At 32.3% G+C, this 68,898-nt stretch overlaps 3 protein-coding genes and 1 pseudogene across 8 annotated transcripts; 3 read left to right on the top strand and 1 right to left on the bottom strand.

Moving 5' to 3' along the window:
- Positions 1–10,088: 10,088 nt before the first annotated feature.
- On the top strand, positions 10,089–19,240 carry LOC109815169 (uncharacterized). 5 transcript variants are annotated; one of them, XM_083070676.1, is made up of 12 exons: positions 10,089–10,202; positions 10,358–10,413; positions 12,957–13,004; positions 15,385–15,487; positions 15,584–15,658; positions 15,752–15,984; positions 16,081–16,299; positions 16,387–16,478; positions 16,567–16,671; positions 18,094–18,377; positions 18,464–18,544; positions 18,649–19,227. In XM_083070676.1, exons 6-8 carry the CDS (start codon positions 15,781–15,783, stop codon positions 16,465–16,467), a joined length of 504 nt encoding a protein of 167 aa, XP_082926802.1. In that variant the 5' UTR covers positions 10,089–10,202; positions 10,358–10,413; positions 12,957–13,004; positions 15,385–15,487; positions 15,584–15,658; positions 15,752–15,780; the 3' UTR covers positions 16,468–16,478; positions 16,567–16,671; positions 18,094–18,377; positions 18,464–18,544; positions 18,649–19,227. The 5 variants fall into 5 exon arrangements, 4 of the variants coding, with proteins under 4 accessions (XP_082926802.1, XP_082926803.1, XP_082926804.1 ...); XM_083070677.1 differs by lacking the exon at positions 10,089–10,202 and having other exon boundaries at positions 10,236–10,413; XM_083070678.1 differs by lacking the exons at positions 10,089–10,202; positions 10,358–10,413; positions 12,957–13,004 and adding exons at positions 13,018–13,574; positions 13,864–15,214.
- Positions 19,241–26,992: 7,752 nt separating this feature from the next.
- LOC109815159 (ethylene-responsive transcription factor 2 pseudogene) lies at positions 26,993–27,457 on the top strand (annotated as a pseudogene).
- A 23,695-nt stretch (positions 27,458–51,152) lies between these two features.
- On the top strand, positions 51,153–60,676 carry LOC109815152 (plasma membrane ATPase 1). The gene is made up of 22 exons (XM_020379781.3): positions 51,153–51,260; positions 51,488–51,609; positions 52,348–52,467; positions 52,569–52,667; positions 53,465–53,602; positions 53,733–53,867; positions 54,542–54,721; positions 54,847–55,053; positions 55,259–55,378; positions 55,834–55,953; positions 56,184–56,306; positions 56,386–56,490; positions 56,710–56,854; positions 57,834–57,995; positions 58,083–58,321; positions 58,630–58,662; positions 58,766–58,847; positions 58,957–59,117; positions 59,201–59,401; positions 59,511–59,693; positions 60,118–60,299; positions 60,402–60,676. Exons 2-22 carry the CDS (start codon positions 51,556–51,558, stop codon positions 60,496–60,498), a joined length of 2,886 nt encoding a protein of 961 aa, XP_020235370.2. The 5' UTR covers positions 51,153–51,260; positions 51,488–51,555; the 3' UTR covers positions 60,499–60,676.
- A 618-nt stretch (positions 60,677–61,294) lies between these two features.
- LOC109815156 (uncharacterized) lies at positions 61,295–67,289 on the bottom strand. 2 transcript variants are annotated; one of them, XM_083070673.1, is made up of 11 exons: positions 67,133–67,289; positions 66,153–66,270; positions 65,173–65,562; positions 64,683–64,793; positions 64,436–64,526; positions 63,943–64,011; positions 63,678–63,755; positions 63,433–63,522; positions 62,226–62,276; positions 61,708–61,944; positions 61,295–61,627 (listed from the first exon to the last, which is right to left on the bottom strand). In XM_083070673.1, exons 2-11 carry the CDS (start codon positions 66,239–66,241, stop codon positions 61,508–61,510), a joined length of 1,326 nt encoding a protein of 441 aa, XP_082926799.1. In that variant the 5' UTR covers positions 66,242–66,270; positions 67,133–67,289; the 3' UTR covers positions 61,295–61,507. The 2 variants fall into 2 exon arrangements, with proteins under 2 accessions (XP_082926799.1, XP_082926800.1); XM_083070674.1 differs by having other exon boundaries at positions 61,295–61,623.
- Positions 67,290–68,898: the final 1,609 nt, after the last annotated feature.

The following is a 68,898-nucleotide window of genomic DNA, read 5'->3' as shown; positions in this document are numbered from 1 at the left end:
AAACCTTCAGAATGAATCAAGGTGAAACTGTCATGGATATGCAAAAGAGGTTCATTCACATAATAAATCACCTAAAAGGATTAGGGAAAGACTTCGTGGAAGAAGAAGTAAATGTCAAAATCCTGAAGTCACTAAACAGAAGATGGCAACCAACTGTCACAGCAATTACAGAGTCAAAGAACTTAGCTCAGATGACAAGTGCTGAGTTATTTGGAAAGCTAAGAGAATATGAGATGGATCTGTCAAGGATTGCTGATGAAGAACAAAAAGATAAAAAGGCAAAAGGTCTGGCCTTAAAGGTAAAAGAATCCTCAAGTGATGAAGAGGATAGCAGCAATGAAAGTTCTGAACAAGAAGAATTAAATCTAATGGTGAAGAATTTCAGAAAATTCATGAGAAGGAAGAACAACAATAAGAGATTCTCCAGTCAGAAGAAATCCTTCAAGAAGAATGAAAACTCATCTCCAAAGTTCAAATGTTTTGAATGTGGAAAAGCTGGACACATGAGAGCTGACTGTCCAAGCCTGAAAAAGAATGAGGAGACGAAACAAAAGTTCAGATCAAAGAAAAAGAAAGCATACATAGCATGGGAAGAGAATGCCTCAACAACTTCAAGTGATAGTGATGAGGATCAGGAAGCAAATCTCTGTCTCATGACCAAACATAATTCAGATTATGAGGTATATGATTCTGACTCATCTATTGACTCGTATGATGAATTGCAAAATGCATTTGCTGAACTGTATGCTGAAGCAAAGAAATTAGAAAAATCAAATAATGTTTACAAAAAGAAAATGACACACATGAGAGATAAAATTTCTGATTTAGAGAATGATAACAGGAAACTACTTTCAGATATCTCTAAACTAAAGTCACCATGTGAGAACTGTGAAACATTGTATGCTGCATTAAAAGCAAAGGATAAAGAAAAACAGAATATTAATGTTATGAAATCCATTAATTCCCACTCATGTAACTATTGTATGAAATCTGGTCATAACTACTACAGATGCATGATAAGGAAATTTGGCATTCCTAGTGGAAAATATAAATGGATTAAGAAATTAGATTATGTACTCACTGATTCTCCAGGACCCAAGATCCATTGGGTACCAAAATCAAATTGAATAACTTGTGTTGCAGGTGTGCTTGAGAGCAAAGCAATCAATGTGGTACTTAGACAGCGGCTGCTCAAGACACATGACAGGAGATAAAAGCAAATTTATCTCATTACAGGAAAAAGAAGGAGGATCTGTAACATATGGAGATAACAACAAAGGCAGAATACTAGGCTCAGGCAGTGTTGGTAACAATTCCAATACTCTCATTGAAAATGTCCTGTATGTAGAAGGTCTCAAATATAACCTGCTTAGTATTAGCCAGCTTTGTGACAAAAATTACAATATCTCTTTTAATAATCAATGTTGTATGGTTTGTAATAAGGAATCAAATGAAGTCCTGCTTATAGGAAAAAGAGTCAATAACATATACATCTTAGACTTAGAGCATTCATCATCCAATTCTTGTCTCACATCACATGATAATGTAACATGGTTATGGCATAGACGCATTGCACATATAAATGCAGATCAGTTAAATAGACTTGCATCTAAAGATCTTGTTAGTGGTCTTCCAAAGATCAAGTTCTCTAAACAAGGACTTTGTGATGCATGTCAAAAGGGAAAGCAGACTAGAGCTTCTTTTAAATCAAAGAAAGTTATGTCAACCTCTAGACCGCTGAAACTTTTGCACATGGATCTCTTTGGACCATCAAGAACCAAAAGTCTAGGTGGAAACACTTATGCTTTAGTTCTCATTGATGACTACTCCAGATTCACATGGGTTGCATTTATATCCCATAAAGACAATGCTTTTAAAGCCTTTAGAATCATTTCAAAAAGAATTCAGAATGAAAAGGACTTGAAAATTAAATCTTTGCGAAGTGATCATGGTGGTGAATTTCAAAATGAATCTTTTCAAACTTTTTGTGAAGAAAATGGTATTAATCACAATTTTTCTGTCCCTAGAACTCCTCAACAAAATGGAGTTGTAGAGAGGAAAAATAGATCTCTAATAGAGCTAGCAAGAGCCATGTTAAATGAAAATGGTTTACCAAAATACTTTTGGGCTGATGCAGTAAACACTGCATGCTATGTTCTAAATAGAATCTTGATTAGACCTATTTTAAAGAAAACACCATATGAGCTTTACAAAGGAAGAAAGCCTGACATTTCACATTTTAAAGTGTTTGGCTGTAAGTGTTTTGTTCTGAATAATGGAAAAGACACTCTTGGAAAATTTGATGCTAAGGCTGATGAAGGAGTTTTTATTGGATATTCTGCAATTAGCAAAGCATATAGAGTCTTTAACAAAAGTACCTTATCTGTTGAAGAATCTATACATGTTACCTTTGATGAAACTAACATCCTTGAAAAAGGAAAATCTCTTAATGATGAAGATGAGACAGGTGACAGTATTACACAAGAAGAAGAAAAACTGGAACTACAGCAGAAAACACCATCTGAAGACACATCACTACCCAAAGAATGGAGGAAACCCAAAGATCTATCTCTGGATAACATTCTTGGAGATATAAATAAGGGAGTTTCTACTAGACACTCTTTCAATCTTCTAAGTGATGATATGGCATTTGTTTCTCAAATTGAACCATTATGTGTGGAACATGCATTAAAAGATGAATTCTGGATAATGGCCATGCATGATGAACTGAATCAATTCAAAAGAAATGATGTTTGGATTTTAGTTCCTTTCAATAAGAATATGAATGTCATTGGTACAAAATGGGTTTTCAGAAACAAACTAAATGAAGAAGGTGTTATAGTTAAAAATAAAGCTAGATTAGTAGCCAAAGGATACAATCAACAGGAAGGTATAGACTTTGGTGAAACATATGCTCCAGTTGCTAGATTAGAAGCTGTTAGGCTTTTACTTGCATTTGCTTGTGTGTTTGATTTCAAACTATATCAAATGGATGTGAAAAGTGCATTTTTAAATGGTTTAATTGATGAAGAAGTTTATGTAGATCAACCACCTGGTTTTGTTGACTGCAAATTACCTAAGCATGTTTACAAGCTCAAGAAAGCTTTGTATGGACTGAAACAAGCTCCAAGGAAATGGTATGAAAGGCTAAGTAAGTTTCTACTAACTCATGACTTTCAAAGAGGTAATGTTGATAAAACTCTTTTCATAAAGAGAAAATCAAAAGATATTCTGCTGATTCAGATTTATGTTGAAGATATAATATTTGGATCAACTAACCAATCTCTTTGTGGAGAATTTGTTTCCAATATGCAGAAGGAGTTTGATATGTCTATGATGGGAGAATTAAGCTTCTTCCTAGGACTACAAGTCAAACAAATGGAAAATGGAATTTTTCTACATCAAACTAAATATAGCAAAGAACTGTTAAAGAAATTTGATATGGAGAATTGTAAGATATCAAATACTCCTATGTCTACTAATTGTTATCTAGATAGTGATATTGCAGGAAAAGATGTTGAAGAATCAATGTATAGAGGGATCATTGGATCTCTTCTGTATCTAACAGCTAGCAGACCTGACATCATGTACAGTGTATGTGTATGTGCTAGATTCCAATCAAAACCAAAGGAATCACATCTGAAGGCTGTAAAGAAAATACTGAAGTATTTGAAAGGCACAATCAATGTTGGATTGTGGTATCCTAAAGGTACTTCTCCATCTTTAACTGGTTACTCTGACTCCGATTTTGCTGGTTGTAAATTGGATAGGAAAAGTACAAGTGGAACGTGCCACACGTTTGGAGAATGTCTCATATCGTGGCAGAGCAAGAAACAAGCTTGTGTAGCACTCTCAACTGCTGAAGCTGAGTATATAGCTGCTGGAAGCTGCTGTGCTCAGTCAATTTGGTTTAAACATCAACTTCAAGACTTTGGTTTGAAGATTGATCACATACCACTGAAGTGTGACAACACAAGTGCAATTAACATTTCAAGGAATCCTATTCTACACTCAAGAACTAAGCACATTGAAGTTAGACATCACTTTATCAGAGATCATGTAGAGAAAGGAGACTGTGACATCAAATTCATAATGTCAGAAGATCAACTTGCTGACATCTTTACAAAGCCTCTACCAAAGGAAAGATTTTTCAAGCTAAGAACCAATCTTGGTATCATTAGTGAGTCCAATCTATCCTAAATCTCATAATTAAAGTATGATTGTGTGAATATGCATGAAATTGCTAAGCACTTATAGGTTTAAACTTGATGTATGTGCACTCATAATAGGAAATCACACAAAACACAGTATGCCCTGTATCTGCACACATTTCTCTGTGATAATCGATTACCTATCGGGTTAATCGATTACCATTGGAAGAAATGAAGAAATTGCTGAAAAATCAACAGCAGTAATCGATTATCAATTTTCAGTAATCGACTACCTCTGCTACTTTGATGCAATTTCTGATGCATACCCACTGTGATAATCGATTACCATGCGGGTTAATCGATTACCACTCACTCACTTGCATAATTACCCTGTTTCAGTTGCGAGATAATCGATTACCAACTGGGTTAATCGATTACCTGACGCGAACCCCTGTTTTTTTGTACTCAAAAACCCTCTTTAAATCTGTTTCGAATTCAAATTAATTCAAAACTCTCTCCATTTTTACTTCAAACTAAAACGAACGAAACCCCTGGTTCCCTTTTCTATCTCAAAATCTATTTCAAAACCTAACCCTAAGCCCCATTCATGGAAAGTCTTGGCAAAGGAAAGCGTGTAAAGCACATAGCCAACAGAGATTACCCTCGTCCTACTACTCAAGGTCAAGGTACATCTAAAAAGAAGAAACAAGAGTCCTCTCGTCCAGAACCTGAAGAAGAATATTCTCATTCGTGGTTCACAAGGAAGTCTCAAGAGGAAACTTTCAATGAGTCTTTTGCTTGCAAAGACATTGTGGCTCCAAAGGTACTCTACTCGTCTTGGCTTATAGAGCAAGGTTTTACATTTCCTACTCTGTTATCTAGTCAAGGAGTTAGCAAATTTGTTGGGTTAAGTGGACTGTACTACCCTGATCTTGTTAGGGTCTTTTACTCAAATTTGGGAAAAGATGAAAATGGTGCTTTGGTTTCAGAAGTTAAAGGAATAAAAGTTACTCTATCTGCTGATGTATTTTTGAAGATTGGTGGATTAACCAGAAATGGTATTAAACCTACCTTCAATGAATTAAAGATGAAAAATTTCTTAATAGATAAAGATACGTTTTTTATGAGTATGCTGAGGGATGTTTCAGCCTGGGAGGCTAATAAAGAATACAAAAGAAAAGAAAAGAGGAAAATTACATATAATGCTGGAGGTCTACGAGTGGAAGATAGACTCCTACATTATGTAATTGTCTGGATTCTGGCAGCAAGGGGGAGCAATCACGCACAAATCAGTGAAGAAGATATGGCACTGCTCGCAGCTTTTAAGAACAACATTCAAGTTGATTGGGTATATGTGGTAGAAGACATAATGCTAAAGACAACGAGGTTAATGGACTGCAAGTGTCCATATGCTGTGTTCATAAGCAAGGTATTGGTGTTCTATAAAGTTCCCTTAACTGGTGAAGCAAGAGAGGTCACCAGAGATGTTCATGATATCAAGGATAGAGCTCTGAAAATGATGAAGCTAGTGAAAACAGATGCTGGTTGGATAGCAAAGGAAGATGTTCCTACTGCTGAGACTACAGAACCGTCTCAACCTGAAGTTCAAACTGAAGAAGAGGAAGGTGCTGAAGAGCCCAAGCCTCTTTCTACTTTTGAGCTATCTGTTCTGGCAAAGCTAGATGACATCAGAGAAACTCAGAGAAGAGATTATCAAGAGCTGAAGGCTTGTTTTGAATCTATATCTGAACGACTGGATGCGATGAACATACCCTACCCTGAAGAACTTTAGTTATGCATTACATTTTAGGCACTGCATTTTAATTTGTTCTGCATAAATACTTTGATTTATATTTCAGACTTAAAGTTTGTAATAGTTGTAGTATTTGTATGCTTCTGAACATTTTTAATGCTTATATGATGAAAGTCTTATTAAGTGCTTGTTGTTTTTGTTGCATAAGTATCATGTTATTTCTCTGTTTACTCTGTTTTTTTGGTTTGGTTAAGCCAAACAGGGGGAGAAATTCATGAGAAACTGATTAAATGTTTATATGGTTGTTTATGTATTGTATAAGAAAGAAATGGAAATAGAACTGCATAATGCTTTGTATGGAAGTTTTTGTTCTAGACATATGCAGGTTCAAATTCAAGTTCAAATTTCAAACAAACAAGTGAAACAAAACAACATGATGATTGTGAAAGTCAACATGAAGAGTTTGGCTCATCAAAACCAAAAAGGGGGAGATTGTTGAAGATTGAAGAATCTACATCTGGAAGATGTTCCCTAGAAGTTTTAGTTTTGATGTTTTGCTCATGTTGCTTTTTATTTTAAGCCTATGTCAAAAGGATAATGTATTGATTGTTTAAAAGATTAGGCTTGTATGTGTTTGTTTGTTATGTGTTAAAAATTAGTAATTAACATGAAGGTGAAAATATCATAATACTCATTTTTCTTATTTCATTCATTGTTGAGAACATGAAGTATTAATTTACTGAGTGTTTGAGACTTTAAATGAAAACTTGAAAACATCAGAAATTTTCTGAGTTAAGGAATAGATTACCTGAACTGGTAATAGATTACCTGACTCATGTTGAAAAACTGATTGATACTGGAATAATCGATTACCATGTGTGGTAATAGATTACCAAACTGGTTCTGATGATTTCAAGAGGAAAAAGGATCGTGTTAATCGATTACCTCTTTAAAGTAATCGATTACCTCTGTTCCAAATGTGAGTTTTGTGTTATTTTGGCATCGTGTTAATCGATTACCATGTTAGGTAATAGATTAAAACAGGAGCTGAAACAATTAGTTCAGTTATTCTAACTCGTGGTAATAGATTACCATCACAGGTAATAGATTATCTCTGTTATGAATATAACTGAAATAACTGTTTCCTTGCACATGAAAATTGTCTTTAAATAAGATTAAAACTGAAGTTTTTTTAACAAGAAAAAAGAAGAGAAAAAAGAGAATTTTCACACACGGAAAGAAGTTTTTTTTGAATACACATTACTGCAAAAGAGAAAAAGATTTTCTGAAAAAGAAAGAAAGATCATATCTGCTGAAAATCAACTTTTGGAAAAAGAAGTGTGCAAGATCAATTCAAGAAGATGAAGTTCATATAGAAAATTCATTCTAAACTGGTTTACGTTGTTGAAGATCATATCTACACGAACAGGTGTACTCGTTTCTGATCTTTTATTGTTTGAATGGTTTTAACTCTTGAGATTAGAGAATCTCTGGAAGAGTTGTGTAAAGAGAAATCTTGAGATAGGTTTTTCTCAAGTAGGATATTGTGGGATCAATATTCTTGGGTTATATGTTTCTTGTGGAGTCAAGAAATGGTTTGTTAATCTTGTGGGTGTCAAGATTTGCTTGTTAAATTCATTGATTGGATATTGCTTGTGCAGGGTGCATGTAAAGAATATCAATAGTGGATTTGACTGGATTTAGAGGTGTATCTAAATCTGAAACTGGATGTAGGCCTTTGGATGGCTGAACCAGTATATATCTTGGTGCATGATTTTCTTAACTCTTACACTCTTTACATTCTGTATAAGTTTCATGATTAATGTTGTATGAAGAAAAACATTATCTGCAGAAACTGAACTTTAAAGATTCTTGGTAATTGATAAATTCAATCTTTACATATCTTGTTATTCAAATCTTGTTGGATAAGCTGTGCATATATAACTCTGAATTACCTTTTATGTTTAAAGGTTTGTTTTAAATCAAGATTTGTTTGGTAAAGATTTAGAAAGCAAAGAAGAAAAGGAAAAATAACATAGAATCTATTCAACCCCCCCTTCTAGATTCTAACCGTAGGGACCAACATATCAGTCAACATTCCTTGGCATCTTTGGTGACCGACGTTCAATCGACATCCTCATCAGTTGAGAGGATTCAATGAAGGTTTTTCTTTTGGACAGCAAAGATAATTATATTAATTAGGTACAAGGGGTACCATAAACCCCATACACAATATATTTAACAAACCTATATAACTACCTCTTCCTTCTTAATGGAGGTTAATAGGTAATTTATATTTGAACCAGTATAAATTACCAATTAACCCAAACTTACAACTTAATTTGTATGAAAGTTATTTCACCCCTAGCTTGCAACAATCTCGTAGTACCACGGTTTGACCTCCCATTTAATCAACCATCCCTCACGTCCATGATCGAGACATCATTATGTTGCCAAATTGGTTTTCATACTTGTTGTGGTATGACCTCCCATATCAGCATTATCAGCTTCAGCTCATTAGAGTTGGTTAATTCCACATTGGTCCTGTTTTCCTCATGTACCTCATGTATACCCCGATCAGATAATTGAATCTTCTTGGTGATAAGTAGTGCACTTCCCCTTCTGACTCCTTTTCCTTGAATTAATGGCATGATGACAAAAGATAGGGGCCCGGATTAGTCACCCATTGTAAGAAGGAATAGTTGAAGCTTTCGTTCATACTGGACAACCAAGACCATGAAGCGAACACTATGTCTTCCATCAGCCTATCTCTATGCACCTGACCTTCCTTAAAGACACATTGATTCCTCATATTCCAAATGCTCCAAGTTGTGGCACACCACACAACCTTCTACTGCTCAATCTGTACCGTAGATTTCAGTAGTCCAAGAATAGGTAGAAAGTGTTGTTCTATACGTTGAGGCCAAGGAGTAGGAAAATTCAACCATACAAGCCATTGATTCCATATAGTGACTACCATAGAACATGTACAGAACAAATATGATGTAGTTTCAAAATCGGTGTTGCACAATACACATAATCTATGTTGGGGTTCCACCAAAATATTCCTCCTAAGAAGGTTCTCCTTGGTTGCTAGAGATTGGTAAACAATCTCCAAACAAACATAAATACTTTTGGAGGTATATCTAGTTTCCACATACATGCAAATAGTTCTTGTCTTCCATTAGTTGACGTTTGTGACATTAAGGTTTTATAAGCAGAACTTACTGAGAGTTCTCCTGATGGCTCCGGCTTCCAATTCCAAGAGTCATCCTTCAACTTCTTCATAGAGAAGGTATTTAAAATCTGAAGCAGTGTTAAAATCTGATCTTCCTCCCAAACAAACCTCTCCCTCCTCCACCTAAACTTCCAAACCCATGTGTCATCCTCCCACTGCCCCATTTTGTGAACTGTATCATGTTTCTGTTTGGAAATTAAGAATAACCTGGGATACAGTACAACAAGACATTCTTGACCAGTCCACTCATCCAACCAAAACATAGTTTGTTTTCCTTCCCCCATTTTCCAATCCTTTGAATTATCAAACCATTTGTCTTCACTGTCAGCACCACAAGCCTTAAGCATACACTAACAAAAATATAACCTATGCCTACAGACACTTTTACTTATAGACCTGAATTAGTGTAGGTAAAACTAAAAAAAAAAATTTACCTACCAATGTTTAATGTAGGTATAACTCAAAAATTTATACCTACTTTTGTTTGGTGCAGGCAAAACCCAATACAACTCAAAATTCTTCTACCAACAAATTGTCAATGTAGGTAAAAGCCTTTAAAGACTTATGCCTACTACTACTTCAGGTAGGTAAAAAGTTTACAAGATTTATACCTACAGTTGTTTAATATAGATAAAAGTCTATTTAAAACAAATAAATAATTATATATAAGACTAATTAATTTCATAGAAAATCAATATCAATACAAAATATATAATTAAAATAAGAATTAAATAATCAATAGAAGGGAAAATGATTTTAGAATAAAATGTATAAAAAGGAAGAGAAAATAATGATAGAATAGAAGTGTGATTTAAGAATAAATATAAATATAAAATGATTTTAGAAAAAATTGTGTACGAATAATAGTTATCCTCGTGCCATGTCATAGAAGTGAATAAAATGACTTATTCACTTTACACCATTCTTTCTCTAAGTACCCATTCCATAGAAGGGAAAATGTCATAGTAGCACGCATTCCTCGCTCAGTTTCGTTTCTCCGTTCTGAGTCTTAGTTTGACGCACAACCTTCAAATACTTCTTCAATATTGTTTATTCACAGGTTTATCTTGCTTTTGTTTCTTCTAATCTAGGTTTTGGTTCATATAATCCCAAGTCCTCTACTTCGTTGCGCTTTACTTTTGGATTTTATCTCGTACTCTTTTTCTTCTTGAGTTTAATGTAGGATTTATTTATTGGTACTGATTTTGCTCACAGATGGCAAAAATGCACTCACAGATCTCGTATTTGAACGTTCATCCGTTTGTCAATAGGTATTTTATATCTTCTCACTCTTGGATTCTTCCTTTGTATATTACATTTTAAGGATCATATTTATACTCTTAGATTCTTCTTTTATAGATTTTCAATTTTGTCCATGTCCTGAAAACTGAATCTTAATTGTATTTTGTTTAATATATTTGTCTGGATCTTAATACTAATAATATTTTGTTAATCTGTGTTTTATCTCTGCTTTATTTTAAGCTTCCTAATTAGTAATTACAAATTGCATTGTTTATGCACATGAAATTGGATTCTCTGTTTATGTTAAATAACCTTTTGTATTTCTATCTTTTTCTGTTTTATCTTATTTACCAAAAAATTAAAATGAATAACTTTTTTGTATTTCTGGATGTTGAGTTGTTGATTGTAGAGGAATTCTAACTTTAGAAATGGATAATCTGATTAATTTGTATAGTTATTCATAGCATTGGTTGCCTCTATCAGTTTGTGCTTGGTCCATGTGGCTGACTTGTGGGGTTGATTTTTGTTTTCTCTATTTTTCAGTATCAATATTACTGCAAGTTTTTAAAACTAGTTTTTAAAACATTGATCTACAAAATCTAGTATTCTAGAAATAGCTAAATCCAAAGCACCGTGGTTAATAAAATAACTTGTGAAGCACTTCTATATTTTTATATTTAATTTTCAACAATTTAATGTGTAACTGGAACATGATAAATTTAAATAAAGACTGACTGAATTTTTATCATTTTAAATACCACACAATAGGTTGGATTACTGAAAAAGAACAGTTTAAAACATTATTCCTTATTATAATCCGGAAAATTTGTTATACATTCCTTCTAAGTAACTATTTTAAAACAATTTAAAAAAAATTAATTTGGTTAGCTTCGGTAATTGCCTCCTTAGAATGGTTGCTTGGAAAGGAAAAGAAAAAGGAATGACATAATGTTGTTATGGTTTATAATTTCAACAGAAATTGCATAATTTTGTAAGTTCTGGAACTTACAAGGTTTCTTCCTGTATATGTAGTAGTGAAATGGTTCTGGTAATATGATATGAGAATGCCAACTATTGAAATATCAAATAATAGTTAATGGCAATAAAATTGAAGTTCAAATAGGAAGTATATGTACTATGGTTAGCCCAAAACAAAGTTGTGACAGACGACATGAGTTGGTGGTTTATGTATCAATATATTTATAAACTTAAATCACTTCCCATTAACTATAATTTTAATTTATTTAAATTAAATAGATATATTGTGATCAATATACATTTACCCCAAGGAGGACATCAACTAATGTTTTCCTGTCAAGTGTCGATGGTTAAGAGAGTAAATGATACTAGTCAGAGTATAATAAAGGCAAGTTAAATATGGAGTTGATACCAGATAGCGATAATAATGAAATGTTGTATATAATCTTTCTCATCATTTTTGAAGCCTTTTTGGAGCAGGGATTCATTGTCTGTCATTGATATTGGGACAGGAAGGTCGTAGATATCATTGACTAGGAATATATATAATAACAATCATCATAATTCATACCAATTTCCAAATGAGAGTGACCTGATATCTAGAAAAAAGAATAGTAACAATAGTAGGACACTTGAAAACTTTAACATGCATGAGCTATCAATGGAAACATGTCAAATACATTGAGTTTACAGCATCAGAAGTCAAGCTATACAAACAAGAATATTTAAACAGAATATGTTTCACAAGTACAAGACTGAATTAGAATACATAACTATTGAGATTTACATCAATATAGACCAGATTATAAAGGCTGTCAAGAACAAAATTTTGGACCCTCAACAACCCAAAAAAACTCAAGTGAAATGAACATGCCATACATTAAGCACAATATGGAACATTATCATCCACACACAGAAAAATCCTATTCAAGTGCATTGTAGTTGTGAAGAAATTCACTGCCACGATATTAAAGATAATAGATGCCTTTAAATCCAATTTAGTGATGAGTTACTATCATAGGGGAGAGCACCAGAATAAGTGGTCCAAGGGTAAATCCAATTTAGTTCAGAAGGGGAGAAGTAAAGGTGAATTAAGATTGTGCAGTTTACATTTATAAACTTCTTTCTATACTATATAGACATAAGAAGCAACTAGGAAATGAAAGTAATTTTTCTATAATTATTTTATGATGTTATTGCATTAATTTTTTCTCCTTTCTTTCAATTGCTGTGATAAAAACATGCTTAAGATTTTCATAAAAAGTTGGGAAAATCGTGGCAGGGTTAGAAAAAGCGTGCTTCAGATTTTCACATAGCTAGCATGCCCTGCCCAAATCTCTTTTGAACTTTTTAGCTATACTTTTCTTGAACAAATAGTATAAATTTTTGTCAATTTTTATTTTCAATTTTAGCCTATGGGTGATGGTGACTAATAAGAATCATAATATAGTACTTGTTGATATTAACCATTGCACTCTTGCTTTAGCTCTAACTCTATCATTTTTTCTATGTAAATGTACATTTGTTATTTCTGCCAATAAGATCTTCTGGACTCACTTTTAAAGATTAATCTACATTGCAACTTGATCACCAGGTATATATGAGTTTTTCAACTTAATCTACATTGCAGCTTGATCACCAGGTATATACGAATCTATCACTTTTATTCTATTATTGTTTTTTAGCTTGTTAAAAATTCAAAAGAAAATAGTATATATGAGTTTTTTATGTCATTCTATCACTAGTTTATTGAGGCCATTTCACTCAAAAAAAAATTCCAGTTTATTATATCAAATGGATAAGAGTTGGATACATGACAACTCTCTAAATTAAGAGAAGTACATTAGAGGGGTTCTAAATTTTCTTGATTTTGCCTTTGCTAAATCTTCCAAGGATGGAAAAATTTTATGTCCTTGTACTAAATGTGTCAATTGCAAGTGGCGCTCTCGAATGGATGTTTATGAGCACATAATATGTAATGGATTTCTAAGAGGATATGTTACTTGGATCTTTCATGGTGAGCAAGTTGGCTCTTCTAGTTCTCTAGAAACATCTCAATTAGAAGGGGAGTTTGATCATGATATGGATATGTTGATTCACGATGCATTCGAGATGCATGCAATTAATGAAAGTGATGATACAAATGTAAACATGGAGAATGGAGATTCTAGAGAATTCATGAATGAACCCAATGTTCAACAATCCGAAGAAGGTAATAATTCAGATAAACTTTATCAGTTATTAAAGGAGACAGAGCAAAAACTTTATCCTGGTTGTAAAAAATTCACAAAATTGTCATTCATTGTTCACTTGTATCACTTAAAGTGGCTAAATGGGTGGACTGACAAAAGTTTTACAATGTTGTTAGAGTTATTAAGTGATGCCTTACCAGAAGAAAATACTTTACCCAAATCATTTTATGATACAAAGAAGATTATTTCCGGGTTGGGTCTATCATATGAAAAAATTCATGCTTGTCCTAATGATTGTATATTGTATAGGAGGGATTTGGCTAATGCTGAAAATTGCCCAAAATGTAAGTTATCAAGATGGAAAGACAACTCTGATGATGTTGAATGTAGAAAAAAGATACCAGCAAAGATTCTTCGTTGGTTTCCTCTTATACCAAGACTCCAAAGACTTTTTCTATCATCAAAAATAGCTTCTTTTATGACATGGCACGAGGATGGTTTGATTCAGATAAATGATAATGATTTGATTAAACCAGAAGTTGATGATGATGATGATATCATTGAATTTACAAGAGCCATGGAGAATGTTTGCCAAAATATAGAGGATGACAATAATGTAGAAGATGAAAGTGAAGAAAACTTCTTTTAAATTTTTTTGCAAATTGTTTTGTATGCAATTGTTTGCTTTTGCAAATCTTTCAATTGTCATGCCAAATAAGACTTCAAGTATCACTACTACATGGAATTGCACCTTCAGTTTTTTTGTTAACTTCAACATCTTCCTTACTTTCGTTAACCCTTGATCTCTCTCATTTGCCCTGGAATCTGGAACAATCTTTTGTTGTTTGCTCAGTTTTGTCTTATCTAACAATGTATTGTTGTCAACTTATATTAATGATTTTTTTTTAGTGGTTACATCATTTTTGTGTAACTGTTTATTTCATGAAAATCTTGATGCAGATAGGTATTTGTCTTTTTTTATGTTTAAAGTTGGTGGTTGTTGCATCATCTTGATTGAAACTAACTACTAAGTAATTACTATGTAGAAGTTTCTATGCTAGGAAGTGGTCTCAGCTGATTGGAGATTAATATATGGATCGATATATTTTCACAATGCTTCTTTGTAAGAGTAGACCTTTTACAACACATATATGTACACTCACAAAATATTAGGATTAAGCCTTTTACCTGTGTTTTCAGTCACAAGGTTTGACATAACCTTGCTGTCTTTCCTTGCTTTGCATATCTCTCGGACTTGAAACATGGAGAGGTTATGAGTTTGTTCCTTCTGGTTTGTTTTCAGTAAATGATTTCTATTGTTTGAGTCTAAATTCTGAATTAATAAAAAGCCTCTACTAATAATAAGGAATTGGGTCATCCTAGAACAATCTGGTAAATCAATCAGCCATTTATATTGTTATCCTTTTTGCACATTATACAGATAGTTACTGTACACCAAGGAAGCTGCTGATTTGCATATCTAGTGACAATCTCTATTTCTGTAATTTAAAATTGTCCTGCCACCATATTTTCTCATTTGTTCTCTACTTTTTAAGATGCATGTGTGCCGTGAATGTCTGATAATTGTTCGTCTCCAGTGACCCCTGTCCGGCCCTCCAGTGAGCAATATACGACCATCTGGCAATTTTCAGCAACCCATGTAGCAGCTTTTTTATATCTCTCTTATTCTTTTTTTTTATACGTTGTTTTTCCTTTCCTGTTTTCTCTTCCATCAGTCTATCTTCCAAACTTACTTGTATTGAACAATTTATAGGGTATATCTACTTTTATTTTAACTAATTAACAGTGTTGTCATCTCGCATTTTCTAGTCATAGGCATTTTGATTTGTAACAAGTACTATGGGGAAGCGTAGAAAGTTGAATACTACACGAAATAATCACCCTATTATTGAAGAAAATACATAATTTGGAGGTATAAAATTTTTATCAGCTTAAATTATTTTATTTTATATAAATTGTTTATGATAGAGTCTAACGGTGTTAAGTTTTAATCATTGATTATATTTAGAACAACAAATACAAGAAGAAAATGACATTGAGACTCATACATCTTTTGACAGTGCAAGTGAAAGTTCAAGTAAAGGTAAGTATAACTTTTAGGCTTTTTAACAATGCAAGTATATACATTTTTCTTGACATATATTGGATAATATGCCATATATTTGTGTTGATTTAGGTGAGAAGAAGACTAAAGGTTATACACATATGTTAGATGTGTGGGACATGCCAGATGGAGAATTCATACTTGTTGAAGTAGATCCTTTGGGTAATCCCATGGGTTGTGAAGGGAAAACTTTATTAAATGCAATAGGGAGCTTGGTAAGGAGACATCAATGTGCTCCTATCAATTATCTTAGCTGGAAGGACATGCCTGAGGACTATATTGTTAATATGCTTGAATTGATTCAGGTCTAGTATAAAATTTATAAATTCTATTTCCTTTTATTTTTTGTAAAAGTTATGTATGTAATAAGTCTAACATGTTTTTTTGTTAATGATACGTAGAGTAAATTTCAATTTGTTCCTGAATTGACTGAACAAGCAAAGGAAGTACTAAAGGATAACATGAGTATGAAGTGGAGGCAATTTAAGTATGATTTGAAATCAAAAGGATATGATGAGAGTCAAACTGAGGAGGAAATGTTTTCTCATATTCCTGATTCAAGGGTTGATCCTTCTCAATATCGTGATTTGCTACATTATTGGTGTTCTGAGAAAGGGCGGGTATATCTTATTAAGTTATAGTTAATATAATACTTATATGTCATATGCTGATTTTTATTATTGACCTTTTATATTTATTGGTTATAGAAAATAAGTGACATCAACAAAAGGAGCGCTCGAAGTATGAAGACTTACACTGCATGGGAACTAAAAATCTTCCGAGACTAGTTCATGAGATGGTTTGTCTCTTTTGATAATATTTCTTTTCATCTTTTAAAAATTAGCAGCTAGAAATATAATGGTTGATATTTTTGTGACTAATGTTAGACAATAAAGGCTAAAGGAGTGCAACCTTCTCGAGCACAAATTTATATAAACACTCAAACCCGACAAAATGGAAGCATTGTTAGAGAAAAAGCTGCTACTGTAATTGTAAGAATTTTATTTGGTATATTGCTTTTGTGTTTACTACTAAGAGTTCAGTGGCATGTTTATTTGACCACCATTTTTATGACAATTTATTATAGTTGATCACTAGCTTTGTCTAAAAGTCTTGTACTTGAATTATATAAATTTTGGCAAGTACTATAAAATATGAAAATTGGTTGTATCAAATTTTAAAGATTGGATTTTAAAAAATCAACTTCTAAGGAGATTATAGATGTAACCACATCAAGTCTTTATTTATACTGAGATTATACTTATAAATAGCCAAGAGTCTCTATTCACTGTCACTTTCAATTTCTATCACTCTTGCATATCCCACTTTCAATTTGGTAAATTGGTTGTGCTGTTAGAGCTCTAACTGACTCTATCAAGGGAAGCGTATCGCGGATTATAACCCAACCCTGCACGTATGACCAATTTCAGCAGAAAATAGAAGGATGAATAATTCATACACATTTTATAGATCAAACTGCATAAGATATTACTGCACTGTTTAATGAGCAAATACAATAGCAGTTATGGTTCAATAATGTTAAATTCACAAACCTCTGGGCAATCCTGTCAATTTCAATGAACAGGTCAAGTATGGTGCATCTACGCTGCTCAGTTTCAAGCGATAGAAGTCTTGCTGCATGCACCAAGTCATAGGTTCTAGGGTATGTTGGAAAAGCCTCACACCTAGAAGCCACAAAAAAACAATTGTTAAGGAAACTATAAGTTATGTAGGACCTAGAAACTAACTATTCTTTCACAAAATCTTATCAAGACTAAAAACCATATGTGATTCAAAAAGTAAATAAAACATGTTTTAATTTTTTAATCAACTATGGTAAACAAATAGTGACTCATTCTTGAGAAAACGATAAGGTTTCATTTCATGTAACTCGATAATTTTAGAGCCTGAGTTCATAGGGAAATCCGTAAATTATGTTGTGAAACTTTACATGTATATAAGCTCCAAGCTCTGGTATTTATAAATTTCTTACAATTTTATCACAATATATTTCTGTAAAAATAATGTTGATGTCTGCATCCTTATAAATCTACAAAAACCCAAAAATTGAGTGTTTACAAAGTGTGAATGTTGCAACACGGTATAAACCTCCACTGAAAAATAGTTGGACTTAGAATAATGTTGAGAATATGCTTAAATATCTTTAGTTTAAAAAAATGATAAATTAGTTTTGTTAGAAATCAGTTATTTATGTTTCAAATGTTTAAATTTAATTTGCTTTGATTATATTATGATTTATTTTTCTATTTTTAGAATAGGCTAATATTAATAGTTGATTCTTATGTTAGCACAACACTACCCATATTCCCGAATCAATAGCCAAAAACTGTGGAAGACTTGTAAATATACTTGTTTTGTTTGACTTTATACTTATACTTGTTTTTCTTATGTAGGATGAGTTGAAGAAGCATATGATTGAGGCAGAAAGTTCACAAACCACTCAAGATACTACCAATTGGAAAAATGATATATAGTCAAAAGTTAAAGGACCTGAAAAAAGAGGACGAGTACGTTGTCTTGGAAAGCTTCCACGACATGCAAGTTCATACCAAAGCTCTACCATAGACAATAGGATTCAAAAATTAGAGAGTTTGCTTGGAAATCTTGTTGTGTCCTTCAATCACGGTTTGTAGATGATCCACAGATTAATCAAGTTTTACAAGCTGTAGCTGAAGAGGTATGAATTTTTATAATGCAATTTATTTAATAACTCAAATGATATAATTTTTTATAAATTAAAAAATCTTTTTTTTTCTCATTTAGGTACCTACAAATGTTTCAAATGATTCTATCAGTGAAAATCATCAAACTGCAAGAGACCCCAAATGAGAAAAGTTGATATAGGTGAGTTAATTGAAATTCAAATAATTAAATTTTTGATACTTCATGATGGTGATAATTATCATAACGTTGTAAAATTGACATCTTTCATATTTATTTTTTTTTAGGATTGGTGAAGGATTTACATGCAGTAGATCATCATAGATGGCAATACTTACAGGATGACATTTATCAATACAATATGTTTTCCTTTTTTTATTTCTAATTAGCAACTTTAATATCATGAATTTGCCATTTTTATAGCATAGTTTGGATACTTATATTTCTAGCTCTATGAACAATGATACTTGAAATATAATACAAACATGATGTTTAGAATAGTATGATAACAATTACTGGTTGTTGACATTGACATGGAATCTACTTATCTTTTCCTCTTTTTTTTTTCTTCCAAAAAACATGACTAATACCTCCTTTAAACAATGGGGAGCTTATAAAATGATTCATAGATTAAACGTATGACAAAAAAATAATGGGAAAAAGATTAATGTATTTCGTTGATTATGATGAATAATTTATGATATGATGTTGTTGCATTAGTTTTGGCCCACCCTGGAATCTCAGTTTTTGTGTGGATTGGGTTGTGGTGGTGGCCCCTCTCTCTAGCTGTGGCACTTGTATTCTTGTGTGGAAACAGAATATGTTGTTTTCAATGGTCTGGTTGAGCTTAGGGAAGGGTGAATATTATAATATATTGTATATATAGTTTTATTATTTAATGAAATTTAGCAAGAACAAAATATTAAATTAGATATATCAATATATCAATTAATGAAATTTGAACTACACTTCGTATAGAGTACACATATTCTCTATAAGAGATATATACATATATGTATGTATGTATGTATGTATATATATATATATATATATATATATATATATATATATATATATATATAGGTACAATAATAATAATAATAAATACTTTTACCTATAGTCAGAGCATGTAAGAATAAGTTAATGACTTTTACCTACGGTCATAACATGTAAGTACAACTTAATGGTGCTTATCTATAGTAGGGGGTGTAAATATAAGTCAATGAATTTTACCCATGCATATTGCAAATTGTAGGTATCTCCTATAGTGAAAGTCAAATGTAATTGTTGGTAAAATTATGTCTGTAGGTAAAACTTATAGTGATAGGCTATTAGTTGTCCCTATATGCCCCCTCAAAGTTGACAACTTCAATGTCCGTAGGTCAAAGTCCATGATACCTTTACCTATGGAATTTAGTTTTTTAGTGACATTTTTTGTGTGTAGGCATAAGTCATTTTTCTTGTAGTGATATTCCTCCACCAAATTGAAGCCTTAGCATTGTCGTAACCTGTGCACAGGTTAGGCGGGTCAGCACCATACTTTGATAACAACACTTGTGCCCACATTGAGTCAGGTTTGTGAAAAAGATTCCACCTCCACTTTGCCAGAAGGGCTACATTAAAGGTTGCATATTTTTTATTCCAAGCCCTCCCTCCTCTTTTGGCCTTGTAACTTCTTCCCATCTCACCCAAGCTATCTTCCTTCCGTCGTCTAAGTAACCCCATAGGAACCTCCTCTAAATAGAGACAATTTGCTTTACCACACTCTTTGGGACTTTGAAAAAAGAGAAATAGAAGAGTGGCAAAGATGTTAGGACAGAGTTGATTAAGCATACTCTCCCTGCCATGGATAGAGATTTATGTTTCCATTTAGCTAGCTTCTTGTTTTACTTATTAAGTATAGGCCTCCATGTCTCTGTTCTCCTAGGGTCTACTCTTAATGGAATGCCCAAATAATTGAAAGGTAGTTAGGTCACTCTACAATTTAGTAGGTGTGCAAATCCATCTATCATATTCCTCTCAACACCTATACCCCCAAAACTACTTTTGAAAAAGTTCACTTTCAGACCAGCCACCAATTCAAAGCACCTTAGAATACTCTTCATAGTGATGACATTTTTGATTGTTGCTTCTCCTATAAAAATTGTGTCATCTGCATATTGTAAAATAGATACTTCAACCTTCTTCTCTCCAACCTTCACTCCTGAGAACAGATTCTTTCTACAAGCTTCCCTCATCATTCCAGTTAGACCTTCAACCACAATAGTGAAGAGAAATGGCGACAAGGGATCCCCCTGCCTGAGTCCCCTATTCATTCCAAATTCCTTATAGGGACTGCCATTAATTAACACCAAAACATGGGCTGACTCTAAGCATACTTGTATCCATTGAATCCATTTGCCATCAAAACCCAACCTTTTTAGCATATATAAGAGGAACTCCCAATTTACTGAGTCATAGGCCTTCTCATAGTCCACTTTAAAGAATATGCAACTTTTCTTTTCCTTTTTGACTTCATCCAGGGTCTCATTTGCAATCGCCACACTCTGTAGTAAATTCCTTCCTTCTAGGAATGCACTTTGTCTATCATCGATTACTGATGGTAGTACTTTCTTCAATCTATTAGTCAAAATCTTGGCTAGAATCTTGTACAGGCAACCAACCAGTGAAATAGGCCTATAATCACCTAAAGATTGGGGATCATCAACCTTAGGGATTAACGTGATAAATGTTGAGTTTTGCCTTTTGGTAATTTACATTTGCATGAAATTCTTTCACCATTCTCACAATATCCCCCTTCAAAGTTTCCCAGAAAGATTTGATAAACTTGAAATTAAATCCATCTGGGTCTGGGCTCTTTGAGCTACCACAATCCCAAATTGCCATTTTTATTTCCTCTGTACCTATAGCCACTGTTAATTGACACTTCGCCCTGTCTGAAATTTGTTTGAACTGAACACCGTCTAGAAGTGGCCTCTCCCAATGTTGTTCCATAAATCTGTTGCGAAAGAATTCCTTCGCTTGAAGCTTAACATGTTTTGGATCGTCTATCCACCTACCATCGACAAATAAGCCATTTAATGAATTTTTCTTCCGTCTCCAATTTACCATCCCATGGAAAAATTTTGAGTTCCTATCCCCTAGTTTTAACCAAGAAACTCTGGATTTTTGTGCTAATATTGACTCATTTCGTGTGGCCACTTCCTAGAATTTTTGTTGCAGCTCCCTCTTCAATAGATTTTCCTTCGATGTTAATCCAACTGCTTCTTCTTTTTTAACCAAGTCATTCATTTTCCCTGAAATAGCGTTGTGTTGAGTCTGTAGGTCATTTGACTTCTGTATATGCCATTCTCTCAATGTGATTTTGAGTTGTTTGAGTTTCTCTTTAACCACAAATGCCCCCCACCCCTGTACATTCATCCTTACCCATGTTTTTTTTCCACCAAGGGTCAGAAGTCTTTATCACTCAACCAATAGTCTAAGAATCTGAATGGTTTGGGTCCCCAATCCACCTTCACTTTCTTTAACAAAATTGGACAGTGATCTGAGATATTTCTATTTAGAACCAGTTGTATACTCCCTGGCTATTGATCAAACCAGTCTCTAGAAACCAAAATCCTGTCAATCCTGCTTTTTGCTCTCCTATTTGGCATGTACCACGTAAATGATCTACCAATCAATGGAGCCTCTATAATGTCCAGATATGAGATGAAATTGTTGAAATCTCTAATATCTACTACACCATCATTCCCACCGTTGACTCCCATTCTCTCTGTAGTCTTCCTTACACTATTAAAATCCCCCATCAAGCACCACCATTTTATATTACTTCTTTCTCTTTTTTCTTTTAGATTTCCCCATAATTGTCTCTTTTGAGGGGATTCACATGGTGCATATATGTTGATGATTACTATTTGAATCCCCTTTTCTTTCTAAACTCCCACCAATCCTAAGAAACCTGAGCCTTGAAAGTGATCCGTGACTTCTAGTTTTGCCTTACTCCATAAACATAGCAATCCCCCAGCTGTATTAACTGCATGGGTCATTTTCCACCCCATATCCCCTTCTCCTCCGTCACCCCACAACCATTCACAAAACTTGTCAGATATTTCTGTCTTTTTTGTTTCCTGTAGACACAAGATATCCACCTGTTGTTCGCTAATCATTTTGCGAATAGTACACCACTTCACCTTCCTTCCTAGACCCCTCACATTAAAGGAAATGAATTTTATTTATTACCCGTAAAATTCCCCTCTGGGTTTTGATTACCCGTTTTCCATCTTTCTTGTTGGTCCCTCTCCTCTAGTTCTTTCAACCTCTGAATTGCTTTATTCTCCTCCCCATTGTAGGCAAGACCCATAACTCTTCCTATTTCCCAAATTTTCTTTGCTTCTGATACATCTTTGTTCAGCCAGAAAATTCTATTATAATTTCTAATCTCACAATCGGAGAGAGAATTGCTGAATGAATGAAGAGCTAGTCGTACCTGTTTTCTCCTTGTGGCGACAATTGTTTGTACAGGGTTGACATTTGTTGTAGGCACAATGGCAACTCCCACCTCTGTAGATGTTTCCTCCTTTGTAACTTGTTCCTCCCTCATCTTTGCCGTTGGCTGCTTCCCCTTATAGCTACTGTTGGTTTTTGATCTTGGATGTTCTTGGTTATTCATTTGCCACGCACTCCCCTTATCCGAATCAAGGGAGCATCCCACTCTTGAAATAGATTCACCGATCTCCTTTGTCATACTCAAATGACTCCCTTCTCTGCTCACCTCATGTACTTGTCTCACTTGTAATTGATCACTGTTAGATTGCTCTGTGACCTTATATTATTTACTGATAGGTTGTGGGCCTTGGTTACCTCTAATCTCCTTTTTGGCCAGATTTGCAATTGGGTGAGGCCCCATCTCTATGTTACGAATTGGGCCGACCGGGTTAGGCCCATTCACTTGTTGTGAGTTAATAAGAAGAACAGAGGTGACTAGCTTATTGCCTTTTGTTGCACTTGAAGCAATTATATTGGCCCCATGAAGATTCGTATCAACCTCGGTATTGTTAACTCTGTAGCTAGTGACTTCCATCCCACTCTTTAGGTTTCCTATTTCATGCACCTCTTCCTGCACGGCTTCCTCTAAACCAATCCTTGTGTCTTCCTCCTCACCTAGTTTCACCAAAATGCGACCCTCCGTACTTTTACTTCTACCGATGTGACTATAGACTGGTCTGCCTTCTCTATCATAGGTAAGCTGTTGGTCCAAGACCTTTGGTTAAAAGTTAGATATTTCATCTTCCTTCCAGCTATGATTGTTCTCTGCCATGGCTACACCTTCCCCCTTCGACCATGTGTTCTTTTTTGAGCATTCGGAGGACGACGAGCATAGATTAACAGTCAATTCACTTGCAGCCGACGATAAGGTTATACCATCATTTCTCCAAAGCTCACACTTACACTGGCTAGTGTTCGTTGTCACCTCCTCTATAACTCTTATTTGTATTATCACCCCGTTAATTTTAATCTGACTGAAATGTTGGATTGGAAATATAGAGGAAGTTTTGATCAATAATCTGGCATAATCCAGTTTACTGAAACTCAAGGTGTCATCGTCCAACAAAATAAGAGTCCCAAAAACACTAGTTACTTTTACGAAGCAATCTTGACTCCAAAGGTGTATAGGAATGCCACTACACCTTACCCAAATTAATCTATTTCCAAGCACCGAACTCGGGGGTCCCTCTGTGTATGGAATGAAAAAATGACCACATACCGCGAATAGCTTCTGAGTGAGGTTCTCTGAGATCTTCATCCTCTACCCCAGATATCAGCACCATGTCATCTCCCATATATCTTAACCTTATATCCCTTTTTTTGTCAAAGATTTTAGTTTCCTGTAGTCTATCAAATAGAGTCACGTCCTCTAGCCTTCCCACCCAACATTTGTTAAGCCAACTGGTGTTTTCTTCTTTTATCGTAAAGGCTGGCCCGTTCCACCCACCTTCTCCTGCTTGTTTTTGTCTCTATTCCTCCTTCTTTTCTCTCCATACTGCCTGCAGACCCCTCGGACCTTGTTGGAGGACTTGAGCATAGGACCTACCTCCTATTATTGGGGTTGTTGTCTTTATATCAGGGCCTTCTTCCTTCCGTCTACCAGCCTCCCTCGTCTATCTTCTTTCTTGGCCTTTCCATACCCCCCGCTTGTGTCTTGGTATGTTGACGTTCATCTTGACATTGCCAAACCAAATCTTATCTAACTCTTCCTCCACACACCTAGCATTTTGAATGTTGGTTATAAACCTCACAAAGCCGTATCTATGTCCCGATCTGTTCCTCCTGTTTGCAATAAAAACCTCCCAGACTTTACCCCATCATTGAAACATTCTCCACATGTTCACTTCTTTTTAGCCATTTGGAAACTTTTCAAAGTAGAAGGTGGTCACCTGTTCTGATGATGGTTGGTGCGAGCCCATAGAAACACATAAAATTAAAAAGTAGTGATTTTCTTTTTATTCATGAAAATTAAACGGTTAGAAAGTTTACAATACTTACACACTTTGTTCAACCAACTAGAAATGAGACTTCAATGAAGGTAATTTGTAAATTAGTTTATCATTCCTAAGTAGTGATTAAGGGTTAATCATATGTGTAAGTTGATTAATGAGGTATTACTTAATTTGGTAACCGTAGTACAGGGTCCATTGAGGACCAGACTCATTAATGTTAGTATAAATAATTCACATCTCAAGGTAAAGTTATTATTTATTTATTACTATTGATATTCATATTTATCTCGACTTGAATATTAGAATATCTTTTATAAGTATCTCCCCACACCAAAATATGCTCTAAGAAAATTACTAGTATACTCTTAAACAACTACACAAATATAAATTCATCATAAGAAAACGAAATATAAATTCATCATATGAAAACGAAGGGGAAAAGGCAGTTAAGTTACATATTAGCTGTCCCAAAGCACGCGTACATGTATAGATGAAGGCAAGTAATCATTTTCACCGATCATGAAGCAAAAGGTTATGATATATGAATAGGAATGGAAATAATAAAAAAATAATTAGGTGAAAAAGTGTTAGTACCTCACATGTATTATTTCATGTAATTAAAAACAAATATTGTTTGGACATAACATAATTTAGTTGAAGGATTTGAGTTATTTATCTTGTGTTTAATTTTATCCTACTCCATATACACGTGTCTTCAAAACATATCAATATGCAAAAATTAAGATTTTTGTGTCTTCAGGATAAGGAGCCGTACGTAGTTGACCAAGATACCAAACAGTTCACTACTGTTTATAATTTTTAAGACTACACATCTATTTATTTGAGGGGTATACAATGTGCGTAAAAGCAATTCTCACTGAAAATATTCTTATTAATAAAAATTATTGATTAAAATTTTTAATTAATATTTTTTTTGTTGAAAAATATAATTTATCATTCCTGATAATTACGAGTGACATGGGGTGCTTTATATTTTTATATTTTATTTGATAAAATTATTTAGAAATTAATAATATTTGTTAGATTAATTAGTATTATACTTATCTTAAAATTTTAAGGTCTCAAATTTAAATCTTGTATAATTTTAAAATTTTAAGTTTGAATCTTGTATTTATAAGAGTAATTATTTTTTATTATTTAAAAATATAAAACTAAAATTATATAATCTATTTTATTTTTCGAAGTAAGGCTAAAACTAACAAATTGTATAAGGCTGTTTTTTTTTTTTTTTAAACTGACTTGAAGGCTATTGACTATTGTTATGGATAAATAACTTTAAGTTAGATAATTTAGCCAAAATATTATTTTTCGATCATCATCTTTCGTTTTTGAGAATTTTCTTGTTTAATGTCTATACATCATGGGCATTGAGACCTTTTTTGAAGCACCATTCAAAACACTTAAAATCTACCAATTCACGTGATTCATACCAAATTTGACTTCATCATGTCTTATGTATAAAATATTTTAACAAGCTTCAAGATCTAACTGAACTCATCACATTTTATGTCTACCATATCTTTGTATAAATGGTATCACTTTGAGGCATTACACACTCTTTACTTACCTTATTATTACTCTGTAAAAATACATAGTTACCTTGAGCATTGAAATGTTTGTAGGTGGTTTCAAATCCCTTTCTCCTTTGGTCTTTAGATTAGTCCTACTTCATCATCAATCGAACATTCTAAAGCTGTATTTTTGTTAATACAAGTACATTTTTACACTTGTGGTTTACCTATATGTGTGAATGCGTGATAATTCATTTGAAATCTAGTGTACGTAAGCGCGTGACGAACCAAACCAAAGAAAAAGTGCATTACCCACTCCTTGTAATTATTTTAACACAAAAGATATTATCCAAATATCACAACACGTGATTTTAAAACTTCGATTCATTTAACAATGTCCCAAAACCCATTTGGGCACATGCTTCAAAAAACCAAGGATGCTTCAACGAAATGGCCCAACAACGAACGGCACAAAAACCAACCACTTTTCAACATGTCCCTACACATATAAATACTCATACATTACAACAACACTACACTTCGCATCACCCACAAACACACCCAAAAAAAACACACACAAAGATCTTCACTTCAAAAGCCAAATGAATTTCAACACCAATCTTGAATCCGATTACGCTCTTCTAGAATCAATTCAACGCTACCTCCTCGACGATAACGGAGACTTCAACGCTCTAACGGCGGTTATTGCATCACCTAACGGCGTTTACCCAAGGGAGAGTGATGGTGAGTCAACGTCCACCCTTCACGCCAATGCCGTTAATTCCCCGTCAGTTTTTTCCGAACAGGAGGCAACGGTTGCCACAGCGGCGCGTGGGGCTTCGTCTTCGGCGCGTGGGGGACACGCGCCTTATCAAAATTACAAGGGAGTGAGGCGTAGGCCTTGGGGTAAGTTTGCAGCTGAAATAAGGGACCCAAAGAGGAATGGGGCAAGGGTGTGGCTTGGGACTTATGACTCAGCTGAAGATGCTGCTTTGGCTTATGATCGAGCCGCTTTTGAAATGCGCGGCTCGAAAGCTAAGCTAAATTTTCCTCATTTGATCGGGTAAGATCAATATTAGAAATAATAATGATTAAGCTGAATTTTATTGAGTTGAGTTTAATGATGTAAAAATTGAAGTTAAAGAGTTTAAATGAGTCGAATTGAGTGAAGTTCATGATGTTTTATGATGCTAGAAATGAGCACTTTGGAAGATGTGAAATATTCTATAAATCTTTTTATATTTAATTATACAAAGGATTAAATAAAAATAATATGTTGAACATTCTTTTATGTTTAGTAAGGTAGTAGGGTATATGATCATCAAGAAATAAATGTTGTAAGAAGGCTTCAAAATATTCTCTTTTTTATTATGGAAGAAATTATTCTTTTATCTTTCATTTAGTTTTGTATATTTTACATATTTAATACTTGATATTTTATTTTGAGTAAATTTAAACTTAGAAACTGATGGAAATATATAACTCAAATTCTTCACCTCTTCCTGTTATATTTAATCGGCACTAACTTGGTTCTAATTAACTCCATTTCCATGATTGATAATACTCGGTTTTAATCTAGGTTTGTGGGATACGGCACATATAATAAATTTGGAGTTTTTCATAGTTCATTAAATGTGATTTTTCCATGTTTAATATAATGAAACTAAGTAAAATAAGGAAATAAATATATTTTCATAATTTTTTATAATAAATTATAGTTATAATTTTAAATCAAGAAATACATTATACTCTCTTTGTGCTCACTTTTTCGCTTTAAAATAAGTAAGTTGGAAAGAAATAAAACAAATATAAAACATATTGAAATATTTTTTTTGATGCTCTTAGAAACATTTTTGATAAATTGATAGCTTTGTGTAGAAAACCAAAGATGTTTCTGTATACAAGGTGAAAAAAAGTAAAAAATGTTTTAAGATTAAGCCAAAATATTTTATGGTGTGTTTGATAGGAGCCTTGAAAATTTAGAAGTCAAATACGAGTCAATAAGAATATATTTAATATATAGTCATGATTTGTTTTAGAGTAGGCCATGATTGACTTCTAAAATTTCAAAGGTTAAATGTTCGTTATACCAATTCCTTAATCACTCTCGGACAAAGTTGGGGAACAAAAATATTCGAATACATCTTTTTCCGATTTTTCATTTATAAGGAGTTATGTACTTACATCATAGCATAAATATCTCCCTAGAAAAGAAAAAAGAGACACATATGTCGGAATATAACATAGGCATATGGATATGATTTAGTGACTCATGTATTGGTATATTCATATTTTGATTTTATGTAGTTGCATGTTTTTAATGAAAGAGACAGATACGTTTCTTGATTTTATAAATGAGTTTTGCCTTTCCTATAGAAAAGTTTTTGATGATCTATTTGGTACACACCAAAACGAGAGGAAGGTGAACAAGACCAAGAAGCATTCTTTCTATTTTCTTCGCTAAACATTTATTTTGTTGTTTTGAGTGTCAGGTGTTTGATAATTTGTTAGAACAGAACATGCAATTCATGGATGCAACCGGAATTAAGCTTTTCTACTTTATAGCTAGATTTTTTTAATTTTCTTTTTATCACGAAGGCTTAAGTTGAAAATATATAATATTTTATCAATGTAAAAAAAATACATTTTTTAGTGCCTAACAAGGTTTTGATACAACTTGATAGATTATATATCGGATCAATACTATAATGATGTTTATCAATTGTTATAAATTTCTTGTAGATATCTTATTATCACAATGTGATCACATACTCACTTGTCACAGAATTTATAAGAATTTAGTAAGATTCCTTCTTTTCAAATTTGTCCATTCATCACCAGATATTAAATCAATTAGACCGTAAGTTTGCCTGACGTACTCCAATTATGTTATATACTTAGGGTTAAAGATTAGTAAATTACCTAGACTAATGTGGGTATAGTTAATTTGATTTGGAAATTTGCAGAGGCTAAAGTATACTATTCTTAATAGCCACAAAATCTTGTACATAGGATATGGTATCCCTTGTACCAATATTATATATATTTTACTTTATTTGCTGTTAAAAAAAAATTAACATATTTACGTATTGGACTTGATCCAATAATTAAGTATATTTAGTGATTCTCAAATCCAAAATAAATCACATGATAAAATAAACTTACAGAGAAATATATATTACATAACATTCAACCTATTTTTATAAAAAAAAATTACAACAAATAATAATAACCTAAATAAATAAAAATTCTAACATTAAAAAAAAAAATAACTAATATGCGTTTATCCAAAGTTTTCTATTGTATATATATCATGAACCGAAGGTTCTACTTTTCCGGGTTTCATTAGCTTAGTTATGTGTGTGTTTTGAATTGTTTGTTCATGGCCACAAGGTTTATCTTAAGGGGACTGATCTATTCAAAATGTGCATTTATTACAGGCTTATATATAGTTCTATAAAGCCCACTTCCGATTGTGTTAAACAGATGAAAACCCTGAATCACCATATATAAAATCTTCAATTCAAGTCATTTTATCATCATTATAATTTTAATTAATAAAAAAATAGATAAAAACTCTTAAGAATGGAGAGTTTCCCCTCACCCTAAAGCCATTCATCCTTTCCCAAAGAAAAAATATATATAAAAAAGGTGATAAAAGAAACTGATATTTTAAAAAAATTATTTAATACTAATTAGTACTACTTTCTTAACTGTATCAAGTGAATATTCTCTATATATATATAACCTAGAAGAATAATTTTCTTAAACGAAACCAGTTTAGAATATTTTTCAAAATTTAACTTTAATTAAACGTGAGTATAATTTAACTTAATTTATGTTTGAATATCTTTATTTTAAAGTATTTTAATTAAAATAGAAATTTATTAGGATAATAGTAGTTAAAAGTACTTTTAAATGTGTAATTACTAAAATCTGTTTAAATTTTATAATAAAATATGAATATTATTTATTTATTAGTTATATTTGAATTATTAATATATTATTGCTAAAAATGGCTATAATATTATAAATTAAATTAATATTAAATATTAAAATACTTTCATAACAACCGAATAACACAAGGTCCAAAAGAACGAATAATAAAATAAACAATATCAGTAAAAAAATAAAAAATAATTTCAAGTTGTTAAATATATATCATAACTTGAATTTAATAGATATTAATCTCTTATATATCGAAAAATTATATATATTTGGTAAAATAATATATTGTATACATAATTCATGTTCATGTTAATAAAAAAAAAATAACATCTTGCTGCTTTAGTTGAGACTTGCATTAAAAAAAATATCATTCACTATTAGAATTTCTTTTATTATATACGACTTTTTCTGCGTAGAAAATGTTGTTCCTACAAATTTTTCTGTGAAATTTTATCTGCATATAATACCTTCATGCATAATATATTTTTGTGAATTTTAAAATTCGCAGGAAATTTTCCTGTAAAATTTTTTGCGAAAAAAATTCGCAGGAACGTTTCCTGCAAAAAAAAATTCGCAAGAAACTTTCCTGTTAATTTTTTCGCGAGAAATTTTGCAGGAATATTCTTTACGAAAAAATTAAAGAAATTACTATAAATTCTATCAATAATTCTTCAACTTTCAAATGCTCACAATGAATTCATCCGAAGTATTTGTTTCCATGCCTCCAACAAGTGATACATAATCTTTTAAATTCTAAGATTGTAGATTATAAGCCTAACACTCAACCATATAAATCAACTTGTAAAATAAGTGTCGCCTCAACTTAATTATATACTCTTTAATTATTTTATTTTCAATCGATCTGGGACTTGAAGTTTTTTTAAAATATTAAACTTATAAATTTAAATTTTTTTTTAATTTTTCCTACGGATTAAAATTTGCAGGAAAATCTGTAGGAAAAGTTACCTGCAAAATTTTTCTACCATTTAGTAAACATTACTTGCGGATTTATTTTGACAAGAAAATCTACAAGAAATAAAATAAAATTCGTACAATATTTTCTGCAAATTTTTACCATGGAAAAAAATTTCCATGATTATTAAAATTGTAGCAAAATTTGTAAGAAATATTTATAAATTATTTTTTACAAATAAATTCGCAAAAAATTTCTGCGAATATATTTTTGCAGGAAAAATCGGAAAAAAAATTCTGCAAATATTATTTTGCAGGAAAATTCATAAAAAAATTTTGCAAATATTTTTGTGTAGAAAATTTCGCAAAAAAATGACACTTTTCTAATAGTAATTTAACTTAATTGGAGAAAAAATTACCAAACAAATCAATTCAGCTTTCAATAACAAGCAAATGTTCATTTAAGTATTTAAACGATAAATCAAACATAGCCTTAATTTTTTATCTTTTTTATTTTATATTTTATCTTATTTTTAAATAAAATACTATTACTTTGTTTTTATATATAAAACTCAATTATTTTAATTTATTAAAATTAAAAAAAAATAGTTAGTTTGGTGGATAACAATAATTTTGTCCTATTTAAATATTTTTAGCTTAATTATGTTTTTAATTTTTCAAATTTGAGGTATGTATTTATTTGGTTCTAAAATTATAAACTTTCATTTTTAGTCTGTTATAAAAAAAATTATTATTTTGATCTTTCAAATTCAAAATATATCCTTTTAGCTCCCATATATATAGTATGTATATATATAAATTTATTTTTATTATTATTATTATTATTATTATTATTATTATTATTATTATTATTATTATTATTATTATTATGTTAATCCCTCATCTCAAATGTTATTAATTAATCTATTACACATAATTATTTTACTAATGTTATTGTCGGTGAAAATATCACATTAGACCTAATATTATAAAATTATCTTAATTTTTTTACTATCAATTATGTTATCAATAACCTTGGGAACTAAATAATAATTTTTATATTTTAAAGATTAAAATCAGATGTTTTAAGTTTGAAGAACTAGAAGAATATATAATGAAACTAAAATAATTACCCTAAATTTGGAGGATTAAAAACATAATTAAGCCTATTTTTTTTTTATTTCTAAAACTATTTCTATACTACCTCTCTTTCTTAATTAATACTCATTTTAATCAATTGGAGTGCATGTCCTACTATTTCTCTCTCATGATTAACATTAATTTTTTTTCCTAATCAATTAAAGTGTATGTTCTTTAAAGAGTTTATAATTAATATATTTTACTAAATTAAGAGAACACTTTTAACTATAGGTATTTTAATCAACAATTAATTAATACATGAGATAATATGATTTGGATCTTATATAAAAGAATAAATAATTTTTCTAAGTTGAGTTTTATAAATAGGAATAGAGGTAATATTACTTTTAATAAAATTCAATAGTTAATAATTATTTGCATAAAAAATAATTGTTATGATAAAGATGAAATATATATAATTTATATGTTTAAAAATATTTATTTAAAATATAATTTATTAATTATAAATTTAATTACAATATAATTTATATATATTTAAAATTAACCTATTACACTAAGTCATTTCACCATGCTAGATTTATTTTATATATTTATTACACATTCCTAAAACTTTTATTTGAAGTAGTTGGTTGTTATATTAATGGTTTTCTTCTCTTTATGCACCTTCTTAATAGGCATCATAACTTCTTCGAGAAACATATTGAACATCAAAATGCTATTTGATCCCAAGTAACAGAAGATAAAAGAGTGATACAAGAAATGTTACATTGGATGGATGACATATAAAAAAATGTTATTATAAATACAATATATGCAAGTATATATCTGGTTGACATATAATTATATATAATTTTAATATTAATTTTAAATAAAATTTAATGACATATTTTATATATCATTATAATTTATACCTACATTTTAAAAAAAATATACTAATATATATTATATTTATTGTGTAAGTAAAAATAATTTTTAATAATACATATATTAAATTATTATAAAGTGTGTTAATGTATGATAATTTTCTAGTAATGATGATAACTAGTATGATATAAATAAAACACAAAAATAGAGATAAATGAGAGGTATTGATGTTCCAAAAATGAGTTCTTAATTACACCTGTTGGGCTTAATTACACCTGAAAGAGTGTTGGTTGTGCAATCAACTTTTGGGCTTGCATTTCGTTGTCAATAATAGTTTAGAATAATAGTCCTTTTGTCCTATTTTCATTACATAAATATAAGAGGCTTAATTCAGGTAGCATTTAATTGACCTTTATAAAAGTAAAATGGTACATAATTAAGGAACAAAGGTGATAAACTACTTGAATTACATCAAAGTAATTCTAAAGACATAATAACTAAACCGAATATTTTTTATTTATTTTCTATCGGTTTCGTCCCTTTAATTTTCGTTTGTTATGGTAGGTATGCAGGGTAAGGATTAATTCAGTGGTTTGGTAGGTTGTGATTTGGGCCAAAGTAACTATACCCTCTTAATATATCCATTCAAAAGTTCTCAAGATACACAATGACATAACGAAAATTATTTTCTATCATTTCGGCAACACATGAAAAATATAACAAATGTTGCCCGTAAAGATATAATGGAAAACTCACATCGAGAAGATCATGGAGGACAAGAAAGAACAATACTTACAGAGGATAAAGTGAAAATATGTTTGAAAAAGATGAGGATTGAGGAAGTGTGGGTAAGAGAAAAATGTGAAGAGAAAGATAAAAATTTTTTAAAAAAATGTTTAATTACTCATTTAGTCTCTATACTTATACAATATTTACCTTTTAGTCTTTACACTTAAAAAACTATTTGTTTTAATTTATATAGAAGCACTTTCAATTTCTTTTTGGTTTCTTGCATTAAAAAGAACTTAATGTCATTAATAATAGATGACATAAAGCGTACATGTAACATTAATATATGTTGTGTTTTACATTTTAGTTTTTTTTACAGTAGATCCCTATTATTCTGGTGTGTCCAACCTATTACAAGCTCATTAGCTTTCAATTGGTTTGTCCCAAACCATACACCATACTGGCATAGAGGAGTTGCTCTGATATAATTTATAACACCCCTTAGATTTGACCTCCAAACTTTTCACTTCTAATAGGACCCACATTATTGTAGTGCATGTGTAGCACATGCCTTGTTATCCTAGTCATAGATTTTGCAGTTGTTCACCAAGGAAGGATAACAGTAAATCTCTTGATAATTAATGACTATCTTCACCTTAAGACGAAGTCCATTCACAAACTTGATACACTTAGCTCGTTCTCCCCTTTCACCTTGGTAATTAGTGCAATAACGAATGAGGTCCTCGAATATAGCAACATACTCTACCATTGAGGTATCTCCTTGCTTTAGCTACAAGAACTTTACCTCCTTTTGGCTTCGCACGTCGTTTGGAAAATACTTCTCCAAAAATATCCTCTTGAAGTTATCTCAGTTGACTAGCATACCCTTAGCCATCATCTGTTGCAAGGTATCCTCCCACTAGAAATGTGCATCACTAGATAACTTGAAGGTAGCCAAATTCACCTTCTATGCAACAGGACACTCCGTAGCCTTGAATGTTTTCTCTATCTCAGTTAATCAGATCATAGAAACTTCTAGATCATATTCCTTATTGAAAGATGGTGGATGGTCACGCTAAAATTGCTCCAGCTAGCTAAGAGTGGCTCTAGCTCTTTTAGTTCTTATAGCATTCGCTAATGCTTGAAGAGTGTCAATGATGGCACAATCATCCCTACCAGTAATAATATTGATACATGAAACAGACACATTAACTAACATGAAATGTAATATATCTCAAGCATGTTATTAGAGAACGCAAGGAAACATAGTAAGATATATAACACTAGCAATATGAACCACCAATATTCAGTAATAGAATATCATATATATATATATATATATATATATATATATATATTTAAAGGATTACGTAAGAATTCTGATGGATTATAGTTAATCCCAACAAAATATAGGATTAGCTACTCATCTCATGTACCTTGGAAATGAAGAAGAAGAAGAAAATAAACCTAGAAGTACTATCCTCATATGACATTTCAAGTTCTTCCTTTAACTCTGCTTTATTTTTTCACGTTCTCCTTGATTTGATCATGTTTTTCTCTCTCCTCTTCCCTTAAATATGTCCAACAATTAAAATAGAGTAGACAAGAAAGAGACATCAACATTTTCTAAATGAATGAGTGGATTGATGAATTCTAAGGTGAAGGATACTTCATCAATTGAGTCAATTTCATGTCAGATATTAACTAAAAATATCATATATTAATTAACAAGATGACAAAATATATAAAATTTTAAAAGTTGTATAACAAGATATACAATTTTAAAAGTTATGTGACAAAATTTACAAAATCATAAAACATAAATGACAAAAAATTTAATTGAACTAACAAATTACTAGCCAGGAACAAAAGTGGAATGATGGGAAGAACTTGGATTATTACAGTTTTCATGGAGGGGTGGTACTAGGCTATATTATCTCGTCTAATTAATGTTTATTTTGCACGCAACATGTTATAGCTAGGCAAAACAATGGCATTTGATAAGTTCTTGGTTATTTTGGAACCATCTCTTATAGTGTTTTCTTCATGAGCCAGTTTCTAGTAAGTTTAATAACACAACTATTAACACAACATATGTACACGTGAGGGAATCCATTTTTTGATGAGTTCAAAAGTGAGTTTTCTCTTTCTTCTTGGTGGGCCTTTTCTGATTTTCACAAGTGGCACGAATGAAAGAGATGGCAAATAAATTCATGTTAGTGTTGTCTATTTTTTATTTTTTTTTGCATTTTTCTTGAGGAAAAACAAAACAGTATAATATACTATAGTGCAGTAGAAAATAATGTACAACATCTTAATTAGGTGGGACAAAAAATGATTACGTTATTTGGTGGGAAGTTATATATGTTGATAGTATCATTGCGTGAGTTTCTATATACAGCACTTAGCATTTTGTTCATTTTTTACTCTCTCCACAAGTATCTTGGAATGGTCGTAACGACGTGCTCGATGCTAAAACTTTATCCATCAATTTGGAGGCCTTCACATATCCAATGATAATACATTTAATATTACTTTAGGTACTTTTTATTATAAATAAATAATGACATAAAATATATTATCATATTTGTTTCTTATTAAAAAAGACAGTGTACATCGCATCCGATTTATTTCAGATATGCAATCATAAATTGTCAGATTGTCAAAGGGGTACTGTATAATGAGTAAGGGCAATTGAAGCCTGTATCAGATAATTCTTTTTTAGGTAAATCATAGATTAGATAAAAAAAAATAATTTATTAATTTATAAAAAGTTACATAAAAATTCAATCTATCCAATTTAATTAAAGTAAAAAAATGTATTTAATTTATTTATTAATAATTTTTTTATAAATAAATATTCAATCTATTCATAAAAGTAATGTTTTAAAAATTAAAAATTTTTATTTTTTAAAATGTTTTATTTTTCTTTCTCTTTTCTGTATAAGTTATTATATTTATATAATTTTCTAAAATTTATAATTTTTTTATATGTTAAAATAGTCTTTTAAAAACTCAATCTAATAAATATATTTCATATATTTCAATCTAATAAATATATTTCATATATACTCTAATAGATTATGAAAAAGTAATGGATGGATCACTAACTATCGACATAATTAAATGAATAGATTGAATTTAATTTATTGTTTTTATTTTTATTATAATTGATAGATTAAATGAATTTACTTTTGAATGAATCAAATAGATGATGAATAAATGAATTCATTTGTCACATAATAAGAAATCAAAGGAGGTGTTTGATGCCGGCTCTTCTCAAATTGTCAACACATTTTAACATATGATAGAGTATTTTATCTTCAATGAAAAAGGGAAAGAGAAAAATCTAATCAAAGTGATAACAACTTAAGTGTTGTCAATTTTTTTATTTAAGGAGATAAATTTCTCTAAGTATCTCTTAGGTGAAAAACAAATTAAGTTAATATATAAGATAAAATTAACTTATGTATAAATTAAAGCTAATTTTTTAAAATTTTAATAAACTTTTTTATAAATTAACTTATATATAAATTATTTTTTATCTATGAAAAGTTTTATTTTTTATTTTTCTATACATATAATTACGGAGAAATTTATTCAAACACCAAACAAGTATTTTACATGTTTTGCAAACCTATAATAGTCCTAACTATACATTAATTAAACTTAAATCTTATGAGCCTTTTATTTTCATATGCATTTATATACCATGTAATATTCCTAAGAAATGTCTTATCTTAGTCTTGGTTTCTTATATTATTTGATGTTACATACAATCGACGTTTGTCAATATGTTAATTTGAATAATCTGCAAAACCCCGTAAGACATGCATTGTGATTTTCTAATAACAAATTACTGAACTTGGCATTGACAAAGGATTAAATAGCATCATCCTAGTTCTCGGTGAAAATACCTCTAATTATGTGAGATAAGATTGCTAAATAATAACTAATAGACTACAAATAAAAATAATTAACAATTAAGATTAAAATTTAATTATATTCATCTATAAAATCATTATTATATGGATGTAAACCTAATGATAAGTTACTTTGCTAGGGTATTAGAGTGGGATGATCTTTCGAGTGATAGGGAAGTGAATTAGATTCAATGACACTTAAAATTTTTCAGAATTTAAGGATCTTGATTTCTTTAAAAAATTTTCTAAAATTAATTTCCGATGAAGTATATTGAACCTCTTAGTATATGAAAATGACTCCTATATGATTTCTTGACTAATCTTTATTGAATTCAGTTTAAGAACAACTAATATGCAGTGGCTATGTTTCAATCTAAACCATTCTTAATCATACTAGCATACTAATCAAGACCATTCATTTTAACATTCAATTAAAGATTGTTCGATGTAAGAGATAAGGATAAGAGAAGAGTGCAAAGTGTTTTATCCTGGTTCAGCCACTCCACATGTAACCTACATCCAGTCCTCAATCATAACCTGATCAAGATTTGTTTCATTATCTCAATGAAGAAGTTTTACAAGCATACCCCACATGCACATACTTCAACACACAAGATAGACCCTTTCTTGCACCCAAGAAAGCACTTCTTGTAGAAACCCATTACAAGAATTCCTTACCACTTGAGAAACCTACTCAATACTTCTAATGAATACACCAAAAAGATTAAAGGAACGAATTCACCTAGAAGCTGAACAAATCAGACTATGAATTCTTGACCAATCTTAATTCCTCTTTTTCAAGAATGTAGTGATGATGATTATTCTTCTCAAAGCGTTTCACAAAAATGTTTTACTTCTTGGTTTCACAAAGAAAAATCTCCAAGAAGATCACAAAGATCAAAAGTTTATCACAAAATTCTCACTATATCACTTGGCTCTGTTTCTGAATGAGAGAACAACTTTTATAAAGTTTTCAATCCCAGATAATCGATTATTTTTAAGGATAATCAATTATTTTGTTCTTCATGAATTCTGGAAATCACTCAAGAACAGAATAATCGATTATTTTGCAGGATAATCAATTATTCTAGAGAGTACTTTCTAAAATAATCGATTATTTCACAGATAATTGATTATTACAGCAAGGTTTCTCAACCTCTTGAAAAACAAAGATGAAATAATCGATTATAGTTAGTAATAATCGATTATTTTGAGTTAATTTTCAAAATTCGATTTCACATATTCAAAACCTTTCCAAGTTATATTTAATCATCATCATACTCACTCTTAAACAATTAGAATTAAGATTTAACTCATGCACACAGCACAAACATGCATAGAAAATAAGTTGACCAACAAAGCAACTCAAACATAAGAACATAAACTACTCCTATTACATTTGGTATTCATTCATGATTTTCATGTCTTCTCTTTTGTTCATGTCCTTTTTTATCATCAAAACTTTCAGAACTTGATTCACCATCCATGAATCTCAACAGATCCTCTTGGATGGAGCACAAAAAAAGTCAAAATGAAAGAGGCTTTTGATATGGAGGATTCTATTGTTAATGATGCTAGTATGGAGGAGTTTGATTCTGGTTTCAAGATGGAGATAACAACATCCAAAATGTATTTGGATAGTTTACTAGAATCAAATGGAGGCAAAGTTTTCTCCAATTTCAACAATCTCATAAAGGAGATGGAGGTGCCATAGGATGTTTTTTATAATGATACTGATAATTATGAGAATTCAAGCAAGGATTTGGACCCCTATCCTACTATCACAGTGACTCAGGAGGAGTTTAAGGAATGGTGCTCTCCGTGGTGTAATTCTTTGATTATTAATGTCCTGGGCAAACAAGTTTCTTATTGGATGCTTGATAACAAGGTTCATAGAGAATGGGCAAAGGCTGGAGCTGTTCGTTTGTGGATTTATCACAGGAGTTCTATTTGGTGCAATTCACAACGAAACAAGACTACAAACATGCTCTATTTGAAGGCCTTGGATGATTGCAGACCACTGTATAGTGGTGCAAAGATGGCGCCCTTTTTTCTCTTTTACTGCTACACAAATACGCAAAATTGCTACTTGAATTAGGATACCTGGCCTTCGGTTTGAGTTGTTTAATGACAGATTTCTTGGAGGGTAGGAAGCAAGCTTGACACTATGTTAAAGATAGACAAGCTTACGTCTATCTAGACTCGAGGAAGATTTGATAGGATTTGCGTCGAGGTCGATTTACAAAAAAAGTTAGTGTCCAAGATTAATGTACTAGGGAATATACTCTGTTTGGAGTATGAAGGCCTCCATTCCATATGCTTTACTTGTGGTAAATATGGTTATAAGCAACAACATTATTCTAACCCAAATGCACCTCTTGCACAAGGCACTAGATCAATTAAGAAAGGACTGGAGATGGATGTTGAAGGAGATTCTACCAAACTGTCGGATAAGGGAGTCTCACTAGTGACGAAGGAGCCTAAAAGGTCTGTTAAGATTTCTATATCTATAGATTTGGAGGAAAGATATGGACCCCGAATGATTGTTAACAAGAAAAAAAATAGTCCAAGTTACATGGCCTAGTTTCTTCGAATTTTCGCATGCATAATGCGAAAAAGATTAATGAATCAAAAAAAGGTGGGACATTTACAAATAATTTTGAATTTAAAAATGTTTTTAATGATACATGTGAAACTTTTCCACGTGATTGAGCAAATGCTTCAATAATGATCCCACCAAACCAAAATGTGGTCCAACCGCAATCAAATCCGAAAACAACCATAAAGATTCATAGTACGTTGGGAGGGAAAAATTCCCAATTAAATCTGGGGAAGGGTACTATTAATGTCTTCTCCTAAAGCAAAGGATCAAAAATCCACGTGTTCTAGTTACAAAGTCAAACTTGATAGGATATGAGAACGATAATGTTATAACCCCTTATGCTACATGGTCGAAAGAAACCCATGCAACACGTGAGAAGGAAAATACGTCTTTGGTTCTAAATGGACTAAAAAATATGGAAACTTTGGAAGGTGCTTCAAGTTTAATCCATAACTTGGTTACCTATGTGCATGGTCCTGACAATGACACACTGGTTATTACGTCTACATTGTGCAAACATTTCATGATTGAGGGAGAGAACTCTTCCATGAATAAAGAAGATGGACCACCTGGGTCTATCTCAAGTCGTGTCTCCAGGGTTTCTCAACCCAAAATAGCCAACTGTTAATGATGAATATCCTTAGTTGGAATTGTAGGGGTACTAGGTGCAAAAGTTTTATCCCTCTGGTTAATGATCTACTTCGTGAATATGATATTAGGGTTCTTTGCTTACTAGAAACGCAAGTTAGTAACCAACGGGCATCTCAAAATATTCATCATATACACCTTGACAAGTCTTTTCTAGTTGAAGGTCAAGGCTGAGCGAGTGGAATATGGTGCTTTTAGGAGTCTTCTCAATGGACTCTCACGGTAATTGAACAATGCTTTCAATATTTTCACTTCTCAGTAATGAATGCTTTTGGCTCTTGGTTCCTAACGGTAGTGTATGCTAGTCCTCACTCTCAATAGAGGATTGATTTATGGAGAAACCTAGATGCTTGGCTACTTCAATGACCGCTCCTTGGTGTGTCTTGGGGGATTTCAATGCTATTCTGCATGACCATGAAAGAAAAGGTGGTGTTCAATCTGTCTACTTGAGGAGTGATTTAGCTTTTAGGGAGTTTTTTAATGCTTCAAATCTTATGGATATGGGGTATCAGGGTGCTTCGTTTACTTGAAAACGTGGTGCTCTGTATGAATAATTGGATTGAGTATTAGTTAATTTGGAATGGTAGTCAATTTTCCTGATGCTGATGTCTTCCATCTAAACCTATATTAATCAGATCATAGTCCTATTCTAGTCTAATTGCAGCCTTCAATAGTCCTTAAAAGAGGTCAGAGACCCTTTCAATTTGAAGTAGCGTGGCTCACTCATCTTGATTTCTCAGATTTAGTTTTGCAATGGTGGAGTGAAGAGCATGATTGGTCCAACAAGGTGAAGAATATTAAGCATTCTTAACTCAACTGGAATAGGTCTACTTTTGGAAATGTATTCTTTACTAAGAGAAAGTTACGCCAACTTTTGAATGGAATTGCTCACAAGCTCATGCAAGAAGCGACACCTTTCCTTCTAAACCTACAACAGGAGCTTTGGTTTGAGTATTAAAAAATCTTGTTGTGAGAGGAAATCCTATGGTTCCAAAAGTTACATTGTAAATGGCTAGAATTTAGAGATAAAAATACCAAATTCTTCCATGGGTCAACTCTTTTTTGTAGAAGAAGAAATTGAGTGGTCACTTTACAGAATGACGAAGGTGAATGGATTAGTGATAAGCAAAAACTAGAAGAAATGGTCATAGTCTTCTACCAAAGGCTGTTTACAGAAACCAATGATTATGAACTGTATTGTGTATCTACGTCTTTCCCTAGTTTAGGTTCTATTGATACTAATCATCTTGCTCGCCCACTTTCAAATACAGAAATACACAGTGCATTAAGAAGAATGGGTGGCCTGAAGGCGCCAAGCCCGGACGGGTTGCATGCAATTTTTTTATAATCCCAATGGAAAATTGTCGGACTAGATTTGTGTAATATGATTAATACTATTAATTGAAGGTACTCCTAGTAAAGTTGTTGAGATAAACCAAACATTTATTACCCTCATTCCAAAAAATGGAAAATGTTACCTCTTTAAAACATATGCGACCTGTTGGCCTCTGTAATGTCTCTTATAAGATTATCACCAAAGTGTTAACAACTTGTCTTCGGCAAGTGATGGAAGGACTAGTGTGTCCAAATCAATGTAGTTTCATTCCCCATAGGCAGATTACAAACAATATTAATATAACATAGGAAGTGATTCACTCCATGAAACATAGGAAAGGAAAGAAAGGATGGATGGCTATCAAAATTGATCTTGAGAAAGCTTATGACCACTTAAATTGGAATTTCATTAAAGATACTCTATTAGATATTGGTCTTCCTCAAAATTTTTTTGATCTGGTATGATATTGTATTTCTACTCCTTCCTTTCGTGTGCTTTAGAACGACAAATCTCTTCAGGAGTTCTTTCCTTCTAGTGGCCTTCGTCAAGGTGATCTTTTGTCTCCATACTTGTTTGTGCTATGTATAGAGTGTTTATTTCATATTATTGAATTAGCAATTACACATAAACTCTAGAAATTGATTCAGTTATCAAAGAATGGTCCTTTTCTATCCTATTTGGCTTTCATGGATGATCTTATTCTCTTATCGGAAGCGTCAATGGATCAAGTAGAGATTATTCAAACTTGTTTAGAATTGTTCTACAAAAGCTCGAGTCAAAAGGTGAGTCAAGAGAAAACATGTATCTTTTTCTCAAAAAATGATATTTATAAGGTTAGTAGATCTTTCTTTTGGGGTCATACTATTGAGCAACGTTAAATCCATGCCTTATGTTGGCCTTTGTTGTGTAAGCCAAAACTGGAGGGAGGCCTTAGCTTGAAGGAAACCTGATTAGTTAATAAGGGTCTAATGATGAAAAATTGTTGGTCGTTATGCATCAAACCAGACAAGTTATGGGTCCAAGTACTTCGTGCAAAGTATAAGTGTGGATTGTCAGTCTTACCCATTGTTGTGAAGAGACAAAATAGTTCAAATTGTTGGTAGGGGATTCACAACGCTTGGGAGGTTGTCCAAAGTGGCACTGCATGGAATATTGGTGATGTTACTACAAGGTTATTCTAGAAGGATCTGTGGTTTCCCTTACGTACGAGATTGATGGAAGTTGTGAATCAAACCATGCCAGAGGATAAGCAAAACAATTTAGTGGCTACATATATTAATGGTGATGGCTGCAGGAATCTGGATTTGGTCAAGGATATGCTTCTTATGACAATATGGCATGAGCTGATAGCGTAAGCTCCTCTTTCTTTGACAGTTGATGAAGATGTTTTGGTATGGGGTGCATCATCCTCTAGTGTGTTTACCCTAAAGTCAGCATATCTTTCTCTTCTTCTAGAAAATGATAGGCTGACGTATCCTATTTTTAAGATCATTTGGCAGTGGAAGGGATCAGAGAGCATATGTTAAAATATGATACAAACTTCTAGAATAATCTAGATTCTTATAGAAAAATACATAAGTATGCTAGTAACTACTAGATACAAATTCTAGAATCATGTAGATAATTACATATAGATAGAAAACTTTAGAAATAGATATCTCTAGAATTTTCTACATAAACCATGAATGTGGTGTTGAGGCCTATAAATAGGCCATGTACCCAACATTTGTATTCAAGCAACTAGTAAGTCATTTTCACTACTCAAATTTATTCCTATTCCTTTAAACTAGTTTTACTCTCAACTATCATTATAAATTTTCCTCCCCATTCCTTCTACCAATCAAATAAGTTTTTACTATTTGATAATTCATAAACTAACAATGGTATCAGAGCTACGTTCGGTCATATACTGGGCGTAGAAATATTACCCCACTACTTCCAAAAAAAATTTCCCAATATTCTACCCACTTTCAAAAAAATAAATTCTAATCCATGGCTACCACCATTCAACCATCATCTATCCCTATTCCCATTTTTAATGGTGAAAATTATGATTTTTGGAGTACAAAATTGAAGACATATTTCACCTTTCAAGATTTATGGGACACGATAGAAGAAAGATTTTCTACTCCAGAAAATACCTCAACCCTTACTACGGCTAAAAAAAAGAAGTTAAAAGAGAACAAACAAAATAATTCAAAGGCGTTATTCATTTTGCAACAAGCTAAGACCGACACAATTTTTTCAAGAATAATGGGTGCAACAACAGCCAAAGAAGCATGGACTACGTTGCAGGAGGAGTTCGAAGGAAGTGAAAAGGTACGTGCTGTAAAATTACAAACTCTATGGCGTAACTTTGAATTGTTAAATATGAAGGAATCTAGGACTGTAAATGACTACTATTATAGGATAAAAGAAATAGTTAACCAAATGAGAGCGTACGGGAAAAATATTCTTGACAAGAAAATTATGGAAAAAATCCTAATTAGTGTTCCCCGTAAATATGATCCAATCGTGACAACAATTAAGCAAACAAAAGATCTATCTACCTTATCAGTTACAGAGTTGATGGGGTCACTTGAAGCTTATAAGCAAAGGTTGAATAAGCATGATGAGAACTCAACTGAAAATGCCTTTCAATCAAAGCTCAAATTACGGTCTCATAATAAAGATAAAAGGAATAATGGAGAAACTTCTAGAAATAAAGAGAATTCTAGAAATTTCTCTAGAAATTATCAAAATGAATATCCTCCATGCGACATTTGCAAGAGGACAAATCATGACGAGAAAGACTGTCGATATCGTGGAAAGCCACAATGTCGCCACTGTAACAAAGTTGGACATGTGGAGAAGTATTGCCGCAATAAAAATAAGCATCAAACAAACTTTGCTAAAGAGAAAAATGGTGAGCAACATCTTTTCTGTGCTACCCAAGATTCCAATAGTGAAACAAGTAGAAATTGGTACTTGGATAGTGACTACAGCATCACATGGCCAAAGATGCAAGCATCTTCAAGGATATTGATGAATCCGTCAAGGTGAAAGTTTGAATGGAGAACGACACTGTCGTTGAATCAAAAAGCAAAGGCACTATTATGGTGGAGACGAAGAAAGGTACGAGACTTATTACTGATGTTCTACTAGTTCCCAATCTTAAAGAAAACCTCTTAAGCATTGGCCAAATAATGGAGAAAGGTTATACTCTCCATTTCGAAGGATACACATGTAAAATATATGACAATAAAAAACTAGAAATTGGTCGAGTAAAATGGAGAATAGGAATAGAAGTTTCCCTATAAGCCTAAGACAAGGCCCTAACATTGCCATGAAAGCAGAAGTAGACGACTCATGGCTTTGGCATCGAAGATTTGGCCACTTTAATACGCATGCCTTAAAGTTATTATATCAAAAAAATATGATGAGAGATCTCCCATGCCTAAAGGAGAATAGTGAAGCTTGTGAAGGATGTCTCATTGGCAAGAAACACCGACTGCCATTTTCAATAAGCAAAGCATGGAGAGCAAAGGACTTGTTGGAGCTGATCCATACAGATATATATGGACCAATGAGGATGTCGTCACTCCATAACAACATGTATTTCATTCTCTTCATAGATGATTTTTCTAGAATGACTTGGGTCTACTTCATAAAAGCAAAATCAGAAGTCTTTGGTATTTTCAAGAAGTTTAAGACCCTTGCCAAAAAGCAAAGTGGCAAACAAATAAAAGTACTTAGAAGTGATCATGGAAAAGAGTACACTTCTCATGAGTTTGATAAATTTTGCGAAGATGAAGGCATTGAGCGACAACTTACAATTGCATATTTTCCACAACAAAATGGAGTATCTGAAAGGAAAAACCGCATAGTAATGGAGATGGCTAGATCAATGCTCAAGGAGAAAGGATTACCAAACGCATTTTGGGCGAAGTAGTTTATACTGCTGTCTACATACTTAATAGATGCCCAAGTAAGGCAATCAAAGATAAGACTCCGATTGAAGCCTGGAGTGGGAAAAAACCATCAGCAAAGCACCTAAGGGTATTTGGATCTATTTGCTACATACACATTCCGGAAGAGAAAAGGTACAAGCTAGAAGACAAGACAATATGAGGTATCTTCCTTGGATATATCACACAGTCAAAAGGCTACCGAGTCTACAACTTGCAAACCAAGAAACTGACTATTAGCCGAGACATTGAAGTTGATGAAAATGCATCTTGGAATTGGAATGACGAGAAAGTAGAGAGAAAAATTTCTATTTCAATGTAGCAACTAGAAGAAGGAACTGCAAAAGTCCTAGGTGAGCTTCATTCTCCTCCACAACAACAAACTCCATCACCAGAGTCTACTCCAAGATGAGTTAGATCCTTGGAGGATATATATGAAACCTGCAACTTTGCCATACTTGAACCTGAAAGCTTTGAAGCAGCATCAAAGCAACAAGTATGAGTCAAGGCTATGGAAGAAGAGATAAAAATGATTGAGAAAAATAACACATGGATCTAGTAGACTATCCAAAAGACAAAGATATCATTGAGGTAAAATGGGCTTACAAGACAAAGCTCAATCAGGATGGCACCATACAAAAGCACAAGGCAAGGTTGGTAGCTAAGGGCTATTCACAACAACCTAGAGTCGACTACAACGAGATATTTGTCCTAGTAGCACGCCTAGATACAATTAGAGCTCTAATAGCTCTTGCGCCAGAAAAAGGTTGGAATATCTACTAGTTAGATGTCAAGTCCACTTTTCTCAATGGAGTACTACAAGAAGAGATCTATGTAGAGAAACCACAAGGTTTCATAAGCAAGGGAAATGAAGACAAAGTACTAAGGCCTAGAAAAGCTTTATATGGTCTGAAGTAAGCTCCTCGAGCATGGTACAGCAGAATAGATCAATACTTCATTGATCATGGATTCAGGAGGAGTAAGAGTGAGCCAACACTATACATCAAGACCCAAGGTCAGTATGACACACTCATCATCTCCTTGTATGTAGATGATCTTATCTACATAGGAAACAATATGAAGATGATAACAGAATTCAAAGAAGACATGATGAAGACATTTGAAATGATGGACCTTGGCTTGATGAACTACTTCCTTGGTATTGAGGTAAGTCAAAATAAGAAAGGGATATTCTTTTGTCAAAAGAAATACACTGAAGCTCTCTTGAAGAAGTTCAAGATGAGTGGTTGCAAGGTTGTCACTACTCTGCTTGTGACAAAGGAGAAGTTACAAAAAGATGATGGAGCACCAGATGCTGATGCATCTCGCTACAGAAGCTTGATTGGAAGCTTACTATATTTAACAGTCACACGACCAGACATAATGTATGTTGTAAGCCTTTTATCAAGGTTTATGCAAAAACCAAGCCAAATTCACTTTGGAGCAGCTAAAAGAATTTTAAGATACCTACAAGGCACGAAGGAGTTTGGTATTTGGTACAAAACAATGACCAACTCAAGTTTGCTCGGATACACCGATAGTGATTGGGTAGGATCGGTAGATGACATGAAGAGCACCTCTGGTTATGCCTTCTCACTTGGATCAGGAATATTTTCTTGGGCATCAAAAAAGCAAGCAACAGTTGCACAATAAACCGCAGAGGCAAAATATGTTGTAGTGGCTGAAGCTACAAGTCAAGCAATTTGGCTACGAAGAATACTTGCAGAAATGGGAGGACAACAAGATGGCCCTACTACAATCTACTGCGACAATAAATCAGCAATAGCAATGACAAAAAATCTAGTACATCATAGCAGGACAAAACACATTGCAATTAAATATCACTTCAACATAGAAGTAGAAACAACTAAAGAAATCAAGATGGAGTATTGTAAGACCGAAGAGCAAGTTGCTGACATATTCACAAAGGCATTGCCGAGAGCAAGATTCGAACAGTTTCGCACTATGATAGGAGTTAGAGAAATTTGTATCAAGGAGGAGTGTTAAAATATGATACAAACTTCTAGAATAATCTAGATTCTTATAGAAAAATACATAGGTATGCTAGTAACTACTAGATACAAATTCTAGAATCATGTAGATAATTACATATAGATAGAAAACTCTAGAAATAGATATCTCTAGAATTTTCTACATAAAACATGAATGTGGTGTTGAGGCCTATAAATAGGCCATGTACCCAACATTTGTATTCAAGTAACTAGTAAGTCATTTTCACTACTCAAATCTATTCCAACTATTCCTTTAAACTAGTTTTCTTCTTAACTAAGCCTATCATTATAAATTTGCCTCCCCATTCCTTCTACCAATCAAATAAGTTTTTACTATTTGATAATTCATAAAATAATAGGATAAGATGTCTATTATGGAGGGCCGCTCACTCTAGCCTCTATACAAATGAATGGCGTGCTCAACGAGGACTCACAAGCAATGCATGTTGCCCTTTGTGCAATGATCCTTGTGAATCAATTCTACATACTCTACGGGACTACAACCTATCCCGAACAATTTGGCAAATCATTAGAGGGCGAGAAGTGCGACATTAGTTTTTCCTTATCCCTTTATGGACGTGGATGGATGAAAACTTGACTCATGCAAACCCTCACTAGTGTCTTTTATTTGGAGTGGTTTTGGATTCTATTTGGCGGGCTAGAAATGCGGTGATTTTCCAGCATGCAAGTTTCAATGCATTTATGATAGTGGGTGAAATCCAAGCTAGGGTGGGTGAGCTAGCAAAAGTAGTATTTGATAATGAGATTTTTAGTTTGAATCAATGTCCACCTATCTTAGTTGGATGGGTGTGTCCTCCCGAGGGAACATTGAAGCTTAGTTGTGATGGAGTTGTGTCAGGTGCTTTTTCTGCAGCTTGTGGTGGAGTACTACGAGATAGTTTGGGAAATTTCGTCTTTGCTTTCCCTAGAATGTTGGGAAGATGCTCTATGATAGAAGTTGAGCTATGGCCTATATTTCATGGGCTTCGGATCATAAAAGAGAAGGGAACTTATGCCCCTATTTTAATTGAGTTAGACTCTATCATTGTAGTTAAGTTCCTTAATGAAGGTTGTCCCAAAGAAAATCCATGTTATTCTTTGGTCAACCATGTAGTTCATATGGCGGGTGATAATCATAATGTGGAGTGTGTTCATATTCTTTGGGAAGCCAACCAAGTTGCATATCATTTTGCTAAGCAGGGTCTATCTATTTTAGAAGATATTTTAGTTTTTAATTCTCCCCCTCCTTGGGAGCATTTTGTTTTATTTGCTAATTCTTCAAATGTAATTTACGCTCGTGATTTTTAGTTTTTGTTTGGGCTCTTTTTTAGCCCCATTTTTTAATAAAAAAATTATTATTATTATCGATAATATGACAACAACAACAATAGTGGTTGTGATGATAGTGACAAAAATAGGTGGTGGTGTTGGCGGTGATACCATCATCATTATCGTTAACACTGTTACCACCCTACATCGCCACTATTATCGCTTCTACTGTCCACTACATGGTGACAATAATAATAGTGGTAGTAATGGTAATGACAATAGTAGATAGCAATAGTTAAGGAGGTGACTATAGTAATGATTTAACAAGCAAGTGTGTACATTTAAGTTTAATTGGTATTTTAATTTGTGCAATGCAAAAGCTAAATGCTTATTATATATAACTAAAATTTAAAATAAATTATGTATATAAAAATACTATATATATATATATATATGTAAAATTATATTTAAATTTATGAAAAATAATTTATATTATAGCACAAAATTATTTTTATTTATTGATTATTTATTTTAAAAATATTAAAATTTAATTCATAAATAATTATGATAAATAATAATAGTCATTCATACTTTATATATTGGAATTGATTTAATCATTAATTATTTTTTATCTATAATTTAAAGGTTATTATTTAGTTCTCTCATATCTCATAATAAGACATGCTCACATTAGACAGGTTCTCTTGGTATAATTACTCTATTTAATATAACTCATCATATATATTGAATTTTAACAATTCAACTACTATATTAAAAGTTCTTAATGAATAAATCAAGTTTTCAAATTCCTAGAGAGTTTGAATATTATTTGATACTTAGTTATATAAATTAAAATTAATGTGTATTTATAAAAAATTAAACAAACATATCATTATCATTAAAAATGTTTGATTCATAAGCTGCTTATTGTCGTCAAAACCTTTTTGTATTTTCCCGTAATCTAGTAAACACATAATTACGTAATTGTAAAAGGTCCCACATTGAATAATATTATTTTGAGTAAAGAAATATAAAATAGACACACACTAAGAATGAAACACAAGGTAGTGATTCCTGGCAACACTAACTACATTAGCAAAAGAACAAAAAATGAGCTCGTAATTAAATGTGATTGGTGTGTGACCGTATCAAATGGTATTATTTTAGTTGATATTAGTTGATATAGAAACATATGTCACTCATAAAGTACATATTCCAGAATATCATGTACGGATTAATATCCATTATGGTAATGAACATTGGATTCAAAGGTAAAAGAAAACTAAATAAATTAACATGACGGCAAAAATAGCTAATTTAGTGTAACTCTAGATTTGTATAATACAGCCATTGTAGAAGCTGGCCGGCGGAGTTATAAATGCAAATACCTGTTTTTGTAGCTTTGTAATTTTATAGTTTTTGTCATTCTTGTTATATATTCTAAGCACACATGGTGCATTGGTTCATATTCCTCTCTCTTTCTATGTATATATACATATACTTGTGCCATTCTTGCAATGTCATCAACCACATGAGTTTTGAAAGAGGATTTGGAGAGATTACCAAAACTCTTTGAGAGGTACATTTCTTGTAATGCTCACAACTTTGGTGGGGTCGCATAATCCAATAGTTTAGAACTCACAATGTGAACTAAGAGACCTGTGAATTTGTATCTCTCTCTATCTTTGGTTTCAAATATATTACTTTGTCTTGACTTGTACAAATTGTTTTGGGGCATTGGCACGTGTTATATTTTGTTGCTATACTTCATCAATCTACATTTAAAGGGTTCTAATTGTGACTCAGAGATCAGAAGTGCTTATTGGCTTGCTGGGAAGAGAGTAGAAGATAAAGAAGCTTCAGAGAGAGGGAAAATGGGAGAGGGGTCTGTGGAACTTGAGGCTATTATAAATGAAGCTGTTGATCTGGTATGTGAAATAAATAATAGAAATTAAAATACCTTCATGGCATGCTCAGTTGTACCAAATAATGTCTTAAGTTTTGTTTATTTATTTATGTCATGGTTTATCTGCCCAGAATTTATTTATTCCTCCTCATTTGGAGCTGAAAACACATTGTTATTTCTTACATGAAAATTTTCAATGATTATTTAATTATGATTAGTTATTTTTTTATCACTCAAGTCATTTTGCTTTTGTTCAAAAAAGTGTTTGAATTGCTTGTTTTCACTATACTATAAGTTAAGATAGAAAACATCCTTTATAAAAATACAGAAAATTAAGAGAGCGTTTAATCAGATAAGTGTATAATAAGAATATATATAGAGAGAGAGAGCATACTTGTCTAATAAAGAGCTTTTAAGCACTTTCTATTTATAAAATAAGTGTGATCTATAAATTAATTTTGACTTAATGTCTATAAATAAATGTTATCTCTGAATAACGTGATGTGATCCATGTAGTTGACTTTACTTAGTGGGATAAGATTTTTCTTATTGGTATTGTAGATTGAAAAATGAAATATACTACTTCCTATGTTTCTTCTATGTATTTTTTTCTTAGTACAAACCCAAAATATGGAGAAATACAAAATAAATAGGAAAGTAGGATGACAATTTTGAAATTTGCTTCTATGATTATTGGTAGTACAAAGGGGGTGAAACACACTAATAAGCATATGATGAACTTGGAATTTGTGCTATGTAGGAGAACATTCCTCTTGAGGAGGTTTTTGAAAATCTTAAATGCACAAAAGAAGGTTTAAGCTCTGAGCAAGTACAACAGAGGCTAGACTTGTTTGGATACAACAAGCTTGAAGAAAAGAAGGTTAAAAGCCTAACTTCAACGCTTTTAGTTTCTCATTTCCTTTCTAAATTTTTGCTCAGGTTTCTCATGGATAGCATCCGTGCTTTTGATTACTTGTACAGGAAAGCAAGATACTAAAGTTTTTGGGCTTTATGTGGAATCCTCTGTCATGGGTTATGGAAGCTGCTGCTATCATGGCCATAGCCATGGCACATGGAGGGGTAAATCTTCACCATTATTTTTGAGTTTTCAATTTTTTTCAATGGTTTTCCCAGGTTTAATTAATGAAATAAAATAAGAATTTGGCAACTTCAATCAATTTGGTTCATGGAATTGGCAACACTAGTCCATTTGTTCCTTAACCTTACCAAACCAGTCAGTTTAGTCCCCAAATATTATAATCATTAGCCAATTTTGGCTCTGACATTAGGGACCAAATTGATTGAGAGTCTCTTTAGATACAGACTTAGAAGAGTTTTGAGAGTTTTTATGCTAAAAATAAAGTTTTTTTAGTAAAAAAACTCTCAAAATCTCTTTCAAACTTGTATCTAAACAAACTATGATACACATTAAAATCAGGAACCAAATTGACTAATAGTTTCCAAAGTCAGGAATCAAATTTACATATTCTAACTTGAAAGACTAAAATGACCAACAGTTGCCAATTTTAGGGATGATTATTATTTTTTAAATTCCAAAGACTAAAATGACCAATGATTATAATTTCATGGACAAATTTGATATTCTCCGCTTTTTCTTGTAGATAATGTGAAACTATTTTCATCCTATTCCTTTTGTTACTTCTAACTTGGAAGTTACAAATATTAATTTTACAAAGGACAGTGTAATACAAGATTAAGTTTTTGGTAGTAACAATTCTATATATTGTCACAAGTTTGAATTTAAAAGTCATGTTTCATTATCAATCAGTGAATGTTTATGTTTTTCTGAAAACTGTGGTTAGAAATTACAATCAATCATCCAAAAAATGTAATATAACAACTCCATAATTCTGCAGGGTGAAGGAGGAGATTATCAAGATTTTGCTGGCATAGTTATTTTGCTACTTATAAACTCCACCATCAGTTTCATAGAAGAAAACAATGCTGGCAATGCAGCTGCTGCCCTTATGGCTAGATTAGCCCCCAAAGCAAAGGTTCTTACTTACTTTATAGCAGCTTGCTACATCATTATTGCATGCTTTGTTTTCCTCTCAGATTTCTCTTCCAATATCGTTGTTATCTTGTCTTGTTTCCGTTTCCTTTGACATCTAATTACATTAACAGATACTTCGCGATGGAAAATGGAGTGAAGAAGAAGCTTCAGTGTTGGTTCCTGGAGACATAATTAGCATCAAGCTTGGTGACATCATTCCTGCTGATGCACGTCTCCTTGAAGGCGATCCTTTGAAGATTGATCAGGTAAAATTGGCTGTTAATGGTTGAGGTTTTTCCATATCAACTAAGTTAGACTAAGAGAATATGTGAACTAAATAAGAAATATCATTTTTACATGGATAAGAAATTTAGTGTTTGATGCATAGATAGATGAGATGTGACTTCATTACCTATGAAACACCGATAGAATTCCATGTCGACGTATGTCACATGATATATGTCAGACACGTCTTGGCCTTGACACACGTCTGACACCTCTCTAATGTGTCACAATTAAATTTATTTTTTCTTGGAAACCTTTCTAACATAACTTTAATACCCTTCTAACACGACTTGGACACGAGTCAAAAGTGTGAGTCTATTCATATTCTTAACTAAACACTCATCTAACCCTCCTATTTAAAAAAAAAAAATCAGAAGTCAACTTATTAATATATATGTAAGGTTGGTGACATTTTTTTATTCATAGTGAGGCTCATTTTCATAAAATTTACTCTTTGTTTTAACTTTTAAAAAATTTAGTTCATCTTTTATGGATCATTATCATGTCATGTCCTACTTTTTGGAAATTAGTTGGTGTCTGAGTCATGTCGGGTGTCCATGTCTGAGTCACTGCTTCATAGATCGTTACTAATATTATGCTTTATCATATCATCTTACACATGACCCTCTTGCATATGTTTTTCTATGTATTTCAGTCTGCTCTTACTGGAGAGTCACTTCCTGTCACCAAAAATCCTGAAGATGGAGTATATTCTGGTTCAACTTGCAAGCAAGGAGAAATTGAGGCAGTAGTTATTGCAACCGGAGTTCACACCTTTTTCGGGAAGGCAGCTCATCTTGTGGAAAACACAACACATATTGGACATTTCCAGAAGGTTCATATATAGGATTTGTAGTGTGTCCTTAATATTGTGTAAAGAGTGTTTTCTGTCTCAAGTAAAACATCTCCGTGAGAAATATTGTCAGGATAATGCTCAGTGACATCACATAATTGTTACAGGTTCTAACATCTATTGGGAACTTCTGCATCTGTTCAATTGCTGTTGGCATGATTATTGAAATCATTGTGATATATGCAATCCACGGAAAGCACTACCGAAATGGTATTGATAACCTCCTTGTGCTATTGATTGGTGGCATCCCTATTGCAATGCCAACTGTTCTTTCTGTTACAATGGCTATTGGTTCACACAAGTTGGCTCAGCAGGTTTGTGAAGCTACACTTAGAACGTTGATTTGAACATTTCAATATTTTTTTATTTTTATGGGAATCGAACTCGGTATCAAGGAATTCGCAACAACTCACACCATGCTCAATCAATTGAGCTATATCATAAGAATTTAGTATTTTTTAAGTTTTTGATATCATTTTGCAGTTGAGCTAATGACTATAATTGGTACATCCTTTGCAGGGTGCCATAACAAAGAGAATGACTGCCATTGAAGAGATGGCTGGAATGGATGTGTTATGTAGTGACAAAACAGGAACATTAACTCTTAACAAGCTTTCTGTGGACAAGAATATCATTGAGGTCTTAACTTTATTCTTCTTAGTTCCTACAATAAAACTCTATAACAATTGGTTTGATATAAAGTTCATATCTTCCAAAAGTATGGAAACAGGTAAATCAGAATGTAAAGTGTCATGTATTGTACAAATATGTATTGTACATGACATGGGAGAATCCTTCAAGGACAACTATTCTATTTCACTCCTGAAACAAGAGTACTCAATTTCTTAAAGAAATATCCTGCTTTCATGAATGATGACATATTATGGGAAAATGATAGTGATGCCTAATAATTGACAATCAACATAAAATTTATGATATAGCACAGAAAAAAAAATCCTTTTCATACAAGGGACCTGCACATATAAGTACATATAAATAATTATGTGTGGTGGTGTTTAAGTATTTGTCTATGTATGGCATCCATAATCTCAAATGCTAACTCTCTTTTTCCCAACAATTATCACATCTGGCAGGTTTTTGTTAAAGATGTGGACAGTGATATGGTTGTCCTTATGGCTGCAAGAGCATCAAGGCTAGAGAACCAAGATGCAATTGATTGTGCTATAGTTTCAATGTTGGCAGACCCAAAGGAGGTACAAGTCCAAAAATTCCTTATTAGATTAACAACACTGAAGCCTTTTGCCCTTTCTTTTTGCAGTGAATTCCATAATTTTTATAAATTTGTAGATGATAGCTTATATGTTAACATACATGAAATTTTCATTGTTCGTAGTGTAGCATTCTGCAAGGCAAGTTTCCACCTTCTTCTGTAGATTGTAGTTGAAACTTGGTTAGTCTACTAATGGTCCTTTAATTTTGTAAGGCACGAGCCGGAATACAAGAAGTTCACTTCCTTCCATTCAATCCAACGGATAAAAGAACTGCACTTACATACATTGATGCTTCTGGTAAAATGCACAGGGTTAGCAAAGGTGCACCAGAGCAGGTGGCAGATAATCCATTCTAACTCTAAGAACCATGTTACCAACTAGATTTTCTGATTATTTAACTCTTATACTGTGTAGATTCTCAATCTTGCATATAACAAATCAGAAATCCAACAGAGGGTTCATGTAATTATTGAGAAGTTTGCAGAACGTGGACTTCGTTCTCTTGCAGTTGCCCGCCAGGTTTGTCCAATGAATTCTCCATCATCTCATTAATATAGAATAATTTTATATTCTCACCCAATCACAAATCACCATGTATGATAAGTTTATTAAGTTTTATAATAACTATCTTAAAATTTATATCAAAGTAATTTTTGATTGATTGGCAGTATGAAAGTTTTTAATAGGTATAGTTATTAAAATTATTTTTTATAACGATGAAAATTTTCTCCAATTTAGGAAGTACCTGAGGGAACTAAAGACAGTCCTGGAGGACCATGGGAGTTTGTTGGCCTTCTCCCTCTTTTTGATCCTCCTCGCCATGATAGTGCAGAAACAATTAGAAGAGCTCTAGATCTTGGCGTGAGTGTCAAAATGATCACTGGTATGTGTCACTATTACTTGATTTCGTTTAAGATATTACAAGTATCTTGGTTGAATTTTACAATAAGAACTTTTTTAATGGAAATGTTTCTCTGAAAAAACAAGTTATAGACATAAAACCATGCATGATTCAAGTGAATTTATAAGTTGAGTGAAGAACATTATAAATGTCGCCATCTATTTTGAAAACTTATTCTTGTATTATCACTATTCAGTATTATTCTTAGTTCTAGTTTGTATTTAAAGAAGGTTTATTCATGCATAGAAGGACTACTAGAATAATCCTAATTGTTGACATATTTGATTTCATCTTAAAACAAAATGATATTAAGTGAAATTACTCAACAAATATATAAAATGTACTTTCAAAATTGAGACAAGCGATGTAGGATCTTCTAACATCTCCCCTCCACATATGTCTACCAGAATATATGAGCCTACCATAATAGGTGATTTACCAATATGAACTATAGGCTCTCGTAATATGTTAGATTTCACCTTAAAATCAATTGACATCAAGTGAAATTATCCAATAGATATATGATTTGAAGATCAAGAATTGAGGATGTGAATGTAGGACCTTCCAATACCAGATTGATAGATAGTTTAGAGCCTTGCTTTCATTAATTTTTTAATTGATATTATTTAGACTATTCATACAAAACAATGTGTCCTAGATATTGGAGAACTGAAGAAAGTCCATTAAACAAATCAACTTAAAATTGGATGACTTAACATGACATTTAGCTACATTTCGAACACCCTAAAAATTTTTATTTCTATAGCAAGACCTATCTCATTGGGTATTAGCGAACATATGAACAAGTTTTTGCTAGTTTTTGTCCATTAGTGAGAGATTGTACCTCTATATATAATAAACTTGTCCTTGTGTTCTTGGAATCGCTAATTTAATTCTGATGTACATAAGAAAACTCTGATCAGATGCTCATATTATGATGCAACAAAAAACAACCTTTCAGGTGATCAACTTGCAATAGGTAAGGAAACAGGAAGGCGTCTAGGGATGGGCACCAACATGTATCCTTCTTCATCACTGCTGGGTGAAAATAAAGATGGATTGGGCGCTGTTGCCGTTGATGATCTCATTGAGAATGCTGATGGTTTTGCTGGAGTCTTTCCTGGTAAGCCAAGAAAGAGGTTATCATTAGGGACTAGCGAGCTCTAATTTAATGTCTTGTTCCCTTTTTGATCATTTGTGTTTCCCTCAGAGCACAAGTATGAGATTGTGAAGAGGTTACAAGCTAGAAAGCACATTTGTGGGATGACTGGTGATGGGGTGAATGATGCACCTGCCCTAAAGATAGCAGACATTGGTATTGCTGTAGCAGATGCTACAGATGCTGCCAGAAGTGCTTCTGACATAGTCCTAACAGAACCTGGGTTGAGTGTGATCATAAGTGCAGTTTTAACTAGCCGTGCAATTTTCCAGAGAATGAAAAATTACACTGTAATCCATCTACTCCTATCAACATATGAAAGTGAAAATAGTTGTTTTTGAGAAATTTGACACTCACTCTATCACTCTCTTATTAGCATTCTTGAAGATTGATTAAAAATCACAAATGTTAATAGGTCTTATCACTAAATTAAGAGAGAAACTCATTAAATAATTTCGAATCTACAAAATTCGTGATTTTCAATAAATTTTAACTAATAAAAAAGAATGATAGAAAAAGTATTAGAGAAAGTATCATCAACGCTCTTTTTTACAGCGGGACAACAAATCATGATTTTTTCATTCCTTTTCCTTTGCAGATATATGCTATATCTATCACTATTCGTATTGTGGTAAGCTTTTTGTACATGAAGAATATATTCAGAATGATCCTGATAATCAGCCTTCTTCTAATTTTGAATCTCTTTTTTTTTTTTTTTTTTTTTATCATTTCAGCTTGGTTTCATGTTACTGAACAGCTTTTGGAAATTTGACTTTCCTCCCTTTATGGTTCTTGTCATTGCCATTCTCAATGATGGTAATATTAGCTACTTTCTAGTAACTTAATCTCAAGTCTCATTATAATTTGATGGCCATTAGATGAAATACTTTCTTTCTTGTCCCCTAATTTGTTAGCATCCTTGTAGGTACCATCATGACAATATCTAAAGATAGGGTTAAGCCTTCTCCAGTTCCTGATAGTTGGAAGCTTAGTGAAATTTTTACAACTGGGATTGTTCTTGGTAGCTATCTGGCTCTCATGACTGTGATCTTCTTCTATATAGCTGTCGAAACAAATTTCTTTCCTGTGAGTATCTTCTTTCAAGTTGTCCACTACTTTCTTTTTCTTTCATGCAATGATATGACAATGAATTATTAATTCTGCCACAGAACCATTTTGGTGTGAAACACTTTCACTATGATCCAGAAGCTCCTAACGGTGATCCAACGAATACAATGTTGGGATCTGCTGTCTATCTTCAAGTTAGTACAATTAGTCAAGCCTTAATTTTCGTGACACGATCAAGGGGTTGGTCCTACACAGAAAGACCTGGTCTTTTGCTTGTCACTGCCTTCATCATTGCTCAAGCGGTATATGGTTTTCTCAACCTTTCCTGCATACTTATTCAGACCTCTAAAACTATTTGCACTTGCTCAGTGGAAAGCCTCACTATTACATTTCACTGTGTATTCTCAACAGATTGCAACTGTTATATCTGCCACTCTCACTTGGAAAGTTGCTGGGATCACACGTATTGGTTGGGGCTGGACAGGAGTGATTTGGCTATACAATACTGTAACTTACCTATTTCTAGATCCTTTAAAGTTTGCAGTTCGCTATGCATTAAGTGGAAGGGCTTGGAATCTGGTGGTAAACCAAAGAGTGAGTACCATGACTAAACCTGTTATAAATTTCAGCAAAAAATTGTGCAGAAAATAAATGAACTTGGACCTTTTTGGATAAATTTCTCTAGAAACATTTTTGGGAGGGAAAAATATGAAGGAAAAATGAAATAAACTTTTTATAAATTTATTTATAATATTTTGGAAAAGCTATATAGGAGAGCTTCAACAAATTAGCTTATGCATAAGCCAATTTATGAAGAAATGTAGTTCATTTATCCTTCCTACTTCTTTTTTTTTCTTAGAAGTGCTTTTTAGATAAATTTATCCAAACAGTTATGTCTAACATGAAATGGGTTCAAAACATAAGTATGCCAGATGGTTTATTATAGTCCATGAGACGCATACAATGATTAGTATACTCGTATAGTTATATATGACTTCTTGTTTGTGCAAATTAACAGACTGCATTCATCAACAAAAATGACTTCGGTAGAGAAGCTCGTGAGGCTGCATGGGCTACTGAGCAGAGAACCTTACATGGCCTCCACTCTGTTGAGTCAAAAGGGATGACAGAGAAGCACCACACCTTCAGAGAAATTAATACATTGGCAGAAGAGGCTAGGAGGCGAGCAGAGATAGCAAGGTCAGAGTCTTTGTTCATCTTCAAACTGTTTCTTCATTTTATTTAACCTTTTCATGATTTTTCTTTTCCCCCTTATTATTATTTTTCTTCCTTTTGATGCAGGCTGAGAGAGCTTCACACTCTGAAAGGCAGAGTGGAATCATTTGCCAAGCTAAGGGGTTTGGACATTGATGCCATGAATGGACACTACACTGTCTAAAGACTTTATGACTACTGCCTATCATCATTGTTGTGTCATGCAGCTCTTTAAATTTCTTGTATTATGGCTTTACTTCAACATTGTATCTGTTGAATTTTCATGTACTGTTCATTCATACAATTGTTTGTTGTTATTTACACATCTCTCTCTTTGCAAAGTAAAATATTTTATTTGGAAACTATTTTTAGTGTTGCCAGAAAACATGCATGGACAAACTTCTAAACAAACATTAAAGCAATAAACAAATAAACGGGTGGCATATTCTCCAAGTTGAGATGTAAAATGGTCAGTTTTCTGTTTAATGACATGAGATCAGCTCACATTTAGAGATTTTACAGCTAACTGACCCTGAATTTATCAGCTACTTGTTAATAAATTTTGACTCTTTACGAATCCTCAGTTGCTTGTGATAGGAACTAAATTTATTACATCTTAACAGAGAAAATACTCAGGACAATGCTATGATAACAAAGGTAGCATGAAGAAAATTAAAAAACTGAGAATGAAGAAAATAAATCACAGAAGAAAAACTTCCTGCCCTGTGGCAACCGCCACCCACAACTACCCAAATGTTTACCTACCCCTTTTCCCTTACATCCCATGTAACTTCTAACTTCCCACACTCGTTACCACACACGCAAGTTTGTTATAGCCTGCGTAATCCCTCTTTTACTCTTACAGATATAGTAGAATCTAACAGTTTGACTTGAGTATCTGAGGTGCAATGGGGTTTTCTTTTAGGTTAGTTTATTCACACGTAATTAATGAAATATGACCTCAAACACATTAAAAACACTTGTTATGAAAGCAACTTTCTATGGATTTATTATTCAAATACATGTAAGAAGTTATAAGTTTTAACAACTCCACAGGTAACCCTCAAAACTACAGGGTGCATGTCAGAGGAGCCAAATTCATGTGCCAGCCAGACATAAAATAACATAAATTAATTGTTAAAATCAACAGTAAAATCCACTCATCCCACATTATGTAGCTCATATGCTTCCATCTAGTTCATTAAGTAATTGAACAGCGAGGATCTCTCTGGGCATGACCTATACAGCAAGGTCTTCAGATCTACGTCTTTTATCTTCTCTAGGAGCTCGTTCTCTAGAGGCTTAGGGGCTTGCTGATGCACATAATACATGTAAGACACCAGAGAAAGCAATCCAGCTAAGCAGTCTTAAAATGGAAAAATAATCCACATACCACTTTTAGCCACAAAATGTAACTAGCAGAATATGCAGCTTGCCCTTGAACATCCACAAAATCATCATCAGCAAAAGTTGAGCAGGAGTGGAGAAGACATAATTCATTCTGCAGAAAGGTGCCAAAGTCATGATACGTGTTGATTGCCTCCTTGGGATGGTAGGATGCATCACCAGAATCAATTAGAAAATTGTTTATCCAGCACATGGAAAGGAAGCGACGATGAAGCCATAGAGCCTGTTAAAAATGAGCAACATTGAACATCTAAACTCGTAAGAAAGTTACTGAAGTAAAATAATCGCTTGCATTCAGGAACCATAAATCTCCAGAAGGTAACAATCTGATGTCATAAGACAATAAAATGATTCTCAAATTCCAAGAATCCAGATATCCAGTAAATAATGGATGCAGAGATTATTTATAAAGCTCCAGTTGATCCGTGTATCACTTTAGTGAGTAATGATGATGATCAATAATAAGAATAAACAATAAATTAATAGCAGACAAATGTCACCTACCTCTCTTCCAACATAACGTTTTATCAGTGTTTCATTCCAATCAAGTTCATCCTGTCAAATAATAACTGCCACATGGTTAAAAACTATATTTATGTGTACTGATAGTACTAATCATATCAGGTCTAGATGATATAGTAATGTCATTTCCATTAATCAATCTGCAGTTCTTGTTTTCCTTTTCTATGTTTCTATGAAGGAGAATCACGCCGCACAATTTTATTTTATTTTTGCAGGAAGTAGTACGTTGAATATTTCAATGATAAAGTGCTGTAAAAACCAAGTCCTCATATAGAGTATAACTATCAAGACTATCATTTAAAGTAGTAAAGCAAGTAAGCAATAACAAAGAATAAAGCAAATTCAGAACCAAGAAGAGTATGATCACAATGATATAGAAAGTCAAGCATATAGGAGGGTGCGGGTGCCTAATAAATTGAGCTTCACTTGTTTGGAGCAGCTTAGTTTGCAAATTTTACAAGCATTTTTGTTCCAACTTCATTTTGCCTTTCAGTTTTCAATTAAAAGATTTTTTATAAGCATTAATGAATTTTACAAGAGGTAAGGTTGCTGCTTAGTGACCAAGAGGTCACGGGTTTGAGTCCTGGAAACAGCCTCTCTGCTTGCGGGGGTAAGGCTGCGTACATCTACCCTCCCCAGACCCCACTAGGTGGGAGCCTCGTGCACTGGGCCGCCCTTTATTAATGAATTTTACAATAAAGCATACCAAGTCATTGATTTAGTAAAAATTTCATATCTCACGCACATTGTTGCTTTAATTGTTTCAAAAGAGTTCAAATGTTTTGGGTCAAATTTCTTGAACATTTGGAACTTATGGCTCTTATAAACCTGAAAGGACACCTATAAATTTTAATGTTTAGATTTCACTCATTCTGCTACCATTTCCGGTAACAGGAAGAATATATAAAGTATAAACCACCAAGAAGCAAAAGGAATTTGATATCTAATGATAGGTCTAATTAAATGGAATGGAAGAAAATTATAATATACCATTGTTTGAAAACGGAAGCTGAAAAAAAAAATAAAAGTATTGGATAGAATGGAAGGTAATACAATCCACCAGGTTCTGTTCCGTCCAATTTTGAAGCCAAAGATTCAAATTGCAGACTACATAACAATCCAAACATAGCATGACAGACTCAAAATAAAAAGTCTCAGATCAGGTATAATAAATGAGTATAATTATAACCTTCAAGGCTTGGACAATATCGGCACTATGACCAAAAGATACAGTTTCTTCCACAGGACTTCGGCTCTCCAGAATTTTCAGTAATAGTCGCTGCAATGTAATGAAAAGTGTGATTGTCAAGAGTGAAGAATCCTAAGCTCATCAAAAGAAAATACAACACTGTTTTCTTACTCTAAAATCAAAATATTTATATTTGGAAACTATATCCTTCAGTATCAGGTTCAAGCAAGTAAATCAAAACTTACTCTGCGATAATGAAAACAACAATTATCAGCAACATGCAGTGCAGCCCAACTTCTAGATTTCTTTAACTCGTACAGAACCTAAATAGGTACAGCTTCATGAGAACCATTCATCATGTTATAAACAAGGTCATATTTCATTTTTATTAAAAGATTTTTTATGGAATAGAATTTAATGTTGAATTATTGACTCCCTTTCATTTTTATAATTGATCCAGAATACATGTCATAACACTTGCAACAAATAAAAATAACATAGAATCAATACCTGGTCAATCGTCATGTATGAGATTAACCAGCAACGGTGATTCCATGCACGATAATTCATTTTTGATCTCTGTACATGATGAGGCACCAAAAAGGAATAAATGGATATTTAATTCAAAATAACATTTCATCAGATACGATGTCTCTAATGATGGAAAAAAAGGTGAAGCATTATATAAATCAATTAAAATCATCAGAAGATCTCGTTTTCCCCCCTCCATTTTTTTTTTTCATTTTAAGGATGATGCTTTGGAGATTATTTAATATTTTAAATGCAAAATGGATACAAATGTTAAAAGGTGTCAAAAAGAAAATGTAAAATGATACAGTTGTCAAATGTTAAAGTAGAATATTATATTGAGCAAAGGCAAGAACAAAAGTAAAAGAAAAGAAACAACTATCCTTCTCTCACGTAAGCAAGTCCATCAACTTAAAAAGAAAAAATTAAATGTTTCCAATTTAAACATTATGCTGTTCCAATACTAAAATTAGACCTCGGCTATTTTTTCCACCAGCTCAGATTCTTTTCCCAAAATCTCTTTGAAATTTGAACAATTTGCAGAGATTGACTTGATCACCCACCGCCTAAATAAAATACTTCTATACATTAGATTTCTATTCACGTTCCAAAGCCTCGGGATCAATTAATATTCAGAATTCAAACCTATATAATACTCATTAAGAAAACATTTATCATTTTTGTGATGGGGACAAAGCCATAAAATGCTTCACATTTGATACCTATGATTCCAAGCTTGTTCGCTTTTGGGTGAATATGAAAGCACAAGTTCTGACAGGAGTAGCTCATCCACAAACATTGAGAGTTGCTTCTTCTTGGACACTATTAACTTTCTGCAATATGCACAGGGAAACTTAAGAAATTGGTAACAAAAATAAAATCCCTAGCAAGTTTCCTCAATATATGCTTATCCCTTCTTTCTCTTTAATGCATTCATTACAAGTCCAATACATTTTGTGCAACACAAGTTTTTGCTCTGGTTGACTCTTTACTACCTCATATTTAGTTCCATACAGTATTGTGGATCTTACGGCTGTGCAGTAAAAATGAATATGGCATCATTTGAACATTTGGACACAGGAAAATGCTATAAAATAAATCAGTTATCACGAGCAGTTGAAAACAATTCATTGAAATCTGTCAAGTTATGATGTTCACTTATAGATGTCAACAAAAGAAGTATAAAAAAATATTAAAAGATAAGAGGAGAACCTGTGATTCCAAGCAGTCATAAAATCACAGCTTAGCAGTAGAAGAGACTTGCTGTGTCTCAGAAGTATACTTTCAAGATGGTCACAAGAAGAGGAAGCAGTTAAACAATTTCCAAATTTGTCAGATTGATTGTCACACATCTTGTATTCTTTGATTGTAGTCATAAACACATGTTTAGCAGCTCTATATAGCGGTAGAATAACATTAGTTGAAATTCCCAATTTATGATCTCTGTGCCAGAAATATAGGTTTTTTGGTTTGGAAGATTCCTCAGAGCTTGCTACCCTGTCTGCTGATTGATTCATAGCCCCATCAGATAAATTAGACGAAATGTCTGATTCTTCATTTAGCAAGGCAAATTGGGATGGATGAATAAATCCCAACTCGTCACTGGATACAAAAGCATAAGGGAAAACATATTAGAAAGAAGCAATACAACATAGTTATATCAAGCAACATATAATCAAGATTAACCTTAACCAAGACATGTTAAAATAATTGTTTATTATCTGCTGTATTGTACAGCTTTATAAAGCTTTTTTTTTTATGTATCTAGCCTACGGGTTAGGAGTCATAGACTGTAGCCTTTTTCTATGATTGTACCCTTTGATTGTACTTGCTCATATCTATCTCATATACACATAGAAAAATTACATCAGCTGAGAACTCGCACTGACTTCTTCCATATTTTAAGCAATGCTAACAAGGTGTTATTCTAATAACCAAGGTTATATATTACAATATTTATATCATCCATAGACTTCATACGAGTGAATTTTACAAAATTCACTAAAATAAATTAGTAGTAGTTTTTATACAAAGTAAAACACTTACCATTAAGCATTCATGATGAAAAAGTTAAAGCTAGAACTGAAGGAAACATATTTATTGACAGGAACTCTAGAAAATTCACAAGTTTCTAAAGCAACTATGTGGCTAGTATTATATCAGTGTGTGTGCATGAAATCATTAAAACTTACATTAGAGCATCAGATTCGAGGATATCCTCCAACTGATTCAAGAGATCCATAGCCTCTAACTCTACTTTAGAATCAGACTCTTCACTCATATTTGCTAACCTGTATCATGCCAAAGGTGCTGGCCTCAAACAAAACAAGAAAAAGAGGATGGTATCACTTTCCAAATCAATCTAAATAAATAATAATATGATAGAAACTAAGTCATCACATTACAAAAGAAATTCTCCACATATAAGAAGGAAAATCAATAATTATCAACCAATCCATTCATTTAATAAAGCATCAGTTTCAAAGTCCATGACAAGCTTTTGAAAGTAAATTTCCAAGTCCTTCGACAACCCCAAGGTTAAAACACAAGAAGCCTTTTCCAATCTGAAAAAAGTAAGAGCTAGTAAATTTATTGAAGTCAAAGTTTCAATGTTCTCTGGTGCTGTCCATGAATCCATTGTTCATGTCAGTACATCTGTTCCATTTTCCATATAAAATTACTCTCACAGTGACATACAGCAAAATAATTTATTTTCTCTCTTCCTCTGCTTCTCTCAAGGCAAGGAAATCTTTTTCAACAAAATTCTTGCACCCACCATTACCAACTCTCTGAATTCTCCTTAGATTGTGTTTGGGTAGATAATTTTAGAATTCTAAAGAATTTTAATTTTGGGAAAGTTGAACAAAGTTTAGGAAGCCTTTGAATGTTTTGGGGGAGTTGATATGAAGGAGACATGGATGCCCACTTTGGCTAAGGCTATGGAAAGTTGGAAAAATGGTATCAAGTGGACAAAGGCAGACCATGGAAGCGTCATCACATGAATTGCATTATTTTCACAGGCATTTTCTAGGTTTGAAGCTTGCTGCATGCATATGAATCTGATTAACATAGATTCCTACAACTAGCAATTAACAATTTAGAAATTTATATAAGTGAAATGTGATGAAGAGATTAATTATGATTAATAAAATATAGGGAGTTTTTCACTAACCTGGTTGTGTCTATGGAGTGTGAATCTGAACCACTTGGTGTTCGCAACGTGCCGGAAGAAACAAAGAAAGAAGAAGATGAACAAAAAATGAAAAAAGATAAATCTCGAAAGTGAGGGAAAAAGTAAATAAAAGAAAAAAATCCCAACCATCCATTTGTTAAGAAATAAATCTAACGGTGTAAAACAGGTTACGCATGGTGGGAGACTTCAGTCATAACCCATGATAACATAACATAAACAGAACAAATGGGCATGGGAATTGGAAATGAATCGGTAATTCAATTAAATTAATTAATTTACTTGATACGAGATGAATATTATACCCTTCTGTCCCAAAGTTTTAGCATTCAGAAATGAGCACAAAATTTAGTTAAAGTTTTTATTTTTACTAAGCTTATGTATAGTTTTTAAGGTGTGATTGGTGTGGAGTTGGAATTTTTATGTGATAATATGTATAAATATATATTAATGTGATTTATATTAATATTTTTATAATATTAAGATAAAATTTTAATTTTAATTAGATAATAACATCAATCATAACTAAGAAAATGTATTTAAATTGTTTTTTTTAAGGTGTGATTAGTATTATTTTTTTTATTAAAATTGGAGTTTAATTTTGCTAATATACATAAATGTATATTAATAAAATTTGTATTAAATACAAATGTATATTATTGTTTCAATTCTAATTGAAAAATAACATTAACTACACTTACACAACTATTAACTATACTTACACAACTGTATTTAAGAAAATTATATTAAAATAATTGATATTTTAACTTTTTAATGTAATATTAATTATTTTTAAATTTATTTCTTAATTAATTATTCAATTATTAATATTAAAATAATGTATTTATTGAGAAAGTAAAATTACTTTAGTAAAAATATATCAAAAGGTGATACATTATTATTATTATTAATCTGTGTAGAACCCTTAAAATTTAGTCATTAGTATTATTTTTGGATACATAAATATAGTTTACATAATATCTTAAAGTTGAACCAAGAACTAAGAGAGTATTATATTGTCTTATAATGTACTTCTTCTAGTTCTGAATATAGGTAGTAAAAAAAATTGATTCGCATTAATTAAGAAAAGTTGTTTACATTATTTAATTTTGTCAATCTCATAAAAAAAAAAAAAAAAAACTTATGTTACTAAGTTATCTTTCTTCAAAATTTGTTATCAAGAATAAAAAAAGGTATTGGATATTTTGGAGATGACAATATAAAATAGAGTAAAATTTTCTTATATTTGAGACCAATAAATACTATCTCATTTTCTATATATAAGACTTAATTATCTAATTCATCAAAATTAAGAAAAGTAATTAATTCTAAAATTATTTTTATATTATTTTTCTTTCCTAATTAATACTTATATATATTCTAACTAAAGAACATGTCTATACTATTTATTATTAGAAATTTTACAGATCCAAATATGTTAAACACGAAAAAAAAAATATTTAGATCAAGTAGAAACAAAAATATGAATCATAAAAAATCAGCCTATAGTCATTACTATTTATTATGAGCTCAATTCTATTTTGTGCCAAAATTCTTCTAGAATAGTTTTGAATCTTCAGTTTAATACACAATGGTGTTGGTGTTTTATATTATAGATAAGAACAGATTTAGTGATTCTAAGAAAGAGCACCACACTCCTTAAATAAAGTTTTGGCCATCACAAAACTTAACAGAAAAATATGCACATAGAAAGATAATGGGTATATCCAAATGTTGTTGTTAGGGAT

This window comes from Cajanus cajan, chromosome 3 (genome assembly GCF_000230855.2).
Source record: "Cajanus cajan strain Asha chromosome 3, NIPB_CcT2T_4, whole genome shotgun sequence".
NCBI lineage: Eukaryota > Viridiplantae > Streptophyta > Magnoliopsida > Fabales > Fabaceae > Cajanus > Cajanus cajan.
The sequence above is the reverse complement of the archived record's forward strand: the minus strand, read 5'-3'. Positions and strand labels throughout refer to the sequence as shown.

Coding starts and splice junctions, on each gene's coding strand:
- LOC109815169 (XM_083070675.1), top strand. CDS start 13,313: ATGGATGTTTATGAGCACATAATATGTAATGGATTTCTAAGAGGATAT.
- LOC109815152 (XM_020379781.3), top strand. CDS start 51,556: ATGGGAGAGGGGTCTGTGGAACTTGAGGCTATTATAAATGAAGCTGTT. Junction 54,722..54,846: donor ATATTGGACATTTCCAGAAG/GTTCATATATAG, acceptor TAATTGTTACAG/GTTCTAACATCTATTGGGAA. Junction 59,694..60,117: donor ATCTGGTGGTAAACCAAAGA/GTGAGTACCATG, acceptor GCAAATTAACAG/ACTGCATTCATCAACAAAAA.
- LOC109815156 (XM_083070673.1), bottom strand. CDS start 66,241: ATGAGTGAAGAGTCTGATTCTAAAGTAGAGTTAGAGGCTATGGATCTC. Junction 64,012..64,435: donor TGGTGGAAAAAATAGCCGAG/GTCTAATTTTAG, acceptor CATCATGTACAG/AGATCAAAAATGAATTATCG. Junction 63,756..63,942: donor CATACATGACGATTGACCAG/GTATTGATTCTA, acceptor GTACCTATTTAG/GTTCTGTACGAGTTAAAGAA.